At 47.4% G+C, this 66,207-nt stretch overlaps 2 protein-coding genes, 2 long non-coding RNA genes and 1 pseudogene across 7 annotated transcripts; all 5 read left to right on the top strand.

Moving 5' to 3' along the window:
* Nucleotides 1-8,735: 8,735 nt before the first annotated feature.
* On the top strand, nucleotides 8,736-9,505 carry LOC112902028. Its single transcript, XR_003230460.1, has 3 exons — nucleotides 8,736-8,790; nucleotides 8,938-9,209; nucleotides 9,474-9,505. It is a non-coding gene; the product is annotated as an uncharacterized LOC112902028 (long non-coding RNA).
* Nucleotides 9,506-10,302: 797 nt separating this feature from the next.
* LOC112902027 (putative disease resistance protein RGA3) lies at nucleotides 10,303-17,927 on the top strand. Of its 2 annotated transcripts, XM_025970923.1 has the most exons (5): nucleotides 10,303-11,960; nucleotides 12,042-12,264; nucleotides 12,508-12,650; nucleotides 16,952-17,707; nucleotides 17,822-17,927. In XM_025970923.1, the coding sequence occupies exons 1-4, from the start codon at nucleotides 10,303-10,305 to the stop codon at nucleotides 17,670-17,672; spliced, it is 2,745 nt and encodes a 914-aa protein (XP_025826708.1). In that variant the 3' UTR covers nucleotides 17,673-17,707; nucleotides 17,822-17,927. The 2 variants fall into 2 exon arrangements, with proteins under 2 accessions (XP_025826708.1, XP_025826707.1); XM_025970922.1 differs by having other exon boundaries at nucleotides 10,303-12,650.
* A 2,849-nt stretch (nucleotides 17,928-20,776) lies between these two features.
* On the top strand, nucleotides 20,777-32,177 carry LOC112903761 (annotated as a pseudogene).
* Nucleotides 32,178-35,188: 3,011 nt separating this feature from the next.
* Nucleotides 35,189-41,189, top strand: LOC112902962 (putative disease resistance protein RGA3). Of its 3 annotated transcripts, XM_025972161.1 has the most exons (7): nucleotides 35,189-35,346; nucleotides 35,457-35,600; nucleotides 35,851-36,024; nucleotides 36,167-36,204; nucleotides 36,340-36,563; nucleotides 37,178-40,291; nucleotides 40,818-41,189. In XM_025972161.1, the coding sequence occupies exon 6, from the start codon at nucleotides 37,220-37,222 to the stop codon at nucleotides 40,274-40,276; it is 3,057 nt and encodes a 1,018-aa protein (XP_025827946.1). In that variant the 5' UTR covers nucleotides 35,189-35,346; nucleotides 35,457-35,600; nucleotides 35,851-36,024; nucleotides 36,167-36,204; nucleotides 36,340-36,563; nucleotides 37,178-37,219; the 3' UTR covers nucleotides 40,277-40,291; nucleotides 40,818-41,189. The 3 variants fall into 3 exon arrangements, with proteins under 3 accessions (XP_025827946.1, XP_025827949.1, XP_025827947.1); XM_025972164.1 differs by lacking the exon at nucleotides 35,851-36,024; XM_025972162.1 differs by lacking the exons at nucleotides 35,189-35,346; nucleotides 35,457-35,600; nucleotides 36,167-36,204 and having other exon boundaries at nucleotides 35,898-36,024.
* A 19,346-nt stretch (nucleotides 41,190-60,535) lies between these two features.
* Nucleotides 60,536-61,723, top strand: LOC112902770. Its single transcript, XR_003230661.1, has 2 exons — nucleotides 60,536-60,696; nucleotides 60,765-61,723. It is a non-coding gene; the product is annotated as an uncharacterized LOC112902770 (long non-coding RNA).
* Nucleotides 61,724-66,207: the final 4,484 nt, after the last annotated feature.

The following is a 66,207-nucleotide window of genomic DNA, read 5'->3' as shown; positions in this document are numbered from 1 at the left end:
TTCGCTCTTGCCTTCAACAGACTCCGTAGCGCCCCTTCGTCTCCGCACATTCCTTGCAATCAGCTTCCTTGCGCTCGGCATCCTTCTCCTTCCTGCCCCTTTGCGATCCATCCCCCGCCATTGCTGCGTTCATCGCCATGTCTTCACTTCCTTTTCCGCACCGCTTCCAGAGCTAGGCCCAGCTGGACCTGGTGCGCCGCCTTGTGGGATGGACCGCGCCGAAACACGCCAAGATTAGGGCCGGCAAAATCCCCCTCCACGACCTTGCTGCGGGGGAGTTCATCCTCTTCAACTCGTACACCATGTGCGGGTTGGTTCCTCCGATCTCCTCCTTCTTCCTTCTGCTCCTGGAGTAGTTCGGCCTCCAGCTTCATCATCTCACCCCCCACTCCGTCCTCCTCGTGGCGGTCTTCGCCCACTTCATGGAGATGTTCATGGGGGTGCGCCCTTGCACCACCATCTTCAGGCATTTCTATGCCTTGGTCGGGACTGGAAGGAGCAAGCGCGAAGTCGGCGCCTACTACTTCCAGCTCCGGCACAGGATGGTGAACTCCTACATTAGCGCCTTCTCCAGCTCCAAGTGGGAGGACTGGCGTGAAGGCTGGGTTATCACGGAGGCCGACCCCCACGATCGCCTGGAGCTGCCAACAGAGGGTCCCCAGAGCGAGCGGAGCACCTGGAAGGCTAAGCCGACGATTCCGGAGGAGCTCAGCCCGGTCCTCAATTAGGTCAAGAATCTCCACCGGAGCGGCCTGATATCCACAATGGTGCTGGGCGACTTCCTGAAGCGGCAAATAGCTCCCTTGCAGCAGCGGTCCCGGATGGCCTACATGTACACAGGGCCAAATGATTGCTGCAGGATCGCGCGCGGGCCCAGCACCGACTTCACCTGGGCGGAGCTGGAGGTCGCAATCCGTGGAATGACCGGCGACGCGTTCAGCCCGGAGTCCCTGGTCCTCCCGAGCGGAGTGAGGGCTCTATGCGAGGACCAGGCATTGCGGGCGTCAATCCTGGCGTCGATGCCGACCCTCGATGAGGGTGGACTGGCGGTCCGGCAGCTGGGGGGCGACCCCAATCACGGGCTCCACATTCCCAGCACCTCACTCGACCGCCAGCAGCGCACCAGCCAAGGTCCCGGGGGGCCAAGTCCCGGAGGTCCGGCCCCTGCCGGGAAGGGAAAGGACAAGGTGCCGGTGCCGGAGCACCAGCACAAGGACAATGCGGGTGCCGCCCCGGCACGGAGAGACGACGAGGCCCAGGGGGCGGCCCCTGCGCGGAGCAGCCAAGCCGAGGGGAGCAAGTCCCGGAGGCTCCAGCATGGCAACGGCTCCTTAGTTGGGGAGCCGGCCCCCAAATGCCAGAAGACGGCGGAGGCGGAGGGGCAGAGCGGAGCTCCACCACCTCCGCCGCAGCGCCAGCAGCCAGAGAGGAGACCGGAGGAAGCGCGGCGGGCTTCCCGGAGCGGCAGATTCCTTCGCCGCCACCGATGACGCGGCGGCCAGTGACGCCACCACCACCGATAGAGCCAAGGCCACAAACCCCACCCCCGCCGCCAGAAGCGCCAGCGGTCGGGGACATCCACCAAAGGTCCGGTGGGCCTTCGGCGGAAAAGGTGGTCCCCCCAAATGCGTGGGGCAGTTGGGAGTGGTTTGACTTTGTGTAAGTGGTCTTCTTGGAATTCCCTGTTATCCCAATTTGCTTCCTGGGGCCCTAACCTTGTTGATGATCTGACAGGCCCCTTTCTTCGGACGCATCGAGCACGTCCGCCGGAGCCGCCCCAGCTGGGGGGTCCGGCCCCCACCCAGTACCAGCAGCTGCCGGACCCAGAGGTCCGGAACCGGAGGTCACCACACCCCCAAGGCCCGAATCCACCCTGGAGGAGGAGGCCGCCAGACCAACTGCATTGACCGAGGCGCCAGCAGCAGTAGCAGCAGCACCGGACGCCATGGCGGAGCCTCCTCCAGCTGAACCAGCAGCAGCAGCCGAGGCGGCAGCGTCGGAGGCCGCAGAGGTGCTGGAGGTGGCAGCGCCAGAGGCAGCGGCGGTGCCGGAAGTGGCGGCGCCGGAGGCAGCGGCGGTGCCGGAGGTGGCGGCGCCGGAGGTCGTAGAGGCGGCCAGCAGCACCACTCCACCTGCGCAGGAGGAGGAGCCGGAGGTGGTGCTGGGTCCCGCTCCCCCGCCTCTTTGCCAAGACCCAGCAGGTTCATGAGGAGCTGGAGGCAGAGTGCCTCCGGCTCTCCGACGGGAAGGACCGCCTGGGAGACCACATCAAGACCATCTCCGCCCGTTACGCCAGGGAGCACACCGAGCTCGTGCTGGGGCGCGAACTCCTGCAGGAGCAGTTGCAGCAGGCTCTCGACCGGGAGGCGGCAGCTGCTCAACAGGAGAGAGCGGCCGTACGGTGGGAGAAGCACGCCCTCGAGCGGGAGCGCGCGGCGGAGGAGAGGGTGTAGGCGGCGGCGGACAGGGAGAAGACCGCCCTGGAGCTGGCCAACCAGGCCAAGAAGGTGGTGGAGATGACCAAGGCGCAGGAAGCGACCCTTGCAGAACTGGAGGCAGCCGCGGTGGAGAGAGAACGCAGGCTTGCCGCCCGCGAAGCAGAGGAGGTGGCCTGGCTCGAGGAGCTCCAGGAGCGGGAGGCGGCCGTGGAGAAGGAACTGGCGGTCGGGACCCGGAGGCTTCGGGAGCGCGAAGCAACCCTCCAGGAAAGGGAGGCCAAGGTGGAGGAGTTCCAGGCGGAGCGGAGTGCCAGCATCGGCCGGATCGTAAGGTGGGCCGGTGAAGTGAACTCCTCCCTGGGAGCTCTCGGAGCAAGCCCCATCTGGGTGGCGAAGGCTCCTTCTTCACTTGGTGTCGCCCTCCAGGTGCTGGACTCCACTGCCGAGCGACTACAAGGCCTGGAGTCTGGCATGCACGACCTCCTAGAGACAGAAGGGCGAGCAGTTGCCTGGGGAACAGCAGAGTATATCCTTACCTGCTTCCGGAGCCACGACCCCGCCATCCAACTAACTCCCATCCTAGTTGGTCCCATCCGGGCGACGGTGGCTGCCGCATAGGAGGGAGTGCAGGAGGCGGCAGACATGGTGGTGTCCCGCATCCGACGCCGACCCGAACCTGCAAGGAGTGGGGACGCCTCCGGACCACCAGGACAATAGGACTAGTATCTTTGTTATTGTTTTTGTAATATAACTTTTGTGATGTAATATAATTCCGTGTACATTATCAGTAATGTATTTAAGTATTTCATGCGTCTACTTTTTGCGAAAAACTTAGCTGTTTTCCTGATTATTGATCCTGTAAAGTGTTCTCAAGCATACCGAGGTCCCGTGGCCCCCTGGGAGGTAGTCGCGATAGGTCGGAACTAGCTGCCATAGAACCGAGGTCCTGCACCCGACTTAGGATCGACGCTTAGTAGACGTCCCCACGAGGTCCCGATCTGGCCAGCGAGGGCCTCCTGAGTTGCGTAGCGGGTCAGGGCGCCAGGGCCTAGGTTCGGGGATTAAAGGGGTCCCGGCCCCCGGGTCCATGGTTCGAGGTACAACGGTACTCACCCTAGGGGGGCAGGGCGTGTAGGCTTAGGGTACGGAACCAGGCTAAGCAGCTACACAACCCTGGACGCCAGCAAAGAACGAGCACGTCTCCCTGAAGCCAGTTCCCAGGTGTCCGGTTCCTTTTCTCCTGCGAGACAGAGGTCCAGGGGCATAGATGTAGCGTAGCAACTCAAGTAAGGCCTCAGGCACGGCACAGACGAAAAAGACCACGTGGGGGGTTAGTGTAATGAGAAGCAAAGAAAAAATAGAATCGTATAAACCTTACGGACACACTGAGAACAAATCTTTCCTTAATGAATTGGTACAGAAGAATTGTGCGATGTACGCCAGGGGCCGGGTTTACGAGGGCGGACCTCCACCGCCCTGGTCCGCACGGTGATGCAACCAATTACAAAGGAAAAATTCCCTCTCAACTAGGTCCTAGGGATAGAACTTACGGAGGTGCTCAATGTTCCATGGATTGGGTAGTTGCATGCCTTCCTCCGTAGCCAAACGAACAGATCCGGGTCGGCACACCTTTATCACCTTGAAGGGCCCCTCCCAGCTGGGGGAGAGCTTGTGCAGGCCCTCTCGGTTCAGGATTCGCCTTAGGACTAGGTCCCCGACCCGGAGCTCCCTACTGCACACGAACCGTTGGTGATAGCGCCGGAGCGCTTGGTTGTACCGTGCATTTTGGACTGCTGCTCGCCATCTCCGTTCGTTGATGAGGTCCACGTCTTGGCGACGCTGCTGTTCCTGCAAGTCCTCATCAAAAGCCTGGACTCGTAGAGAGCCCATGGTGATCTCCGGGGGAAGGCACGCTTCGGCCCCGTAGACCAAGAAGAAAGGGGTTTCCCCTGTCGCCCGGCTGGGTGTGGTTCGGTTCCCCCATAGCACGCTCGGAAGCTGATCAATCCATTTTGCGCCATGCTTCTCAAGATCGCAGTAGGTCCGGATCTTGAGTCCTCTGAGGATCTCAGCATTAGCCTGCTCGACTTGGCCATTGCTCCTGGGATGCGCCACTGAGGCTAAACAGAGCTGAATGCCAAGGTCCTCGCAGTACTCTTGAAAGTATTGGCTCGTGAACTGAGTCCTATTGTCGGTGATGACCCAGTTCGGGACCCGAACCGGCACACAATTGATTTGAGGAAAGCAGTTGCTGACGCCTTGGTGATGTTGACCACTGGGGTTGCCTCCGGCCACTTGGTGAATTTGTCAATGGCAACATAGAGGTACCGGTACCCGCCGACGGTCCTAGGGAAAGGTCCCAAGATATCCAACCACCATACAACAAAGGGCCAAGAGGGAGGAATCATCTGCAGTGCCTGAGCTGGAGTGTGTATCTGCTTTGCATGGAACTGACACGCTTTGCAGGACCTTATCAACTCAGCTGCATCCTGGAGCGCTGTCGGCCAGTAAAAACCATGCCGGAAGGCTTTACTGACCAGCGTGCGGGATGAAGAATGGCTTCCGCACTCGCCTCCATGGATCTCCGCGAGCAAGTCGCGGCCCTTTTCCTGGGTGATGCACCGCATGAGGATGCCATTGGCGCCACGGCAGTAGAGATCCCCTTCTACCACCGTGTACCGCTTAGCCATCCGGACTATGCGCTCAGCAGATGCTTGGTCTTCAGGAAGGAAATTATCTTTCAGGTAGTCCCAGACCTTAGAGATCCATGCATCGGGGCCTTCCTGAGAAACTGGGCGTGGCTCCCTGAGGTCTTTGGGACCCTCGAGGGAGCACACAACCCTTGGCAGGCACTACAGATGGAGCGCCGCCGGGACCGCTAGCCTCGAGGTGCTAGTCCGCCCCCCTTCGCCCAGTTCGGTAGGTTGGGCGGAAGGCTTCAGCAGATGCCTCTGGAAGACACCCTCGGGCACGGGTGCCTGAGTCGATGCGCTCGCGGAGAGTGCATCAGCTGCTGAGTTGCCTTCGTGTGGAACATGCTGCAGCTCCAGCATATCAAAGTCCTTCTCGAGCTTCCTCACATGGATGAGATAAGCTGCGAGCTAGGAATTGTTACAGCAACACTCCCCCCGGACCTGCTTGATGATGAGTTGGGAGTCTCCTTTGACCAGGAGCTCCCAGACCCCCAGGGACAGAGCCGCCGTGAGTCCAAAGATTAAGGCCTCATATTCCGCCATTTTGTTGGTGGCCTCAAAGTCGAGGTGCACCATGTACTTCAACTGCTCGCCACGTGGGTCGATGAGGACCACGCCAGCCCCTACCCTCTTGCTGCAGGCAGACCCATCGAAGTATAACGTCCAATGGGGTCCAGTGAACACCGGAGCCCTGACTTCCGGACGTGGGGGGTCCGACCCATTGTCCGGACCCCCTGGGGAGCTTGGTGCTGGTGTCCATTCCGCAACGAAGTCAGCAAGGACCTGGCTCTTGATGGCATGGCATGGCTGGAAGTCGAGTTGAAAACCAGCGAGCTCAGCTGCCCACTTGGCGATGTTGCCTGTGGCGTTGGAATTGTGGAGGATGGCCCTCAATGGGTAGGAGGTCACCACCACTGTGCAGCTCATGTACTTGAAAGTTAGGCATATTATTTGTTAGTGTGAAGTATGTGTTTGTTAGTGTAAAGCTTGTGTGTGTTTATGTGAAGTTTTTGAAAATTTAAAGTGCAAGTAGAAAAAGGGTATTTTTGTAATTACAGAAAAACCTAGGGTTGCTTATGCAAAATGTATTTGGATGAGGGTAATTTCAAAGTAAGTGAAAGGTGGTTTTGTAAACATATTTTTCTTATTTTATCCCTTGTAAAAAAAATATATTTATCCAAAAGTTTTATTTGAAGTGTATGAGTTGAAGTGTGTAAAAATTTTGGTAAAGTTGTGATAATGAGGTATTTATGTAATTTTATAAAAGTACAAGTTCTTTTATGCAAGTATTTGATTTACAAAAGTAATTCTCAAAGTTACTCAGGACTAAAGTGTAAAAAGTGCAAGTCATCATGATATGTCTATCCAATCATTATGACGTGTCTATCCCGTCATTATGACGTGTCATAAATGCTTGCATATAGGTCCTGAATTTTATAAAGTTACACTCTTTAGGACAAAAGTAATTCAAATCCAACCTTTGTTCAAAATTTCATATGTAAAGATACAAGTTTTGAGTTTTTGAACTTAGGCCCTAAAGCAATGTTGTAGAGTTTGAAAAACTCTCCAACTTTCATTTTGGGCATTTCTTCATTAGGGTTTTAGTTTAATGAGAAAACTATGCTTTACAGAAAGGTCCCTGCAGTTTTCTAAATTTACACATAAGTCCTTAAGAAGTCTCTTTTCTCTTTCTCCCTGGCGTCTTTCTCATTTCCACAGGCGGCGCTCCTTTTCCTTCCTCTCTCCCTGCTTCCTCCCTTAGCGCGGCTCCAAGCGCTGGTGGCGGCGGCGGCTGGACGGGGCGCTCCTGCCCCGGCGGCAGCAGGCGGCTCGGCGCAGGCACGCGCGCTAGCGCGCGCGGCTCGGGCGACCGCAGCCGGCGCTGGGCGAGCGGCCCCAGGCGGCGCGGGCGCTGGGCGGCACGAGCAGGCGCGGCTCGGGCAGCGCGAGCAGGCGTGGAGGCTGGCGGCACGGACGCGGCGGAGCGGAGCGGCTCAGTTGGAGCGCAGGCGCGAGCGGGCCCGAGCGGCTTGGACGGCGCAGCGGCTCGTGGTGGGCGGCGCCGAGCGGGCAGGCGCTGAAGCGCGCGGGTGGAGCGGAGGCCGAGCTAGCGGCGCAGGCGATGGCGAGCGCGGGAGGAGGCGCGATGCAGTGCTGGTGGGGCGCGCTGGAGTGCAGGCGTTGGGCGGCCGGAGGACAGGCGACGCTGGCGGTGTGTGCAGGCACTGGCTGCGGCTCGGCACGGTACGGCAGCGCGACGGCGTGCGCAGGAGCTAGCAGCGCAGGCAGCGAGGCCGTGCGTAGGGAGATCAAGTGGTGGCAGGCGCGGGCCACGGAGGCGGCAATGACAGAGGAGAAAAGGAAGGCGACTCCGGGTCCAGGGGAGCCTAAGGCTCCGGCTCGGCCAAGTCTGGCAGTGGCGGCCATGCCGATCAGAGGCAGGAATGGAGGCAGCGCTGGAGCTGGCGCGCGCGTGCGAATGGAGCTGTGGCTGCGGCACACGGGAGGTGTAAGCAAGACGCGACGCGGGCCAAGAACGCACGCGGTTCGGTCGTGCACGGGAGCGACGCGGCAAGGCCGGAGTAAGCGCGGGTCCGGCAACAGGAGAAGGAGGAGGAGCTATGCAGAGCAACGACGTGCAGGGCAACGACGTGCAGAGCGGCAACGTGCAGCGCATGGCGGTGTCTCCGCTGGGCGAGCTCAGGCCGCGACCGAGTTGGTGTGCAGGAAGGTCGCGCGCGGTGCGGGAAGTGCTGCAGTGTGGTGGCTGCGGGCGAATTCGCACGGGAGCAGTAGAGCCACGCGTGGAGAACGTCAGAGGCCGTCGAGAAGAAGGCAGCGGAAGGCACGGCCCTAATGCAGGCAGACCACGGTCCTCGCGAAGGCGGAGGAGTGGTTATGGCGTGACGAGCCGAAAGGAAAGGCGGCAAAGCGAAGGCGGGAACCGGGTGCGACGAGCTCGGAGAAGCTAGGTGCAGCCAGACACGGTGAGCTCCCTCCACCCATGCAGAGGTCGAGGCAAGAGCCGCGCGGTGTGAGTCCAACGCGCGACGCAGGACTGACGGCCGGCTCAGTTCGTTTCCGCCGGTGCGTGCGTATGCAAGGCAACCGACCACGCGCATGCAGGCTGGGGGCCGTTGGTGCGGGAGCAGAGCAGAAGCAGCGCACCGGAGATGCAATCAGGCGCGGCGGTCCTGCAGGAGGCTATGCGGGTGTGCCGGCCATGTTTCAGTGGCACACATGCGTGAGCAGAGGAAGTTCAACCCGTGAGCAGGAGGACCTTGAGGTTCGCGGAGGAATTGGCATAGCGAACCAATCCGGCTCTATCGTCTCGTCCCAGGGGTCATCAGAAATGTTTAGTTAGTGTTTGCTGATTGTTGAATCAGTTGTAAGAAATAAAATGTCAAACCTTGTATCAAGTGGGAGGGTGACTTGGGTGTGGCAGGGGTAGCAAGCCATCCATTCTGATTTCCTCCTTAGCTTTCTATTCTCATAAGAATTGGCTAATCACGCAGAAGATTGATGCAGGACAGTGTGCCCATTTCAGTTGGACCATTGATTCAGGAGATCCTGTTGGGACCGAAATAATATGCCTTGAGATACACAGATCTCCATATGACGCACTCCAATCAGTGGCTTATCAGTTGACCCTTATTCAGGTACCCTTTCTAGTTTTAATAGATCTGAAAATTCTGAGATTTAGCAGTAATTCTTCTTGTTTACTAAGCTGTTCTAGTTATAGATGTTGCTCAACTGGGCTGTCATTTAACCTGCTAAGAGGTTCTAGTTGTCCCTTCATTTTGCAGCAGTTGCCGTGTGATCTGTTGGTTCTCGTTTCTCCTGGCGATTGAGTGATAGTCCTCAGTTATCTACTATATACATTGGTCTCTCCAGGCACTTGTGCTTTAAATTGCTTTCCCTCACTCGTGAAGGCCTTAAAAGTACTTACTCATGGGTAATGATGAGATGAACAAACTGCTTGTTCAAGAAGATTAATACTGGTTGTTATGAGACTCTTATCCTTCTTGAAAGATGGTTCGAGTTGTGCTTCAGATTTGCATATGCTGGCATTGCAGAGGTAGCAGAAGCTTGGTGCTCTGTGCACCAATTTTTATGGACATTTCAATCTCTCATTAAGTTTCTCAAAAAAAACTCTCATTAAAGAGAGAGACTGGGAGAAAAACTAATAGCATTGCCACATACTGATCTCCTTCTGTAGTGTTCTGATCAGTGGCTTACAAATGCATTCTAGCTGAACCATTCTAGCTTTAGCCTGTGATTGAACAACCTTTCTTTCGATGAGCAAGCACTTCACCTTTTCATTCTTTCTTCAACTTTTCAGGTTTAATTAGCTCTGTGATTTGTGGTTCCCCGTTGGTGATTGGCTGATAACTTCTGCTATCAACATTATAAATTGGTTTTTCAAATCAGTTACTTTACATCGGCCTATCTTGGGCGCAGTCTGCTAGCTGGATGCTTGAAGTCTTGATGAGTTATCATCTGAGAAAACTTTTTCTTCAAATAAATAATTTATTGTAAGTCATTCTCCTGTTATTACCAGGTAAGCTTCCAAGGCTACCTCTATATTTCATCTTCATTTCCATAAGTTACTGTAACTTGTGACTTCTATACTAGCCTGTAGAAATCTATTAGTATTACAGTTCAAATGGTGAATCAAACAATCATTGTGCTCTAGCAGATCAAAAATTGACAAATGGGAGAATTTCTAGGTTTTCTGTTCATGATGACAACCAATCCGGTCCATATTCGCTTACAACATTTAGCAGCACCAACAAAAAAAAGCAACATGCTAACTCGAGTTTATACCTCACCATACTACTAATTTTCCTAAAAAACATCATGTACCTAAGGTATTAGTTCCTGACCCATATGGAATGGCATTATGTATGATTTACTGAAGATATAAAGAAGAATTTAGTGATATTTAGCTTAATAACAAGGTGCCCTAGGGTCTTGGTCTCTTGGATATCTAGTAGCCTACATGCCATGTAAATATTACACCACAAATCAGTACTAGTATATGTTAATCTCTTTAGAAACGCATTTCAATTTTGTGAGCCCTTTCAAAATTTTAGCCAAGTTAACACATTTGAACATTTATTTCCCAGCCTGCAACTCCTTTGGTGAATCTCTCTTAGCATCTTTGTCTGATGGCAACCATACTAGAATCTTTACTTGGATCATGTGCTAAGAAGTTGCAAGATGTCATTTCAGAGGAGGCCATACTAATTTTAGGGGTAAAAGAAGAGCTCACAGAACTGCAAAGAAGAATGGAGCAAATACGACACTTTGTTAATGATGCAGAGCAAAGGAGCACAAAAGAATCAGCTGTTAATAATTGGCTCAATCAGCTAAGAGATGCCATGTATGACGCTGATGATGTTATTGACTTGGCTAGATCTAAAGGAAGCAAACTATTGCCGGATCATTCTTTGTCATTATCAAGCAAATCAAGTACATGCACCGGCCTTTCCCTTTCCTCTTGCTTTTCTAATATCCAGACACGTCATGAGGTTGCTGTTAAGATTCGAAGCCTGAACAAAAGAATAGACAATATTTCAAAGGATGACGTATTTTCATCACTGGCAAGTAGACAATCTACTGAAAAAGTTTTAGCACCAAAACATATAAGAAGTTCCAACCTTGTTGAACCCAACCTTGTGGGTAAGGAGGTCATACATGCTTGCAGAAAACTAGTAGATTTGCTACTTGAACATAAGGATAAGAGGTCTTACAAGATTGCCATTGTTGGAACAGGAGGAGTTGGTAAGACAACACTAGCACAGAAAATTTACAATGACCAGAAAATAAATGGGTGCTTTGACAAACAAGCATGGGTTTGTGTCTCCAAAGATTACTCCGATATTACTATTCTGAAGGAGATTCTTCGAAAATTTGAAGTACAGTACATGCAGGATGAATCAATTGATGAGCTCCAAAGCAGGCTAAAATTAGCCATCCAAGAGAAGAGCTTCTTTCTTGTGTTGGATGATGCGTGGCAGTCTGACATATGGGAAAATTTACTGAGCACCCCATTGCATGCTGCAGCCACAGGGATAATTCTGTTGACATCTCGACTCAACACTGTTGCTGCAGAAATTGGAGTGGACCACACACACCGAGTTGACTTAATGTTGGTGGACGTAGGATGGGAGTTGCTTTGGAAGAGCATGGGAATCAACCATGAAAAAGAAATGCAAAATCTGCGAGACTTAAGAATAGATATTGTTCGCAGATGTGGCTGTCTTCCTCTTGCAATTAAGGTTGTTGCAAGGGTTTTAGCCAGGAAAGAACAAACTGAGAATGAATGGAACAAGTTTTCAAGAAAAGATGCTTGGTCCGTGAGCAAACTTGAAATACCAAGTGCTTTATATATAAGTTATGAAGAGCTACCACTCTGTTTGAAGCCGTGTTTTCTCTATTGTGCCATGTTTCCTGAAGATGTAGTTATTTACCGTGATCATATTATTAGGATGTGGGTGGCTGAAGGCTTCATTGATGAGCTAGGTGGTCAACTATTGGAAGATACAGCTGAAGAATACTATTATGAGTTGATATATCGGAATCTCCTCCAACAAATTGATGTAGCGGCTGATCTTACACAATGCACAGTGCATGACCTATTAAGGCAGCTTGCTTGTCATTTATCTAGAGAAGAATGTTTTGTTGGTGATCCAGGATCAATAAGAGTTAGTGTTATGAGTAAATTTAGACGTATTTCAGCAGTCACTGAGAAGGATATAGTGGTGCTACCTAGCATGGATAAGGATCAATATAAGGTTAGAACATGGATAACTTCTTATGAAAAGTCACTGAGAGTTGATAATACAATATTTAGAAGACTTCCATATATTCGAGTTTTGGATCTAACTGGGTCAGTTATACAAAGTATTCCAAATTGTGTTGGAAGATTGATCCATCTACAGTTACTTGATCTTGATAGAACTGACATATCTTGTCTTCCTGAGTCTATTGGTTCACTAGAAAACCTTCAGACATTGAACTTGCAGCGGTGCCATGCTTTGCATAGTCTCCCATTAGGTATAACTCGATTATGTAACTTGAGACGCCTTGGTCTGGCTCAAACACCAATAAACCAGGTTCCAAAAGGGATTGCTAAATTGAAGCTCCTGAATGATCTTGAAGGATTTTCGGTTGGTGGTGGCAGTGATAATAGTGCCAGAACGCAAGATGGATGGAGCCTAGAAGAGCTGGGTCCTCTTTTTGAGCTGAGGAAGCTTGATATGTATAAATTGGAGAGAGCATCTCCTTGTATTACAGATTTATTGTTACTAGACAAAAAGTTTCTCAAACAACTCAATTTATGTTGTACTGAACGTACACATGAACCATACAGTGAAAGGGATATAATCAATATAGAGAGGGTGCTTGAGAAGCTAATCCCTCCACAGAGCATTGAAGATATAGGTATTGCAGATTTCTTTGGTCGGAGGTTTCCCACCTGGCTTGATACCGCTACACATTTTCCATCATTGATGTATTTGAAACTTGTGGGAATCGAGGAAGCCACTACAGTCACCAAGATTGGACCCGAATTTGTTGGCCACGGGGTGGGTAATCCCGGATCTGCAGAGGCAGTTGCTTTCCCCAAGCTTGAAACGTTGTACATCGAGGATATGCCCAACTGGGAGGAGTGGACCTTTGTTGTTGAAGAAGAAGAAGAAGCGACAGCAGCAGCAGCAGGTAAGGATGGTGCTGCTGCAAACCAAAAGGGGGAAGCCCCACCTCCAAGGATGCAGCTGCTACCACGTTTGGAAAAGTTGGAACTTGAGTGCTGCCCCAAGCTGGGAGCTCTCCCACGGCAGCTTGGACAGGAGGCCACCAGCTTGAAGGAGCTCCAGTTAAGAGATGTGGATAGCATTATGGTGGTGGAGAACCTCCCATTCCTCTCTGAGACGCTTTTAATTGCTGGATGTGAAGGCCTAGAGAGGGTCTCAAATATTCCCGAGGTGAGAGAGCTGCGTGCACAGCGGTGTCCAAACTTGAGGTATATAGATCGAGAGGTTGGACAGATTGCACCAGCTGTTTCTGTATGAGGGCATGCAAGATGTCTCCTCACGGTGGCTGCCTGGACTCCAAGAGAAGCACCAGCAGCTGCACGAGGAAGACATGGATGTCTACACCTGGTGGTGAGTATGCGAGGTATGACCGCTCACTGGATATTTGAATATCATACATACTTATCTCTCCTCTATTTTCCATTCGTGCTCTTATCTATTATCTTAATACAATAGTGTTAAAATAAGCCACCACGTTCGCCGAGAGAATCTAGAAATTTCCACAAAGGGAACGATATACACCGTTGGATTTTTATGAAGATCTAACGGTCTGGACTAACCTAAAGAGTCCATACCAACTACTATTAATATATATATATTCGAAATTAAAAAATAAAGAAATTAGTAGTTGATTTCTATGTGATCTAGAAAGAAAATAGTTAAATAATAAAGAGTCCATAGAAAATGCAATTAATAACATAAATTTATTTTGAAAAAAATACTCTAATTTCTAGATTATAATTATATAAAATTGACCAATAAATCACTACAACAACAATCGGTGAAGAAAGAATAAATTCTACACCATCATTCCTGTCATGAGCCAGTTACAAGCTATTTCCTTTCAATTTATTTTCTTTTTTTTGCTTTCATAAAGGGTGCTACATCTCTTGAAGATGACGTAATTGCCTGCTCGTGGACCTGGATGTCTGTCTCGAGCCGTCGATGGACTAAGGATGGCTGATCAAGAACCCCAACACGAGCTCATGTATGGGAAGGCTCGTTTTTAATGTTTGTTTAAGTGTTTGGCTAGTGTGCATGTCTGAATAAAATGTGTGCTACTTGAGTTTCTGGAATAACTCTGTGGTGAGCTTGGACTTTTAGTAGTTTGTGAACATGTAATGTGAAGAAACCGCATCTGCTGTTGCATGCTTTCTGTCGCAATTATCGATATACATGAAAAGTGAGCTCTTGTTTTGTAATTGCCACTAACAGTTCTGTGAAATAAAGCTGTCGTTACTTGCTCCCCTTCTCGTTCCAGCAATGCAGCTTCTGTGAACTAACCAATGCAGGTCCTTTCTCCTGCTTGTCAGTTTATCAGGTCTCTTGAGTGTACATGTTAATGAAGTTACCCTGCAGTTGGTTTGTCAGTGTTAGTTGCCGGTTGCCATTGCCACATAGGTAGTCAGTGCAACATCAGTGACCAAAAACAAAGAAGAATTCGTATTTGCAATATCTTGAGAGCAGCATGCGCGTCTGCTTCGTCCAGAGGAACCACACTCATCAGGGTCCTTGTCTTCATCTGCTCCTTGCACTGATGCATCTTCTACGTACAGATCAAACCCGATCTGATAAATAATGCAGCAAATGAAGGCCAGCAGGACAGGACTGAGGACAGTGCAGAGCGGTTGCTTCTTCAGAGTCGCACGCGCGTCTGCATTTCGAAAGGAACCAACACACATACACGGGGTCCCTCCTTGTCTTACTCTGCTCGTCACACGGACGCGTCGTCTACAGATCACAATCCATCCAACCGGCCCCTCGAGAACCACGACTCCATCGGCTCTGCGCGTTCGCTGACAAGCTAAGGCGGCGTCGACCAAGGCATGCACCGCCCAGGCCGCCGGCGTCCTTGAGCAGCGAGGCAGCACGGTGGGTGGCCGTCGAGCGGCCTTGCCAACGCGCGGACCAGGCGACGGCGCGTCCAGGTGAGATACACCGTCGCCGGCTCGAGTTGTCGAGCTCCTGGAGTTGCTCGGCGGCGCACGGCGTTGCAACAGCGCGCCGCTCTTGAAGGCGAAGCAGCGCGGTCACCACGCCCGAACCAGGAAGCAGCAAAGTCATACATGACCATACATGACACATAAGAAGTTCCAACCTTGTGGGTAAGGAGGTCAGCACCGAAACACATAAGAAGTTCCAACCTTGTTGAACCCAATCTTATGGGTAAGGAGGTCATACATGCTTGCAGAAAACTAGTAGATTTGCTACTTGAACATAAGGATAAGAGGTCTTACAGAATTGCCATTGTTGGAACAGGAGGAGTTGGTAAGACAACACTAGCACAAAAAATTTACAATGACCAGAAAATAAACGGGTGCTTTGACAAACAAGCATGGGTTTGTGTCTCCAAAGATTACTCCGAGGTTACTATTCTGAAGGAGATTCTTCGAAAATTTGAAGTACAGTATATGCAGGATGAATCAATTGATGAGCTCCAAAGCAGGCTAAAATTAGCCATCCAAAAGAAGAGCTTCTTTCTTGTGTTGGATGATGCGTGGCAGTCTGACATATGGGAAAATTTACCGAGCACCCCATTGCATGCTGCAGCCATAGGAATAATTCTGTTGACATCTCGACTCGACACTGTTGCTGTAGAAATTGGAGTGGACCATACACACCGAGTTGACTTAATGTCGGTGGACGTAGGATGGGAGCTGCTTTGGAAGAGCATGGGAATCAACCATGAAAAAGAAGTGCAAAATCTGCGAGACTTGAGAATAGATATTGTTCGCAGATGTGGCTGTCTTCCTCTTGCAATTAAGGTTGTTGCAAGGGTTTTAGCCAGGAAAGAACAAATTGAGAATGAATGGAACAAGTTTTCAAGAAAAGATGCTTGGTCCGTGAGCAAACTTGAAATACCAAGTGCTTTATATATAAGTTATGAAGAGCTACCACTCTGTTTGAAGCCGTATTTTCTCTATTGTGCCATGTTTCCTGAAGACGCTGTTATTTACCGTGATGATATTGTTAGGACGTGGGTGGCTGAAGGCTTCATTGATGAGCTAGGTGGCCAACTATTGGAAGATACAGCTGAAGAATACTATTATGAGTTGATATATCGGAATCTCCTCCAACCAAATTATATAATGGCTGATCTTAGTCATTGCAGAGTGCATGACCTATTAAGGCAGCTTGCTTATCATTTATCTGGAGAAGAATATTTTGTTGGTGATCCAGGATCAATAAGAGTTAGTGTCATGAGTAAATTTAGACGTATTTTAGCAGTCACTGAGAAGGATATAGTGGTGCTACCTTGCATGGATAAGGATCAATATAAAGTTAGAACTTGGAGAACATCTTATGAAAAGTCACTGAGAGTTGATAATACAATATTTAGAAGACTTCCATATATTCGAGTTTTGGATCTAACTGGGTCAGTTATACAAAGTATTCCAAATTGTGTTGGAAGATTGATCCATCTACGGTTACTTGATCTTGATAGAACTGACATATCTTGTCTTCCTGAGTCTATTGGTTCACTAGAAAACCTTCAGATATTGAACTTGCAGGGGTGCCATGCTTTGCATAGTCTCCCTTTAGGAATCACTCGGTTGTGCAACTTAAGGTGCCTTGGCCTTGCTGGAACACCAATAAACCAGGTTCCAAAAGGGATTGCTAAATTGAAGCTCCTGAATGATCTTGAAGGATTTCTGGTTGGTGGTGGCAGGGATAATAGTGCTAGAGCACAAGATGGATGGAGCCTAGAAGAGCTGGGTCCTCTTTTTGAGTTGAGGAAGCTTGATATGGATAAATTGGAGAGAGCATCTCCTTATAGCACAGATTCATTGTTCCTAGACAAAAAGTTTCTCAAACTACTCAGATTACGTTGTACTCAACGTACAGATGAACCATATAGTGAAAGGGATTTAATCAATATAGAGAGGGCGTTTGAGAAGCTAATCCCTCCACAGAGCATTGAAGATATAGTTATTGTAGATTTCTTTGGTCGGAGGTTTCCCACCTGGCTTGATACTGCTACACATTTTCCATCATTGATGTATTTGAATCTTGTGGATTGCAAATCATGTGTGCATCTTCCTCCAATCGGGCAGCTCCCCAACCTGAAATATCTGAAAATCGTGGGAGCCACTGCAGTCACCAAGATTGGACCCGAATTTGTTGGCTACGGGGTGGGTAATCCCGGATCTGCAGAGGCAGTTGCTTTGCCCAAGCTTGAAACGTTGTTCATCAAGGATATGCCCAACTGGGAGGAGTGGACCGTTGTTGTTGAAGAAGAAGAAGAAGCGACAGCAGCAGCAGCAGCAGGTAAGGATGGTGCTGCTGCAAACCAAAAGGGGGAAGCCCCACCTCCAAGGATGCAGCTGCTACCACGTTTGGAAAAGTTGGAACTTGAGTGCTGCCCCAAGCTGAGAGCTCTCCCACAGCAGCTTGGACTGGAGGCCACCAGCTTGAAGGAGCTGAAGTTAAGAGATGTGGATAGCATTAGGGTGGTGGAGAACCTCCCGTTCCTCTCTGAGATGCTTTTAATTGTTGTATGTGAAGGCCTAGTGAGGGTCTCCAATATTCCCAAAATGAGGGAGCTGCTGGTAAGTCGCTGCCCAAATTTAAGGCGTGTTGAGGAGCTTTGCAATTTGGAGCGGCTGTGGCTGGACGTGGGTATGGAGTCCCTCTCCTCATATTGGGTGCCTGGGCTCAAAGAGCAGCGCCAAAAACTTCCTGGGGGAACACTGGACATTTACACATGGCCTCGAACATGAGACACACCCGGTTTGATGGGCGTCAGAGCGACAAGGTATGAACAAAACTTGTTGAGCATTAGTTTATTAGTTGTTGCATTTTCAGTATAGAGAGCCCTGCTCCTTTGTTGGGTTGTCCATCTAACGCTCTCTTTTTCTTCATTCGATAGTACTTCGTCTTCTAGAGGAAGCAATGGAGGAGGGCTGAAGATGATGAGCTGATGCGGGAACACAAGGAGAAGGAAAAACCTGATATGGATTTGCTGCCTGCCGGATGGCTTTTGTTCTACATTTGTATGTTTAACTATCCTACATTTGTTCTACATATGGATCTGCAGTATGCCGCTTGAGTTATGAGGAGGTTTATATATATCATGAGTTTCTGTACCACTACTCCAGAGCGCCGCTACTGCCCGGCCACCCGCTCCCCTGTCTCCACCAAGTGAGTATCGTGGTCGAGGCTGGCTGCCGCCGTCGTTGCCGTGCGTGCTGGCTGCTTGCCGATGAGGTTTGGTCCAGCGCCTCCGTCCGATGCCCTCGACGTCGCGGCCGTGAATGATTGATTGCTCGAGGCGTCCAAGCTTGCTAGGACGTATGGAAGTTCCTGGGACGACGGATCGAGGAACGATGAACGGGGAACGGCACTTAGAATGGATTTTTACACCGCGAAGACGACGTAAGTGCCTGCTCGTGGACCTGGATGTCTGTCTCGAGCCGTCGATGGACTAAGGATGGCTGATCAAGAACCACAACACGAGCTCATGTATGGGAAGGCTCGTTTTTAACGTTTGTTTAAGTGTTTGGCTAGTGTGCATGTCTGAATAAAATGTGTGCTACTTGAGTTTCTGGAATAACTCTATGGTGAGCTTGGACTTTTAGTAGTTTGTGAACATGTAATGTGAAGAAACCGCATCTGCTGTTGCATGCTTTCTATCGCAATTATCGATATACATGAAAAGTGAGCTCTTGTTTTGTAATTGCCACTAACAGTTCTGTGAAATAAAGCTGTCGTTACTTGCTCCCCTTCTCGTTCCAGCAATGCAGCTTCTGTGAACTAACCAATGCAGGTCCTTTCTCCTGCTTGTCAGTTTATCAGGTCTCTTGAGTGTACATGTTAATGAAGTTACCCTGCAGTTGGTTTGTCAGTGTTAGTTGCCGGTTGCCATTGCCACATAGGTAGTCAGTGCAACATCAGTGACCAAAAACAAAGAAGAATTCGTATTTGCAATATCTTGAGAGCAGCATGCGCGTCTGCTTCGTCCAGAGGAACCACACTCATCAGGGTCCTTGTCTTCATCTGCTCCTTGCACTGATGCATCTTCTACGTACAGATCAAACCCGATCTGATAAATAATGCAGCAAATGAAGGCCAGCAGGACAGGACTGAGGACAGTGCAGAGCGGTTGCTTCTTCAGAGTCGCACGCGCGTCTGCATTTCGAAAGGAACCAACACACATACACGGGGTCCCTCCTTGTCTTACTCTGCTCGTCACACGGACGCGTCGTCTACAGATCACAATCCATCCAACCGGCCCCTCGAGAACCACGACTCCATCGGCTCTGCGCGTTCGCTGACAAGCTAAGGCGGCGTCGACCAAGGCATGCACCGCCCAGGCCGCCGGCGTCCTTGAGCAGCGAGGCAGCACGGTGGGTGGCCGTCGAGCGGCCTTGCCAACGCGCGGACCAGGCGACGGCGCGTCCAGGTGAGATACACCGTCGCCGGCTCGAGTTGTCGAGCTCCTGGAGTTGCTCGGCGGCGCACGGCGTTGCAACAGCGCGCCGCTCTTGAAGGCGAAGCAGCGCGGTCACCACGCCCGAACCAGGAAGCAGCAAAGTCACATGGCTATCTTGCCAAATCTGGGCCGCACACGGTCGATCGGACGGCAGTCAGGGACCCAAGGTGTACACGGTAAATCAAATACCGTCCACCCCCACGCTGGCGGCGGGGCTCCACCTCATTAGCGCCTGTCTCTGCTCCGCGCGCCGCCTCGAAGGACCGCCACGTTCGTGGCCAGACTCCGGCTTCAACCGACCAAAGCATGCGCCAGAAAAAGGTCCTAGACACCGCCGCCTCGGTGGCTTGGTCCCCGCCGATCAGCCACGCAAACGCGGCGCGCCGATCGTGTTGCCACTGAGATGGCGCCGCGCGCCTCGACGGCCCGAGGTCATTACCCTATGGCATCACAAATTCTCGTTCCGGTCGAGCGACGACCCTTCCGGCGTGGCTGCCGACGAGGCCTCGCCGGCCGCCGGGAGGCCGCCGAGTCGCCGACGCCGCGGCCGCGGATGCCATCCTGATTCCTGGGTTACCCGTTCGCAGACGTAACACACGGATGCCGCACGCGTGCCCCTGGCGCTCTGGCGATCGATCATAACACCCCCGACTCGCCGGCGTACTGGAACAGCAACTCAACAGTGAAGTACGCCACTGCTCGGCGGTCAAGGTAACAGCAACTCTGCTCCTGATTAAAAAAAACAGCAACTCTGTTCTTGAATATCCAACAATCTGCCACGCAGATATTTTTTTTTTGAAAAGGCACAGGGAGTTTTTTTTATGAAACAGGAGGGGTGTTTATCCCATACTGGTTATAAATATATTAAGGTAAAACAAGAAGAGTTCAGGAAATAAAGAAAGAGAAAGAAAAGTAAAAACAGCACACAATCTAAGGAAAACAGTTCAGCCATTCTTCAAGGTGTTGTTTGTGCTTTATCTTCACTCGATGCTGTAGCAAATCGAGTTCCTTCTTGAAGGTGCGGCAGCAACCATCCACTGTTGGTTGAATTCCTTCGAAAATGAATCCGTTTCTTGAGGTCCAAATTGCCCAACAAAGGAGAATGAAAATACTTTTGAAGAGTGGTGAACGCAGCTCAAACTTTAATAGATCCAAACTTTGGAGAGTTGAGGCCTGTAATGGAATTTGTAAGTTTAAGAGGTTCCAGCAGCTTTGTGAGAACGGGCATTGAAAGATGAGATGATCCATAGTTTCTTCGACCGAGGTATTGCAAAGGATGCAGTTGTATGAGTCTCACTATGTAAGACAGCCTCATAGGAGACATGAGTTAACTCACGTAGGAGACGCGTTTTTTCGTGTCTCCAAATTTACGTCTCTGATGTGAGGTCATAGATGACGTGATTTTTCCGCGTCTCCTATGAGAGGGGTCATTGGAGACGCGGTTTTACAAACCCACATCTCCAATGACCCTCAGATAGGAGACGCGGATTGTTAACCCGCGTTTTCTTTGACTTCACATAGTAGATGTGGATTGTTAACCTGCATCTTCTATGATAATTGGCTTAGTCAGCTTAGAGATGCCATGTATGACGCTGATAATATTATTGACTTGGTTAGATCTAAAGAAAGAAAACTATTGCCGGATCATTCTTTGTCAATATCAAGCAATTCAAGTACATGCACCGGCCTTTTCCTTTCCTCTTGCTTTTCTAATATCCAGACACGTCATGAGGTTGCTGTTAAGATTCGAAGCCTGAACACACTACAAGAAACCAGTAGATCCATGACATTTTTCGAGTGACATTTTTGCATTTCGTCACAGATTACAGTTGGGCATGTTTGGCCTTCCTATGATTCGTCACAGATGCGTGGTCGGCCCAGTTGACGCCCCCAGGGCCATCATTGTATGACGGTCTTATTGATTCGTCACAATTTAACAAGGACCAGCACACAGCCCACTCCTCTAGGGCGTCGGTAACAGGCCCAACACGGGCACACACAGCCCACTCGTCTGGGGCGTCGGTAACAGGCCCAACACGCGCACATACGGGACACAAAAAATACATGCCGCTGTGAGGTTTCGAACCAGGGACCTCAGCAACCAGCTGTTGGGGCGCAGCCGCTGCGGTAGACATTCGCTTGTCCACAGTTTCATAATTCATTCTTTTATACTTTTAATGCGATTCTAAGTCACGGACGAAACCAAATGCAACCGATTGCATAGTGGGTCAACAAATCCCTGCTGACTCGCCACAGCCTGTGGCCAGTGCTCGCGACTGCGGCCGTGGTCGCCGGCGGCTGTGCTCGGCAACGAGGTGCCGGCGGCGGTGCTCGGCGGTGAGGTGGTCGACAGCTATAGGTTGCAGTGCCGGCCGCGACTAGCTGGGGTGCCGGTCAGATCTTGCTTACCAGACAGCGGTGGGGCGCGGTGCCCCTGCTTGCTGGCTCTCCAAGCTGCAGGCAGTGGTGGTGCCCCTGTTTTCTGGCGCTCCAAGCAGCAGTGGCAGGGCGGTGGTGCCCCTGTTTGCAGTTGCTCCAACCTTCGGCCCTCAATCCAGCTGCAGCCAAGGTATATATATTAAGCTCACATGTTCTTGTTGTAGAAATGCTTTAAATCCATTTGCAGCTAGAGTTGTTGATTAATATTTGTGCAATGTTCTGTTAGATGGACAGAAAATGGATGCATGGCAGACTATTTACTCTTGAATATATGAAAGGGGTCGAAGAATTTATGGATTTTGTTAGAGGGAAATTCAGTGAAGATGAAGAAGTATTATGCCCATGTACCAGATGCCTTAATCAGATATACTTGAATCAAGGCAATGTAGAGAGGCACATTTAATTTTGATGAACGGGATGGAAAATACTTATACGAAATGGATACATCGTGGAGAGGCATTGGACATAGATGTTATGGAAGAACCAATGGATATGCATGTGAGTGATGATGGTGCTGGTCAGGATGGAAATATCGATGCTGTTCATTTTGATGGGCTCTTACAGGACCTAGACACCGTAGCAGTAGAAGAAGGTAGCATTGATAATGATTCGTTTCTTGCCAAATTGATGATAGAGGCTAAGCGTGAACTTTATCCTGGTTGTACCAAGTTCTCAAAGTTCTCATTTGTGGTCAAGCTGCTACATATGAAGTCATTTTATAGAATCAGCAATACTGCGTTCACTTCGACATTGAAGCTATTGGCACAAGCATTCCCAGATTTGAATACAATTCCGAAATCTTATCATGATGCTAAGAAGCTTCTGCGGCATTTAGGACTTGGATATGACTCAATACATGTGTGCTTGAATAATTGTGTCTTATTTAGAAAGCAAAATGCTAAGCTTGACCATTGTCCGGTCTGTAAAACATCAAGATGGAAAGACCCTGAGAGGAAGAGAATTCCACAGAAAGTATTGCGACATTTTCCATTGGCGCCTAGACTACAAAGAATGTTCATCTCTAAACAAGCTGCAGAAGAAGCCCAATGGCACAAATTGAAACGATAGCCTAAGGAGAAGGAGATGAGTCATCCAGCTGATGGTGAGGCGTGGCAAGCTTTCGATAGAGAATATCCAGATTTTGCAGAAGATGCTAGAAATATTAGACTTGGCCTGGCGACTGATGGGTTCAATCCTTTTGGAAATATGAACACCAAATACAGCATGTGGCCGGTATTTGTAGTGCCATACAACCTTCCACCATGGGCATGCATGGAAGAGTCAAATTTATTAATGGCTTTGCTAATTCCAGGCCCTTCCGCACCTAGCAAGGATTTCGATGTATTTCTAGAGCCTCTTGTAGAAGATTTACTTGAGCTTTGGAAGGGGATACGAACATATGATGCTCTAAGTGGTAGGATGTTCAATCTTCGTTCTGCAGTATTGTGGTGTATTCATGACTATCCAGCTCTAGGTACTATTTCTGGACGTACAACAAGAGGATTTTTTGCATGTATTCATTGTGACAAGAATCCTTTATCATATTCACTAAGAAACAAAATTGGGTATTTTGGACACTATCGCTTTCTTCCAAGTGGACATCATCTGCGACGGAACAATGAATATAAGGGTCTTTATGACAGCAATGATCCACCAGAAAGATTTAGTAAAGAGGAGCTACAATCAGAATTGCAAAGGGTTACAGATGTTAGACCAGGAAAAAACGCTCCAAACAAAAGGAAGCATTCGGACTTGGATCAGGACGAGAATAATGGGAAACAAATGGAACCTCCAAGAATTTGGAAGAGGAGGGTTTGTTTGTGGAACCTAGAGTATTAGGAAAACCTCAAGCTGAGACATAATCTTGATGTCATGCACATTGAGAAGAACATTTGTGAGAACTTGATTGGAACTGTACTCAATATACCAGGAAAGACAAAGGATACAGTAAAAGCTAGGCTGGATTTAAAGGATTTGGGAGTCAAAAAAGAGCTGCACCTTGTAGATCATGGAAATTCATATAGAATGCCTCATGCTCGATACACCCTGCCAAAAGAACAAAAGGCTAGATTTATTTCTTTTTTACAAGATGTCAAGTTTCCAGATGGATATGCTTCGAATATCTCTAGATGTTTAAGTGGTGATGGAACAAAGTTGCACGATCTGAAAACACATGATTGCCATATTCTGTTACAAAGACTTTTAGCAGCTGGCTTGAGAGGACTAGTGGATCAGGACATTTATGAGGCTGTAGCTAATTTAGGAAAGTTTTTTAGAGAACTATGTAGCAAAACTGTTAACAAGGATGTGCTGATTGAAATGAGGAAAGAAATACCTATAATTCTTGTGAAGCTTGAGAGAATATTCCCACCAGCCTTTTTTGATGTTATGATCCACCTTGCTGTGCATTTACCTGATGAGGCATTACTTCGAGGTCCTGTGCAATATGGGTGGATGTACCCAATCGAAAGGAAATTGTATAGTCTGAAAAGATATGTGAGAAACAGAGCACGTCCAGAGGGTTCGATAGTTGAGGCATATGTTGCTGATGAATGCTTGACATTTTGCTCCAAGTACATGGATGATGTTGAAACCAGGTTCAATCGGAAACCAAGAAATGTGGGATTTTCAAATGAAGATGACTATGATGTGGACGTATTCGGACATGGTGTCAATTTTACTTCCGCATATGAATATGTATATGACAATGACTATGATCAAATGGTGTGGTATGTGCTAAACAACTGCAGTGAAGTAGAGAAATATGTCAAGTACGTTGTGACTTCTATGCCTGTTATCATAATTTGTTAGTTTTATTTCTTATCATACATACCTGCAGTCCATCCATTTACCTATGTTGATATTCTCTTTTTTCTATATAGAATGTTCAAAGAGGAATTAGAGTCTCAAGATGTGCGTATAACTGTACAGCTGCTTCGACAACAATTTCAGAACTGGTTCTAGAGCCATGTTAGTATTTTCTTTATATTTTTAGTTTCCATTGTAACTGATATGTTTCAGAACTGCTTCTAACTGATTTGTTTTGCTTACAGGTGATGAGGATGCGCACTGCTGGAGTAGAAGAGATAGATGATGATCTATTTTCCTTAGCATGTGGACCAGATTTCAGAGTAAAGAAATACTCATCATGCATAGTCAATGGGGTTCGTTTTAACACTGTCGACCGCGAGAAGAATAAAAGGACACAAAACTGTGGGATAATGGCACAAGGCACATCTAATGTTGACTTTTATGGAGTGCTAAAGGAAATCATTCAGTTAGAGTACAATGGTGATGAGAGGTCAGTAGTGTTGTTTAAATGCGATTGGTTCAAGTTAGAAGGAAAGAGGACTAGAATGAAAAATGATGGATATTTTACAAGCATCAATATACAAAATCTGTGGTACAAGAATGATTCTTTAATTCTAGCCACTCAAGCTAGAAAGGTCTTCTATATACCAGATACAAAGTATGGTGAAAATTGGCAAATTGTCCAGACCTTCGACCATAGACATCTATACAATATTTCTGAAATTGAGGCACCTGCTTATCAAGATGATAATTGTTGCGAAGATGTGCGTATGCGGAAGGGAGTTTCAGATAGTGCATGTGAACAGCCTTCAACTGGAGGAGACGAGACAAAGGACAATGTATTTGATGCTGCTGAGTTTGCTAGTTTGGCAACCGAACAAACTACTGAAGTTTTAGGTGACAGTGAAGACGAAGTAGATGACACACTGATGGCATATTGTAGTGGAAGTGAAGCTGACCAAGATGTTGATAGTGATGATGATTAGTTCTCTTTGTGTTGTAACTACTGTGTTGTCTTTGTTTCTACTGTTGTAAGACCGACGCTCCGGCTAATTGTAAAATTGAACCATTAGTATTTTGTTTCGCAGCAGAACCTTGAACCATTTGTATTTGCATTTAAGCTATGTCAGTGTTTATATCAGCTCAATATATCAGTTCTTGAATAATTGAACCAGCTCTATATAGCAGTGTTCATGTCAGCTCTATATTTCAGTTTATACCACAATTGTTTGGACAGCAGATATATATTTCAGTTTATAGCAGAACTTTCAGTTAAGTTGCACTCAGTTGCCATTATAATTTCTCCTAATACATGATTCAATTGTCATCAGTTCTGGGAACAAAGACACACCCCATTTCAGTCCAGATTCAAGTTCTGAGAACAAATACCAACTGAACCATGGCAATGTATGCATGGTTCAAGGTTTCAGTTCCTACTATATGATACATGGTTCAAGGTTTCAGTTCCTACTACACATCATACCTAATATAACTCCCAGAAAACAAGCAGCACAAACCACAAGAACACAGCTTTTATCTACTACAAATGCTCTCTTCCCTATGTCTCTAATTTCCTGTTTCATCTCCAACACACATTGCTTCAACTGAATCACATCTTGTCTGAACCATTCCATGTCTTGGCTTCTATATGGCCTTGAATGTTCACACTCTGCTCCTAATCCACGCTCCAACATGGAATGATACTCAGCTTCTGACTTGAACATAGGGCAGCTCGTTGGGTCATCCTGGAAACCAAAAAAACATATGAGCAGAATGAATTCATTGTAAAACCAAGCAATTTCATGTAATTGTTACCTTGACATTGTTTGGGCATTTGTAGAAAATTTGGCCTAAGGTTCCTATCTTCTTGCTTTCAATTCGAATAACTTGAAGGCCACATTCTTGGCAATGTATCAGGGGAAGCTCCTGCCAGCCCCTACCTTGACCACTGGACGTCGATGCTGCTCTAGACCCCCTCGACATGCTCTGGACGTGCATGCTGAGCTAGGATGGGCTCTGCGACAGAGCAGATGGGGATGGGAACGGTGACAGAGCAGAGGGAGCAGCAGGGACAGGGGACGAGCAGGGGGATGGGGCGGTGACGGAAGCAGATGGGGATGGGGGCGGCGACGCATGCGCTGGGAGGTGGCGGCGGCGGGGCGGTGAGGGGGCGACGGTCAAATGGACCCAAAATTTCCATTTGCGCGCGCTCCGGCCAAAATTTCAAGGCCACGCGCCCGAAATTTTAACCCCCGCGGCCCAAATTTTTGGCTCACTATATATGACAAGCTCGGTTACTCCCCCATCCTCGCCATCCCCTACCACTAGCGCTTGCGCCACCATCGTCGCCATCCTCTGGGGGCTGCAGCCGAGCTCCTACCATCCTCGACGCGGCGCCGCCATCCTTACCATCCTCTGGAGGCGGTGGCCGAGCCAGGCGCCTACCATCCTCGCTGCTGCGCCGCCATCCTTGCCTTCCAACAACCGCCATCCTCACCTTCCAACAACCGCAGGAATGAGGAAGGTTGCTGCCGGCAGACGCGTCAAAGGTTTTATCCTAATCCCCGATTTCCTACTGCATCGTGAATGTGGCTATGCCTGTATGCTTTACGTTATGCGTTCCCTCTCCCCAATGTTAGTTCCCGTCAGTACTCTAGCTAGGTTTTGGTAGTAGAGTTCGATCTAGCTTAATCCAATTTTGAAATGCTGAATGTAAGCTGGTAGCATCAACATGAACTCGTTTGCTCTGTGAAAATTAGGGTACTTCAGTCTACAGTGCTTAAGTTTTCTTTATAGTCTATGCATGTACTTCTATTTAAGTTACAGTGCTTCAATTTTTGTTATATTTCTGCAACCAGTAATTAGTTTTCCCTCATTTCAGAAACAATAAATCCATATGAACTACTACGCCTCAGACTATGTATGAGGAACAAGGCACGACTGGATGCACTAAACATACCTAGCACTGGGAACGAGTTCAACAATATTGTGGCTGCCTTGAAGAGCATAATGGCCTCAAAGAATAAAGTTGCTGACGACTCTGAAACGGAGTATGATCCTGGAAATGATAGTACCGGTGAAGGAGAACAATCTGATGATGAAGCCCAGGTTATAACTGTCCTAACAATTCTTAAAGCCTTACCATGTTTTGGAAAAGACATGTTTAGTGCATCCAGTCGTGCCTTGTTCCTCATACAAGGTTAATTGTTTCCTTCTGTTTATTGTAGTCTGCTCCGACCAGAACTGCAAAGAAAACAAGCTTAAATGACACGAACCCTGCTGACATCTCACCATGTCCTCCTACAAAAAGATTGAAGCAGACAAGACATTATCCTGCAGCTGCACATCAAACTACTAGAGTCACAAGGTCACAAAAGGCATCGGAACCTGGTGCGTACGTACACCCTACATCTATCCTTCCAGCTAGTGTTTTCACTCCACCAGAATCACTTGCTAAGGGTGTCGACAGCACACAGAATACTGCTCAAGGTAAGATCAAACAAACTTGTTTCTACTGTTTCATTATTACCTTCACAAAGTCTGATCTTTTACTTCCTTCTATTTTTTAATAGATGCAACTCAGCAGCGAGATGATCAGGTCGCATTGCCAAATGAAGAACACATACAAGGTTATATCAAATATGATGCTTTGTATTGTTTCTTTATTGCCTTCATTTACATAAAGTCTGAGCATTACTGTCTTTATTTCTAGATGATGCCATTCCCCAGCAAGATGCTCAGGGTGCACATGATCAGTGTGTGCAGCATGATAATGAAGTACAGATTGAAGGCAAGTGACTCAACTATAATATCTTGCCAATGTTCTTTTCTTCGCAATTTTGCATCAATATCTAATTGCAAAATTATCTTTATACAGAGAGTGACAGATGCATAAGGGGAACAAATATGGGAAAGGGTCTCTAAAAGATAACTCATTCTAGACGTGCCAAGTTGCCTTTGGTGATCAAGGAGGGGAAGACAAGGCCATCAGTGCCTTTTATTGCTGCAAAGTTTGCAACTGAGTCCAACATCTTAGTCAGAAACCATTTACCTGTGTTCCCACATTGGAAGGAATACAAGAAGCAAACTCAAGTTCTTGATCAATTCATGGGAGGTCTTAAAGTTAAGTGCAGACTTCAAGCATCTCTGCTTGTTTCATTACTTGGTACTATTTCAAATTTGATAATGCTTATCATGCAACTTTGTATTCTTTGCTTGCAGTTAAAATTTGATATGGACAAGAACGATGGTTCAGTTAAACATGCTTGTGGCCGTATGATGCAGTCTGCAATTCGCCAACAACGATACAGGTTAAAGAAGTATTTTACACCGTTTCCACTCCATTTGGTTCCAAAGACTTCTCCTGTGAAATCTCTAACTGATGCACAGTGGAATGCTCTTGTTGAACATTGGAAGAACCCCAAAAATGTGGTATGTTATTATCTGAGGCTGAACTTTTAATTCTCTGTGAATAAATATATGGGTATGGGATGCATTACTAACATCTCTTGGATGTAGGAAACTGCTGACAAGAACAAAATCAACTGTAGTCAAGTTAAGTTTCATCAGGAGACTTCCACTACAGTAAGAAGAAAGGCTATGCACCTACTGTCCAGTCTGCTATTGTAAGTATTATCACTCTTATTGCACTGTTTCTTTTTGTTGGTACTTGTACACCGTTAACAAATAACCTATTTAACTTTCTTGAACTTGTAGAATGAATTGGAGAACAAGCTTTCAGAATCTACAGATTCTCAAAATGAACAGCCTGCAGTGAACACTATAGTAGCTGAGTTCCTTGCTGAGAAAACCAAGAACAACCGATTTCTTCATAATGTGGGCTTGGCCAAAGTTCAGCGTACAGCAAAAGCTCAACAGCTTGAAGAACAGCTGGCGGCAGAGAAGAGTGCTAATGCTGAGCTACAATTGCTTGTCTCCAAACAAAAAGAACAACTTGATGTGCTGGTTATGAAGTTTCAGGAATCAGAACAAGCCAGGATCAATGACAAGGCTGAGACTGATAAAAAACTGGAGGTTCTTCTTAGTCATCTTCAAAGCTCTTGAGAACATATTTCCTGTGTTATCTATATGTTGTTGTGGGGCACTTTTGGACATGTGATGTTTGCACTAAACCATGTTTATTTTGTGTGGGGCACTTTTGGACAAGTGCTGTTGGGTTAACTGATGTATGAACCTACTTGTGATGTATGGACCTAATTTCTGCTGTTAGTGTATGGAGCTAATTTCTGCTTATGTCTTGTTAACTAATTGATCATTCTTTTTGCAAATATTAAGAATGACATTACTCAATTTAATAAAGGGGCCGAAATTTTTTTATGCCTTACTGAAATGGGCCTAAATGTTGGCCAGCCTCTACTTTCGTTATCCACGAAACAGGCCCATTACGAAATTTAAAGTGGGCTAAAGTTCGAGAAACATAATGGGTTCGTCCAGTTCAAAAGCCAAAATAGGCCCAACATGATCCACTAAGATAGGGACCCACCATCCACGTGTCGTCCACGTGTCGCAGATTCACCACGTCGCTTGCAACCGGGCTGGAGCGGGCCGGGCCAAGTAGTGATGATAACGCAGCGTCATGGTTCTATTAGATTTATGACGCAAATGGTGCTGAACGTCACAATTTCAAATTGTGACGCGAGATAGATGACGATACAAGTTTTCGTCATAAACAGCGACAATGACGGTTTTTAAGCATTCCTTGACACTTTTATTGTGTCATGGATCTAACGATCCCTTGTAGTGACAAAAGAATAGACAATATTTTAAAGGATGAAGTATTTTCGTCACTGACAAGCACACAATCTACTGAGAAGGTTTCAACACCGAGACATAGAAGAAGCTCCAACCTCATTGAACCCAACCTTGTGGGTAAGGAGGTTATACATGATTGTAGAAAACTAGTAGATTTGCTACTTGAACATAAGGACAAGAGGTCTTACAAGATTGCCATTGTTGGAACAGGAGGAGTTGGTAAGACAACACTAGCACAGATAATTTACAATGACCAGAAAATAAACAGGTGCTTTGACAAACAAGCATGTGTTTGTGTCTCCAAAGATTACTCCGAGGTTACGATTCTGAAGGAGATTCTTCAAAAATTTGAAGTACAGTACATGCAGGATGAATCAATTGATGAGCTCCAAAGCAAGCTAGAATTAAACATCAAAGAGAAGAGCTTCTTTCTTATGTTGGACGATGTGTGGCAGTCTGAAAAATAGGAAAATCTATTGAGGACCCCATTGCATGCTGCAGTGCGCAGCCACAGGGATACTTCTGTTGACGTCTCGATTCGACACTATTTCTGTAGAAATTGGAGTGGACCATACACTTCGAGTTGATTTAATGTCGGTGGATGTAGGATGGGAGTTGCTTTGGAAGAGCATAGGAATTAACAATGAAAAAGAGGTGCAAAATCTGCGAGCCTTAGGGACAGATATTGTTCGCAGATGTGGCTGTCTTCCTCTTACAATTAAGGTTGTTGCTAGGGTTTTAGCAAGCAAAGAACAAACTGAGAATGAATGGAACAAATTTTTCAAGAAAAGATGCTTGGTCCATGAACAAACTTGAAATACCAAGTGCTTTATATATAAGCTATGAAGAGCTACCACTCTGTTTGAAGCAATGTTTTGTCTATTGTGCCATATTTTTTGAAGATGCAGTTATTTACCGTGATGATATTACCAGGATATGGGTGGCTGGCCAACTATTGGAAGATACAGCTGAAAAATACTATTATGAGTTGATATGTAGGAATCTCCTCCAACCAAATTATTCATTGGTTGATCTTAGTCGATGCAGAGTGCATGACCTATTAAGGCAGCTTGCTTGTCATTTATCTAGAGAAGAATATTTTGTTGGTGACCCAGAATCAATAAGAGTTAATGTCATGAGTAAATTTAGACTTATTTCAGCAGTCACTATGAAGGATGCGATGGTGTTACCTAGCATGAATAAGGATCAATATAAAGTTAGAATTTGGAGAACATCTTATGAAAAGTCACTGAGAGTTGATAATACAATATTTAGAAGATTTCCACATATTCGAGTTTTGGATCTAACTTAGTCAGTTATACAAAGTATTCCAAATTGTGTTGGAAGATTGATCCATCTACGGTTACTTGGTCTTGATGGAACTGACATATCTTGTCTTCCTGAATCCATTTGTTGTCTTATAAACCTTCAGATATTAAACCTGTAGCGGTGCGATGCTTTGCATAGTCTCCCATTAGGTATAACTCGGTTATGAAACTTAGAGAATTTTTTGTTGAAGGCGCTCCATTTAAGATATGTGGATAGCATTAAGGTGGTGAAGAGCCTCCCGTTCCTCTCCGAGGTGCTTATAATTGCTGCATGTGAAGGCCTAGAGAGGGTCCCAAGTGAGACGGATGTGGAGAGGTTGGACAGCTTGCACCAGCTGTTTCTGACAGAGGATTTGCAAGATGTCTCCTCGCAGAGGCTGCCTGGACTGCAAGAGCGGCACCAGCAGCTGCACCGAGGAGATCTGGATGTCTACAACATTTGAATATCGTTACATATTTCTCTCTCCCCTGGTTTTCGTTCGTGCTCTGTTTTCTTAATTGTCATGAGCCGCTGGCAAGCTATTTCCTCTTTTGCTTCCATAAAGGGTGCTACATCTCTTGAAGACGACGTAAGTGCCTGCTCGTGGACCTGGATGGCTGTCTCGAGCCGTCGATGGATTAAGGATGGCTGATCAAGAACCACACCACGAGCTGATGTATGGAAGGCTCTTTTTTAATGTTTGTTTAAGTGTTTGGCTAGTGTGCATGCCTGAATAAAATGTGTGCTACTTGAGTTTCTGGAATAACTCTGTGGTGAGCTTGGACTTTTAGTAGTCCGTGAACATGTAATGTGAAGAAACCGCATCTGCTGGTATTATAGATATACAATTGTATATGAAAAAAGTGAACTCTTATTTTGTAACTACCACTAACATTTATGTGAAATAAAAACTGGCGTTACTTGCGACGCATCGTCTAGACGTGTACCGATCACAATCCATCCAATGGATCCGGACCGCCCGTGGCCGATCGGACGGCCGCAAGGGGACCCAAGGGGTGGACGGTCCGTCCACCGGCACCCCCTGTGGTGCCGCCCATCCCCCGCTTGCAGCGACCATAGGATGCGCCGTCACGATGGCGTTGGAACCCGCCGGCGCCGAGCAACCACGCAGATGGCGAACAGAGTGTTCTGGCCTGCACATGCACCAACCCTCCCTGACATATGCACATGCACCATCAGATGCACATGCACGCGTGGTGGTCGGCCTTGGCGATTTGGTATTTCCTCTGCTCAGCCAGCGCGGCGACCCTCCCTGACAGTGACAGATGATGATGCACTTAATTTGCACGACGAGATTCACGCCCAGATGCGTCCCGACTGTCGATACGTACACAGAGACTATTTAATCATCAGAGCGACCTGGCATTGGAAGCACATGGTTGCACCTGGATATCGAGGTTGTTAATAACCTAAACAACATGGAAGCACATGGTTGCACAGGTCAGCTGTTCACACCACCTAATAAAGCTATCTACAACTCTGAGGCTAAAATGATTCCATCTCCTACATGCTAGTACTGATTTCATCAAACATGCACGGGGATTTTCAAATGTACCCGTGGAATCTCATGGTAATAAGCAGATCGCATCCAAAGCTAATCCTATGATTATTAAATATACTTATTTGCTAATTCTATAGGAGGCTCATTGGCTTCTTCCATAATATTCAAATGCCACAATAGGTGGTACTCAAATACTGAAGTCTTTGTAGACACTGTTGTATGGTCTAAAAGCATCTTTTCTATAAGTCTCCAACTCCTTATTCACGTGTTCCAACAACTCCAGTTTCCGTTTACTCCTCCGTATTTGGTATCCTTTGCGTCCTGCTAAAGATGGCAACGGGTACAAAATATTGCCCGCGGATAGCAAACCCGACAGCCACGGATACGGGTTTGCATTTATGCCGCGGGCACGGGCGCAGGTACAACCTTAAACCCGACGGATATCTGCTAACGGGTTTGAAAAAATAATATCCACGTCCGCAAACCCGCCAAACCCGATTTAGTGGCTGACATGTGGATCCTAAACCCCTAATATATAGGCTTCATTAGATAGTGTTTGGTTGAAGAGCGAGATAGAACAAGATAAATCCATTCCTGATTTTAGGAATGGGATGGTTCCAGTCATATGTTTGGTTGGAGGGACGAAGGGTTCTATTCGTTGTTTGGTTGGAGGAATCGATCTTGATGGGATAACAGCTCCGTTAGCCACTGTTATTGTGGGGCCCGCCTGTTAGTCGTGGAATCCACGCAACAGCAGCCGCTCAAGGTCCATCCGTGTATCCGACCATCCGTCTCCTCTTTGCTCCAAATCCAACAAAAATCACCTGCTCCCCTCTCCAATCCAGCACGCCACCACGGAAGCCTAGCTGCTTCTCTCCATCGAGCACTACCAGCCACCATCTATCTCCTCCACCAGCAGCTCTTCTTCTTCCTTTCTTCTCCAATCGGCGACGGCAGCTACCAGCTAGCTAGCTTTCTTCTTGCCCACTCCCCCTGTGAAACAAACAACAGCAGCTAGCGCCACTCACTCTCTCTCTTCCTCTCTCTACCGAAGCAATTAGCAGAATCCAAGTCAAGTCACCTGCGCCGCCGGTGACAGCAATAAAGGGACGCTCCATTTCTGCGGCGCCGGACGAGCGGAGAGCTTCGTTGTCCTCCGGCTTGCCGTCCGCCCTGCTCGTGGGCCACCCCCTCCAAGTGAGCTGAACTGGGGAGACGCTAGCATAGGGGGGCCACCCCCGCGTGTGGAGCACCGAGCGCGGAACGAAGGAGGCGCGGAGGAAGGAGACAGGAGCTGACCCCGTCCAACCGTTCTTTTTTCGGGACGAACTCATACGGTGTATTCCCTTACTGCCGCTCCACTCCATCTCCATCCATCCCACCAACCAAACCGCACCCAGCCGCTTTAGGGCCTGAGAAAGTGCAAAACTTTTGCTCTTTTGCACTTTTTTTGCACTTTTGGATCCAAACACCCCAAAGTGCAAAAGGGCAAATGCTACCGTAATTTTGCTAATTATGGATTAATTAGGCTTAATAGATTCGTCTCGTCATTTAGTCCTCATCTATGTAATTAGTTTTTTAATTAAACTATATTTAATACTTCTAATTAGCGTCCAAACATCTGATGTGACAGGAGCAAAAATTTTACTTTTTGCCCTTTTGCCATTTGCCCTTGGATCCAAACAGGCCCTTATTCCTTATTCCTTTCCTTCTCCCGCACCCAGCTGCCTCACCCAAGCGCCCGCTCTTCCCCGCGTGCGCCACCGCCCACCGCCCCTCTCCAGTCTTCGTCCTCCTCTCCCCTTCCTGCGCGCTGCCGCCTGCCGCCCCTCTCCTCCTCCTCCGGCCTGTGCGCCGCCTCGGTCCTTCCCCTCCTCCCTGTGCTGCTCAGGCTTGGCGCCGCCGTCCCCATCATCGTCGACAAGCTCCTCCCCGAGTCCTTGTGCGCCACCGCCCCCTTTCGCTGTTCCTCCCGCTGGCCGGCCGCCAACGTCCTCCCTCTGCCAAGGCGTCGCGACCGCAGTCCACGCTTCCTGCCGCCCGGCGCGGCAGCGCCGAGTGCGGCCGCGCTCGCGCCCGCGCGGCACGGGGCGGCCCTGCTCTGCTGAAGGTATGTTTTTGGATATGGAAAGCTTCAATTCATGGCCTCAGGTTAATCAAGAAGACGTTCTGATTTCCACCATAGCTTTCTGTTCTCATAAGAATTGACTAATCATGCAGAAGCTATGCTGGCAGTGTGCAAATTTCTCGTGGATCATTGATTCAAGAGATCCTATTGGGAGCAAAATAATATGCCTTGAGACATACAAATCTCCATATGCAGCACTCTGATCAGTGCCTTATCAGTTGACCTTTTTTTTTCAGGTACCCTTTCTAGTCTAATAGATCTGAAAATTCTGAGATGAGCAGTAATTCTTGTTAATTATATTACCTGCTAAGCTGTTCTAGTATTCAGGTACCCTTTCTAGTTCTAATAGATATGGAAATACTGAGTTTGGGCAGTAATTTTTCTTGCTAATTATATTACCTGCTAAGCTGTTCTAGTTATAGGTGTTGATCAACCGGGCTGTCATTAACCTGCTAAGCTGTTCTAGTTGTCCCCGCTTTTTTGCAGTAGTTGCTGTAGGATCTGCTGGTTCTCGTTTCTCCTAGCGATAAAGTGATAGTACTCATGGGTAATGATCTGATGAACAAACTGCTTGTTCAAGAAGATTACTATTGGTTGTTATGAGACTATTATGCTTCTTGGAAGATGGTTCGAGTTGTGCTTCAGATTTTTCATGTCCTGGTAAGCAGAAGCTTGATGCTCTGTGGACCAATTTCTGTGGACCTCTCAATCTCTCTTTAAGTTTATCAAGAAAACTCTCATCAAAGAGAGAGTGTTGCGAGAAAAAATAATTGCATTGACACGTACTGATCTTCTTCTGTAGTGATATGATCAGAGGCTTACCAATGCACCTGTAAACAGGTACTTAATGCACCAGCATGGCTTTAATTCAGTGATAATTCTTCCGCTGAACCATTCTAGCTATAGCCTGTGATTAAACAACCTTTCTTTCGATGAGCAAACTTAACCTATTCATTCTTTCTTCAACTTTTGCAGGTTTAATGAGCTCTGTTATTTGTGATTCTACATTGGTGATTGGCTGATAACTTCTGCTATCCACATTATAAAGTGGTTTTTAGAATCCATTACTTTTTATCTTCCTAGCTTGGGCGCAGTCTGCTGGATGTTTGAAGTCTTGATGGGTTATCATCTGATTATTCTCTTTCTACAAATAAATAACTAACATTGAATCTGGTCATAAGTCATTCTCTTGTTAACAGGTAAGCTTCCAAGGCTACTGCTATATTGCATCTTCATTTCCTTTAAGTTACTGTAATTGTGACTTCTATAGTAGCATGTAGAAAACAAGAAATCTTTTAGTGTTAAAGTTGAAATGGTGAATCAAACAATCATTGTGCTCTAGCAGATAAAAAATTGACTACCGGTAGGATTTCTTTAGGTTATCTGTGCATGATGGCAAATATTTTCCCAACTGATAACATCCAATCCAGTCCATGTTCGGTTACAACATTTAGCAGCTCAAACAAAAAGGTACAAGCTAACTCAGGAGTTATACCTCAATACCTCACCGTACTACTCAATTTGCTAAAAAACATCTTGTCCAAGACTATTAGTTCCTGACCCATATGGAATAGCATTATGCCATTATGTAATGTTTACTGAAGATATAAAGAAGAATTTAGTGATATTTAGCTTAACAACAAGGTGCCCCAGCGTCTTGGTCTCTTGGAGGTCTAGTAGCCTACATGCCATGTAAATATTACACCACAAATCAGTACTGGTATATGTTAATATCTTTCAATACGCATTTCAATTTTGTGAGCCCTTTCAAATTTTTAGACCAAGTTAACACATTTGCACATTTATTTCCCAGCCTGCAACTCCTCTGGTGAATCTCTCTCAGCAACTTTGTCTAATGGCAGCCATACTAGAATCTTTAGTTGGATCGTGTGCTAAGAAGTTGCAAGATGTTATTTCAGAGGAAGCCATACTAATTTTAGGGGTAAAAGAAGAGCTCACAGAACTGCAGAGAAGAATGGAGCAAATACGACACTTTCTTAATGATGCAGAGCAAAGGAGCACAAAAGAATCAGCTGTTAATAATTGGCTCAATCAGCTAAGAGATGCCATGTATGACGCCGATGATGTTATTGACTTGGCTAGATCTAAAGGAAGCAAACTATTGCCGGATCATTCTTTGTCATTATCAAGCAAATCAAGTACATGCACCGGCCTTTCCCTTTCCTCTTGCTTTTCTAATATCCAGACACGTCATGAGGTTGCTGCTAAGATTCGAAGCCTGAACAAAAGAATAGACAATATTTCAAAGGATGAAGTATTTTCATCACTGGCAAGTAGACAATCTACTGAAAAAGTTTCAGCACCGAAACACATAAGAAGTTCCCACCTTGTTGAACCCAACCTTGTGGGTAAGGAGGTCATACATGCTTGCAGAAAACTAGTAGATTTGCTACTTGAACATAAGGACAACAGGTCTTACAAGATTGCCATTGTTGGTACAGGAGGAGTTGGTAAGACAACACTAGCACAGATAATTTACAATGACCAGAAAATAAACAGGTGCTTTGACAAACAAGCATGGGTTTGTGTCTCCAAAGATTACTCCGAGGTTACTATTCTGAAGGAGATTCTTCGAAAATTTGAAGTACAGTACATGCAGGATGAATCAATTGATGAGCTCCAAAGCAGGCTAAAATTAGCCATCCAAGAGAAGAGCTTCTTTCTTGTGTTGGATGATGCGTGGCAGTCTGACATATGGGAAAATTTACTGAGCACCCCATTGCATGCTGCAGCCACGGGGATAATTCTGTTGACATCACGACTTGACACTGTTGCTGTAGAAATTGGAGTGGACCATACACACCGAGTTGACTTAATGTCGGTGGACGTAGGATGGAAGTTGCTTTGGAAGAGCATGGGAATCAACCAAGAAATAGAAGTGCAAAATCTGCGAGACTTAGGAATAGATATTGTTCGCAGATGTGGTTGTCTTCCTCTTGCAATTAAGGTTGTTGCAAGGCTTTTAGCCAGGAAAGAACAAACTGAGAATGAATGGAACAAGTTTTCAAGAAAAGATGCTTGGTCCATGAGCAAACTTGAAATACCAAGTGCTTTATATATAAGCTATGAAGAGCTACCACTCTGTTTGAAGCCGTGTTTTCTCTATTGTGCCATGTTTCCTGAAGATGCAGTTATTGATCGTGATGATATTACCAGGATGTGGGTGGCTGAAGGCTTCATTGATGAGCAAGATGGCCAACTATTGGAAGATACAGCTGAAGAATACTATTATGAGTTGATATATCGGAATCTCCTCCAACCAAATTATTTATCGGCTGATCTTAGACGATGCAGAGTGCATGACCTATTAAGGCAGCTTGCTTGTCATTTATCTAGAGAAGAATGTTTTGTTGGTGACCCAGAATCAATAAGAGGTAATGTCATGAGTAAATTTAGACGTATTTCAGCAGTCACTAAGAAGGATATATTGGTGTTACCTAGCATGGATAAGGATCAATATAAAGTTAGAACATGGATAACTTCTTCTGAAAAGTCACTGAGAGTTGATAACACAATATTTAGAAGACTTCCATATATTCGAGTTTTGGATCTAACTGGGTCAGTTATACAAAGTATTCCAAATTGTGTTGGAAGATTGATCCATCTACGGTTACTTGGTCTTGATGGAACGGACATATCTTGTCTTCCTGAGTCCATTCGTTGTCTCATAAACCTTCAGATATTGAACTTGCAGCGGTGCGATGCTTTGCATAGTCTCCCATTAGGTATAACTCGGTTATGTAACTTGAGACGCCTTGGTCTTGCTGGAACACCAATAAACCAGGTTCCAAAAGGGATTGCTAAATTGAAGCTCCTGAATGATCTTGATGGATTTGCGGTTGGTGGTGGCAGTGATAATAGTGCTAGAGCACAAGATGGATGGAGCCTAGAAGAGCTGGGTCCTCTTTTTGAGCTGAGGAAGCTTGATTTGAATAAATTGGAGAGAGCATCTCCTTGTAGCACAGATTCATTGTTACTAGACAAAAAGTTTCTCAAACAACTCAATTTAAGTTGTACTGCACGTACAGATGAACCATATAGTGAAATGGATATAATCAATATAGAGAGGACGTTTGAGAAGCTAATCCCTCCACAGAGCATTGAAGATATAGGTATTCTAAATTTTTTTGGTCGGAGGTTTCCCACCTGGCTTGGTACTGCTACACATTTTCCATCATTGATGTGTTTGATACTTGTGTATTGCAAATCATGTGTGCATCTTCCTCCAATCGGGCAGCTCCCCAACCTGAAATATCTGAGAATCGAGGGAGCCACTGCAGTCACCAAGATTGGACCCGAATTTGTTGGCTACGGGGTGGGTAATCCCGGATCTGCAGAGGCAGTTGCTTTCCCCAAGCTTGAAACGTTGTACATCAAGGATATGCCCAACTGGGAGGAGTGGACCTTTGTTGTTGAAGAAGAAGAAGAAGCGGCGGCAGCAGCAGCAGGTAAGGATGGTGCTGCTGCAAACCAAAAGGGGGAAGCCCCACCTCCAAGGATGCAGCTGCTGCCACGTTTGAAGAAGTTGTTTCTTGTCTGCTGCCCCAATCTGAGAGCTCTCCCACGGCAGCTTGGACAGCAGGCCACCAGCTTGAAGGAGCTCCAGTTAAGATATGTGGATAGCATTAAGGTGGTGGAGAACCTCCCGTTCCTCTCTGAGACGCTTTTAATTGCTAGATGTAGAGGCCTAGAGAGGGTCTCAAATATTCCCCAGGTGAGAGAGCTGCGTGCACAGCTGTCTCCAAACTTGAGGTATGTAGAGAGGTTGGACAGCTTGCACCAGCTGTTTCTGGATGAGGACATGCAAGATGTCTCCTCACGGTGGCTGCCTGGACTCCAAGAGAAGCACCAGCAGCTGCACGGGGAAGACATGGATGTCTACACCTGGTGATGATGAGTATGCGAGGTATGATCACTCACTGGATATTTGAATATGATACATACTTATCTCTTCCCTATTTTCCATTCGTGCTCTTATCTATTATCTTAATACGATAGTGTTAAAAGAAGCCACCACGTTTGCCGAGAGAACCTAGAAATTCTCACATTAATCGAAAAAAGGAAAGGATATACACCGTTGGATTTTTATGAAGATCTAACGATCTGAACTAACCTAAAGAGTCCATACCAACTACTATTAATATATATATATATATAAATTCGAAATTAAAAAATAAAGAAATTAGTAGTTGATTTCTAGGTGATCTAGAAAGAAAATAGTTAAATAATAAAGAGCCCATAGAAAATGCAATTAATAAAATAACTTAATTTTGAACAAAAATACTCTAAATTCTATATTATAATTATATAAAATTGACCTATAAATCACTACAACAACAATTGGTGAAGAAAGAATAAATTCTACACCATCGTTCTTGTCATGAGCCGGTTACAAGCTATTTCCTTTTCTTTTTTTTTTTGCTTTCATAAAGGGTGCTACATCTCTTGAAGACGACGTAAGTGCCTACTCGTGGACCTGGATGTCTGTCTCGAGCCGTCGATGGACTAAGGATGGCTGATCAAGAACCACAACACGAGCTGATGTATGGGAAGGCTCGTTTTTAATGTTTGTTTAAGTGTTTGGCTAGTGTGCATGTCTGAATAAAATATGTGCTACTTGAGTTTCTGGAATAACTCTGTGGTGAGCTTGGACTTTTAGTAGTTTGTGAACATGTAATGTGAAGAAACCGCATCTGCTGTTGCATGCTTTCTGTCGCAATTATCGATATACATGAAAAGTGAGCTCTTGTTTTGTAATTGCCACTAACATTTCTGTGAAATAAAGCTGTCGTTACTTGCTCCCCTTCTCGTTCCAGCAATGCAGCTTCTGTGAACTAACCAATGCAGGTCCTTTCTCCTGCTTGTCAGTTTATCAGGTCTATTGAGTGTACATGTTAATGAAGTTACCCTGCAGTTAGTTTGTCAGTGTTAGTTGCCGGTTGCCATTGCCACATAGGTAGTCAGTGCAACATCAGTGACCAAAAACAAAGAAGAATTCGTATTTGCAATATCTTGAGAGCAGCATGCGCGTCTGCTTCGTCCAGAGGAACCACACTCATCAGGGTCCTTGTCTTCATCTGCTCCTTGCACTGATGCATCTTCTACAGATAACCCGATCTGATAAATAATGCAGCAAATGAAGGCCAGCAGGACAGGACTGACGACAGTGCAGAGCGGTTGCTTCTTCAGAGTCGCACGCGCGTCTGCATTTCGAAAGGAACCAACACACATACACGGGGTCCCTCCTTGTCTTGCTCTGCTCGTCACACGGACGCGTCGTCTACAGATCACAATCCATCCATCCGGCCCCTTGAGAACCACGACTCCATCGGCTCTGCGCGTTCGCTGACAAGCTAAGGCGGCGTCGACCAAGGCATGCACCGCCCAGGCCGCCGGCGTCCTTGAGCAGCAAGGCAGCACGGTGGGTGGCCGTCGAGCGGCCTTGCCAACGCGCGGACCAGGCGACGGCGCGTCCAGGTGAGATACACTGTCGCCGGCTCGAGTTGTCGAGCTCCTGGAGTTGCTCGGCGGCGCAACAGCGCGCCGCTCTTGAAGGCGAAGCAGCGCGGTCACCACGCCCGAACCAGGAAGCAGCAGTGTCACATGGCTATCTTGCCAAATCTGGGCCGCCCACGGCCGATCGGACGGCAGTCAGGGACCCAAGGTGTAGACGGTAAATCAAATACCGTCCACCCCCGCGCTGGCGGCGGAGCTCCACCTCATTAGCGCCTGTCTCTGCTCCGCGCGCCGCCTCGAAGGGCCGCCGCGTTCGCGCCCAGACCCCGGCTTCAACCGACCAATGCAAAGCATGCGCCAGAACAAGGTCCCCAGACGCCGCCGCCTCGGTGGCTTGGTCCCCGACGATCAGCCACGCAAACGCGGCGCCCCGGTCGTGTTGCCACTGAGACGCCACCGCGCGCCTCGACGGCCCGAGGTCGTTACCCTATGGCATCACAGGTTCTCGTTCCGGTCGAGCGACTACCCTTCCGGCGTGGCTGCCGACGAGGCCTCGCCGGCCGCCGGGAGGCCGCCGACGCCGCAGCCGCGGATGCCATCCTGATTCCTGGGTTACCCGTTCGCAGACGTAACACACGGATGCCGCACGCGTGCCCTTGGCGCTCTGGGCGATCGATCATAACACCCCCGACTCGCCGGCGTACTGGAACAGCAACTCATCAGTGAAGTACGCCACTACTCGGCGGTCAAGGTAACAGCAACTCTGCTCCTGATTAAAAAAACAGCAACTCTGTTCTTGAATATCCAACAATCCGCCGCGCAGTAATCGAACTCTGTCATCTGCCGGAACTCTGTTCGCGTCAGCAACTGAAACCCATCTCCCGCCCCCGCCAGAGCAGTCATAGTCAACTTGGAGTGTCGTCGCGTGCACATGAAGGCAAAGGCATCCGCAGAATCCCTAGTGCAGCAGATGCGTATGTAGTCATCACCGTGGGAATGCTTGCCATCAGACATTTTTTTTTGAAAAGGCACAGGGAGTTTTTTTTTATGAAACAGGAGGGGTGTTTATCCCATACTGGTTATAAATATATTAAGGTAAAACAAGAAGAGTTCAGGAAATAAAGAAAGAGAAAGAAAAGCAAAAACAGCACACAATCTAAGGAAAACGGTTCAGCCATTCTTCAAGGTGTTGTTTGTGCTTGATCTTCACTCGATGCTGTAGCAAATCGAGTTCCTTCTTGAAGGTGCGACAGCAACCATCCACTGTTGGTTGAATTCCTTCGAAAATGAATCCGTTTCTTGAGGTCCATATTGCCCAACAAAGGAGAATGAAAATACTTTTGAAGAGTGGTGAATGCAGCTCAAACTTTAATAGATCCAAACTTTGGAGAGTTGAGGCCTGTAATGGAATTTGTAAGTTTAAGAGGTTCCAGCAGCTTTGTGAGAACGGGCACTGAAAGAAGAGATGATCCACAGTTTCTTCGACAGAGTTATTGCAAATGACGCAGTTGTATGAGTCTCGCTATGTAAGACAGCCTCGTAGGAGACGCGAGTTAACTCACATAGGAGACGCGTTTTTTCGTATCTCCAAATTTACGACTCTGATATGAGATCATAGATGACGTGGTTTTTCCGCGTCATTGGAGACGCGGTTTTACAAACCCACGTCTCCAATGACCCTCACATAGGAGACGCGGATTGTTAACCCGCGTCTTCTTTGACTTCACATAGTAGATGTGGGTTGTTAACCTGCATCTCCTATGACTTCACATAGGAGACGCTGGTTGCCAACCAGTATCTCCTATGATGAATTAAAAAAAAAGAAAAGGAGGACAGAATATACCCTTATGTACATCACATATACATATGTTTTATCCATTCTTTACATCACAAATTCACATGCTTTATCCACTGTATACGTTACAAATGCAGTCCTAATCTATTGAACTCAAACAAATCCACTATTATCTTGTGCAGAAATGAAAATAAGACAACATATCACTTGATGCCCATTTTAGCTGAAAGCCAAGTCCAAGAAATTCTATTCCCATTTCCTCTCCAACTGCTTTGACCTATAAGAACATGCAAATTCTGAAGTGCTATCATAATTGCAAAGAAATGCATATCAGTTGCAGAAACAGTTGGAAAAGTAAAGGTTGCATCGGAAAACTGAGCATGAAGAAGGTAGCCAATTCTAAAGTGCTATCAATATTGGAACTGAACTAAAGCAACTTACTTTGAGACCATCACTGAATTCTTTCCTTTGTGTCTTGTCCTGAACCAAAATTACCATGTCCATGTCCCTGTCCTAAACAAAACTGCAAAGTCTCAATGTCCCTATCCAAAACAACCATGTATGGAGCCATAAAGGAAGTCTACCGCCTGGCATATGTAGATCAACGCAATCAGTTTCTCCATTCATAGCCTAATAAGCCAATTATTACAATTCCAACAATCCAAAACTCTTCGTTCTCTTCTTAATAAACTTCACAAGATCTTGAATGTAGAAGTACATAATTTCACAAGAACTTAGCGTAGCTTCTACTGCGCACCTCTAAAGAGGAGCGCATCGCTAGCTGCACTTTCAGTGCATGCTATATCCGTGTCCAGAACAATACCACTAGATACTCATATTCAGAACAATAGCAAATTCATACAATATGACGCTAGCTACTACTAGTTTATAGTCTGCTACTTCTACTTTATGCTACTGCTAGTGTTCCAAAATCCCACTCTTAATGTTACTGGTAAATAGCAAGTGTGATAGATATTGTGTTTGGCTATTTGCATAGTACGTAGTAGCAAACATACTTCTGAGCTCCAAAAATGTACGTAGCTAGCTAGAATAGCTGCCTTACATGCTAATTTTCAAGTATATGAGTCCCAATTTCAGTGAACTATCATCAACGGACCCCAAGAAACAGTTGTGATGTAGAATCAGAGGAATTTGGCACTTGAGGTTAGAGCACTTATATGTGAGAGAGTGTGCCGCATACGGTGAAATGGATAGACAGCGAGGCCAGCAGCTCACATGGCCCAAAACATAGATCGGGATCTAAATCAAATAGAGGAAAAAATAGTGAGCGATATTTCCCTGAAAAGGAGAGAGGGAGAGGGAGAGGGAGAGGGAGGGGGGAGAGAGATTTACCTCGCTGAAGGAGGGAGTAGCTTCTACCCATTAAAAAGGTGCTTCAAGCTTGCAAATAGGTATTTTATATATGGTCATATTTAACTACAAGGAATGAGCTCCAATGTACAAAGGATAAGCACAGAAATGTTGCTAGACAGGTCAAGTAACTGGTACAATCGTTTTACCAAATCAAGATGTTTCCAGTTAAAACAAAGAGTTTCAATTATCCTGGAGAGATCGAGATATGAGCAACATAAGGGGAAGAGAGCCAATGACTACCACTTTAATATTTGCAAGCATAAGAAAGTTCTGATTACCTCAGGAACAATTCAAATAGAACAGAACAATTCTAAAGGGACCTATCAAAAATTGAGTAGTTGACATAGAAATTAAGCTAGCAACTTGTAGTTGACACAATAGTGGATTTTGTTCTTCTCTTTGCCCCAGCAGTAAATTTTGTCGGTTGAGTGGTGAGAGGGTGGATTTGGTTACCTGAGATAAAAAGGGGGAGCGGGTATTTTGATCTGAAGAAGGGTATAGCATCTCCAAGGACATGCGCACACATTCTTCAAGCTAAAAAGGAGCGCTGCATCTGAAGACAGCATCCTGCATCCTTGCCTCGTGGGAGGGCCGGAGGGGAGAGTTGAGGTGGAACGCTGCCCTAGGCTTATCGTGCAGCTTGATTAAGAGAGGGAGGAGGAGCACCTCGCACCGCCTGTCTCCATGACGTGGGAGAGGGTCCGGGTCCCGCAGCATCTGGATCTGCAAATCCACGATGCGGAAGGAGAGGAGGTGCTCACTTGGCACGATTTGGAGAAGCCGGCACGCGGGGCGGCGCTGCGGCGGCGCGTCCCCACTCCCGTTGCCCCGTGCCGAGGACGATGAGGAGAGCTCGGGCGTCGACGACTTGGAGGAGGCAGTCGCCATGGCTAGGAGTAGGGGTAGGGCTCGCGACGCTTCCCCTTATAGCTGTACATCAGGCCGGCCCGGCCCGGCCCGACTCTTACATGGGCCGTGCCAATCTATAAAATGCCAGCCCGGCCCAGCACAATTACACTAACGGGCCGTGCCGTGCCGCCCATCGGGTTGGCCTCTCGGCCCATGGCACGGCCCGTGCACTCTTAAACGGGCCGTGCTAGCCCATTTAGCACGACAGCCCGTTAGACCCATTAGGTCTGTCGGGCCCTTACAGCCCGCTCATCCAACACATAATTTAATTATTTAAACAACAGAATAGAAGATGTATATAGAAAATTTCAAACATATAGCACTCAACTCAACCAGAAAATATTACACAAATACACAATCAAACCGTCCAAAATAGATCACCAAATAGTTTAAGTGATACAAATTGCCCAATTCAGTTATGGGTTGCCTTAATGTTTGGCTGCCTCATTAAAAACCTTTCTAAGTAAAAACTCATATCAACTACATGAGAAAACCTTAGAAAGGAAAAGAGTACAGCCAACAACCCACTCTCAGTTGGGCTTAAGACGGCGCTTCGTCGATGTACAAGTCCTTGAATCCAGAGAGAAGCTCCTCATTCTCCAAGTCATGCTGCTGCCGAGATGCTCCAAGCTCCCAGTCCTTCAAACATGAAAGCATCTCCACCATCTCGCATGTCAAGCTTCGACGCCGCTCTTCAATTACCCTGCCAACAAGAGAAAAAGTAGATTCTAAACTAATAGTAGACACAGGAACTGTCATAATATCTTTAGCAAGGATAGATAGTACCGGGTATAAGCGCCTGTGATCACGCCACCAGCTCAAAATGTTAAAGTCATCATCAAAATTAGAAATAGGATCACTATCAAGATATGATGACAACTCAGATGACTGAGAGGCAAGCAGGGGGGTTGTAGCAGTAGCAAATGTAAGTGAAGGTGAAGCAGATGCATTAGTACAAGATGATGGGGCTGAACCTCCACCAACTGCATCAGAACCAAAAATCTTCCCCCAAACTTTTCTTTTCTTTCCAGCAGTATTAATTTGAGGTTGATGATGCGACTGAATGTTACCAAATTTCTGCTCATACTTAGCAAACACTTTAGAAAGCTCAACATGAACAGATTCATAATACCAAGAGTAATCATGATTGGTAAGCTGCGAAATAAGAGAGAGTGCCTTATGAAAGCCTCTAATCTTAGCCCTAGGGTCAAGAATAAAAGCAAATGAATACAACATAGGAATAGTCCTCCAGTACTTAAACAACTTAGCTTTCATAGGCAGTATAGACTCCATAAGCAAAGGATCATTCTCATATTTATTCAGATGAGTAGCAATCTCAATAATATGATGCAACATGATAGGAGCAGTGGGATAGTAAACACCAGACATCTCAACGGTAGACTCATAGAACAATTCAAGAAATGAAAGCAGAGTTTCAGCAACATACCAATGATCTTCAGTGAGAAGGGTCTGACCCATAGCCTGCTTATAGTGAGTATGGATAAAAACAGAGAAGGTACTCTTGTAAGGAAGAAGGTGCTTTAACATGAGATAAGTGGAGTTCCATCTCACATCCATATCCAAGCCAAACTTTCTAGGACAGACACCCATAGCAATACAATAAGATTTGTATGCAGCAATCCTTTGATTAGATGAATTCAAGAAAGATATGGTAGTTCTGAATGCTTAAAGATAAGGTTTCAAATGCTTCAAACCAGATTTAACAATCAAGTTTATAATATGACATGCACATCTTTGATGCAAGAAAACAGAACCAATGTATTCAAAGAATTTAGGAGTCAAAGAAGTCATGGCATTAGCATTAGCAGATGCATTGTCAAGAGTAAAAGAGAAGATCTTATCAGTCAACTTCCACTCATCAAGCACAAAACCAATTCGCTAAGCAATATTAGAACCAGAATGAGAACAATCTATAAGACACAAGCCAAGCAACCTCTTCTCTAGTTCCCAATTAGAATTAATAAAATGAGCAACCACACTAAGATAATCCTCCTTAGCATTACCATTCCAAATATCAGATGTAATTGCAACAGAAGAACATGCATTTAAACAGTCCATAAGCAAAGTACGAGATTGATTGAAAAGCTTAGCAACATCTCTAGTGGTTGTCTGCCTAGAAACAGGGGCAAACCTTGGATTATGAGCACGTTTGATATAATCAACGAAAGCATTATATGCACTAATGCCAAGAGGCAGATCTAACCTAGCAATCATACGACATAATTCAGTATGAGCAAACTCAGCATTGTACTCCCAATTTCTAAGAGAACCATCAGAACTAAATTGAAGCACAGATTGAGACCTTGCAAAACAATCAGCCTTCTTACTACATGAAGCAAGATGCCTAATTAAATGACCAGTACCATTAGTAGAAACACCAGTAAGAACTTTCTTGCAGAGGGTGCATTTAGCACCAGAACATACCCTCTTACCATTCACCTCCTCAGAGATCTCCTCGAAGTTGTTCCAAATGTGCGAGGTGCGTGCCCTTCTCCTGCCCTTGCTCCCCCGCCCCTGCTGCGCTGCCATGCCGGAGGTCACCGTAGCAGACGGTGCTGTCGGTGACAGCATCGGCATGGACGACGGGGTCGATGTGGACAAGGGCACTGAGGTCGGCGAACTCGGAGGGGATCCATCGGCAAGGTCGCGGTCGATGTCGGACGGATCGTTGTCGGCATCGGCATCAACAAACGTCATCCACGGCGGCCGGAACCGGGGTACAGGAGGAGGTGGAGGATGATCCCCTGGGCTCGGGTTGGCCCGCGACCTCGATGAAGAAGCCATCCAGGGGGCCGCGCCCGCGCGGGGGGCCGTCGGTGCCAGGGGCGCGGGGGGCCGCCGAGGGGCGCGGGCCGCGGGGGGCGGGGCCGCCGGTGGGGCGCGGGGGGCCGCCGGAAGCCGGTGCCCGGGTGGCGCGGGGGGCCGCCGGGGGGGCACGGGCCACGGGGGGCGGGGCCGCCGCTGGGGCGCGGGAGGCGGGGCAGCCGGGGGACCGCCGGACGCCGGTGCCTGGGGGCGCGGGGGGCGCGGGGGACCGCCGGACGTCGGTGCCCGGACGCCGGTGCGCGGGGGGCCGCCGGGGGGGGCGCGGGTGGTGGGGCCGCCGGTGGGGCGTGGGGGGCGACGGGGCGGGGCCGAGGGGCCGCCGGTGCCGGGCAGCCGGGGGGCGGGGGCGCGGGGGCGGGGCCGCCGGGGGGCGCGGGCGGCCAGGCGCCCGGGCGTGGCGGCGTGCGGCGGTGCGGGATTGCGGGAGTGAGGGAGTGTGCGGGTTAGGGTTAGGGTTCTGGGAGTGGGTGGGGGGGCGCGGTTTATATATGACACGGGTTTATTGGGTTGGGCCGTGCCTTATGGGCCTTATCGGGCTGTGACGGGCCGCAATTAACCGGGCCGTGCCGTGCCGCCCATCGGGCTGTCTTCTCGGCCCATGGCACGGCCCGGCCTTTTCTCGGGCCTGGCCCGGCCCATCGTATATCGTGCCGGGCCTCTTTTGGGCCGGGCCAAAATCACCGGGCTGCGTGCCGGCCCATTTAGCCCGGCCCAAATGTACAGCTATACTTCCCCTGCTTGGGGTGAGGTGGGGACATGGGGTCGAGTGAAAGGAATCAAGAATGGGAGGAGCGAGATGTGAGGTGGGTGATGCAGGGAAGGCAGGGAGGAGGGAGGTGAAGTTGCCGCTGACGAGGGGGAGAGGCGAGGTAGAGTCGTATGGACAGCAGGGTGGAGATACCGGAGATGGAGGATGGTGGATGCGAGAGTGTCACTGTTAACTGAACTTTATAAATTTGTCGGGACCGAGAGAATTGATTGGAGACATGTTTTGTTCACCGCGTCTCCTATAACCACCGCCCCATTATAAGAGACGCGGGTTATCCATCCACGTCTCCTATGTGGGTACGTAGGAGACGCGGGTCATCCTTTGGTGCTGGGAGCGCACTCATAGGAGATGTGGTTTGTCAACTCGTGTCTCCTATATCATAGGATGTTCGTTTCTTACATAGTGTCCAATATCATTGATTTTCTTCTCAGGATATTCCTTGTGCTCAATCTGTCTTTTAGGGGGTGTTTGGATCCACCCCCAAATGGCAAAAGGGCAAATGGCAAAATTTTTGCTCCTGTCACATCAGATGTTTGGACGCTAATTAGAAGTATTAAATATAGTTTAATTAAAAAACTAATTACATAGATGAGGACTAAATGACGAGACGAATCTATTAAGCCTAATTAATCCATAATTAGCAAAATTACGGTAGCATTTGCCCTTTTGCACTTTGGGGTGTTTGGATCCAAAAGTGCAAAAAAAATGCAAAAGAGCAAAAGTTTTGCACTTTCTCTTTCTCTTTCTCATTCATCCAAACAGGCCCTTAGTAAGAGCCAACAAAAGACCTTGTGCTTATTTTGGTAACTAGAGTTCCAGAGCCACTTGAATGCTGGATGGACTTGACTATGACCTGTGAGTTGCTTATAAGCCCTTGTTGAAGAGTAAAAGTTACTGCCCCAAATGTAGGTCCTATTGTCAGGCTCATGTGTTAAAGACACACCTTGAATGACTTGTTCCAGGCTTAAGAATTGAGCAAAGGCTATTTCAGACAGCGGCAAATGAAATAGTTGATGTAAAGGAACGGAAGAGGCTACTTTTTAAAATGTGATGGCCTTATTCTTGGAGAAGGAGCTTTTTGAAATGTGATGGCCTTATTCTTGGAGAAGGAGAACAGCTCAGGGTAAGTTAAACTAGGGATGTGATCATTCCACATGTCAGACCAAAAGAAACAAGAAGAACCACTTTTCAGGTCTACCTTGGCAATTCCTTTGAAGGTATCCAGCAGCTTAAGAATATCTCTCCACCAATATGAGCCCTTTTTGACATGATTTGGCAGCTTGCCATTTCTACAATGTTTTCCCAAACAAGTTGCACCCAAGGGATGTCCATTTTGTTGAAGAACTTGTGGAGTTCTGCCGTTCATGTATCAATAGAGTACCGGAATTCTAGCTAAACAACACTTATTTTTGTTTATAAGTTTGCTAGTTACTGTTTTGTTTCAAAAAAAAAGAAAGTTTGACCTACTTTTATTGGAAGCAGTTTGCACTTTGCAGCTTACTCTTTTGAAGTCACCCAAAAGTCACAGGTTTCGTCCTGTGCAATCTGTTGATCTGGTCTGCATGTTGATGCCCCAAGCCCCCAAGCTGGTGCTTTTGGCTTGGCAATGGAGTATCAATAATTGCTTCAAGTTTGCTACCATGATGTTCCTGATTCTTGGATGGTGGCATCGCAACAGCGGGCGCCGATCTTAGAAGGTGAAAGTGGTAGCGGTGATCTCAAGCGGCGCGGTCACTGCGTGCACTGCCTGCGTGCATCACATCGAAGTCCGATATAGGAGGGATCAGAGTTGTCTTGATCTCTAAAATACAATACTAGTATTGCTCCAGTATTGTTCTGTGGAGCAGGCTCCAAAATACGATACTTTATTTCTATATATTTTTAAATAAGATATATTATTCCTGTATGATATTGTTTTCGTTGCACTAATTATGAGCAGTACAATCCTTATCTAATTTGAGGGGGTGGGGAGGAATGTGTTTAAAATTTCAAAAAGATCAACCTACCATTCCACGTTGTCCAATTCGAGCTTGCCATGTCCGCAGGCAAACTGACTTGCTGGCTTGGCTCGGTCCACGACCCAGTAAAAGCCCAATATATTTAGGCCCCTACAGGCGCACAAGGCCGGCCCGCTGGGCTGGCTGATTTATACCCACGGGTCAGTTGCGCCTGGGCTGCGGTTCCCGTTCTCCACCTCGATCGATTCGTCTCCTCTGCTCATGGCGTCGGCGGCGATTCTCCGATCCATCGCCCAGTGGCGAAGCTAGCGCTCGCGACACCCGAGTGCACGCTAGAAATGAACCATCCTCGGAACAAGCTTGAAGTAAAAGGGACCGTCCTCGCTAACCTGCCAACGACGCAAATAAAAATAACTACCTTCTAAACATATAATTGGATAGGAAAAATCAAAGAAAATAGATGCATTACCCTCTAATATTTGCGTTTAGCCATAGCCTTAAAACGATGGACGACAATGTCATTTGTAACTTTCTCCATCTCTTGTTTCTCGACATAGCAAACAAGGCTATTACTCATGTATTCATCACCAATACAATTCCTCAGGTATGTTTTCACAAGTTTCATGGCTGAGAATATTCTCTCCACGCTGGCAGTAGCAACAGGCAATACCAGTACTAGCTTCAGAAGTCGATAAACCAAAGGATAGCATTGATGTTTATTAGTTTCCACCATTTTTTTTTGAAAGCTCAGCAATAGTTTGTAAATTGGAGAACCTTTCATCTTCTCGCACATCAGATATGTAAAGGGGAAGGATGTGATGAAGGTCCCTCAAATCATTGGAATCAAAATCACTAGGATATAATTTAGCTAGGCTTATTAACTTCTCAACATTAAAATCATGGAATTTATCTCTTGGATTTAGAGAAGCTGAACAAACAAGCAATTGAGAGGTAGTCTCATTGAAGCGGCTATCAAGCTCTTGAAGTAGCCAATCGATGACAACATTAAAGCACTCAACCTGAAAATGATGTTTGTTGTTGATTCCAGTTTTCTTCCTGACATTCTTTGGGTCAACATATGCCTCATCCATTTCCAGCATGACAATGCCATGCTTATCACAAAATGCATAAACTTCAGCTAGGACTTTATCCCAATCCTCTGTTCTAAGTTCCTCCAAAGGACTTCTAGTTGCCCGCACACAATTAATAGCATTTACAATGTCTTGATCTTTCCGTTGCAACGCTGTTGAAAGGGTGTTTGTGATTGCTAATATAGTCAACATGAGATGCAAATAGAAGACAAAAGCAAAAGACTGAAAGTACACTAGCAACCCATAAGCTTGTTCTCTATGTGTGCCATCCTTATCTTCCTTTTCTACAATGGCTAGCACCTTCACAATTGTTGGGAACAGATTAACCAAACTTTGAAGAGACTTATAATGGGAACCCCACCGAGTATCTCCCGGTCTTTTGAGACATTGCTCTTGATTCAAACCTGTCCCAGTTTGAAGTAGGCCACAACCTAAGGCTTTACTCACTTCCTGAAGATTAATAACTCGAATCATGTCCCTTCTTTTTGCTGAACCACCCACCACAGTCAACAAGGTAGAAATCCAACTAAAAAATTGACTAATCTCTCAATTCTTTCTAACAACAGCTACAACCACTAATTGAAGTTGATGGACAAAACAATGAACATAATATGCTGTGCTATTATCTCTCATGATCAATGATTTTAAACCATTGAACTCACCTCACATGTTGCTAGCACCATCATATCCTTAGCCTCGCACTTGCTTCAAGCTAAGCTTGAATTTTGCAAATAGAGAATCGATACATGACTTGAGGTAAGCAGAAGTTGTCTCGGTCACATGAACAAGACCTACAAAGCTTTCTTTCACTAGACTAGATTTATTAACATATCTCAAGACCACTGCTATTTGTTCTTTGCAAGAAACATCTCTGGACTCATCAACTAGCAAAGCAAAGAAATCACCTCCAATATCCTGAAGAATAGACTGTAAAATCTGATCTGCAAAACATTTAACCAAATCTTTTTGGATGTCTGGAGATTCATAAGACTATTATCTGCAGCATCAATTGTCAATGCTTTGGCTAAAGCTGGATTATTCCGTGCTAAGCACTCAATAAATTCCTTAAAATTCCCCTTGTTGTATGATGTCTTTGACTCATCATGACCTCAGAAAGGCAATCCTTGTTTCAATAGCCATCTAGCAGCTTCAATTGCACCATTAAGTCGAACAAAATAAGCATCTCTAGAAATTTCACTTTGCTTGTGTAGAGCAATATCAATGTGCTGTTCTCTTTTCAACAAAGCATCACAATTTTTTTGTGCTTCATTGTGAGGGCTTCCAACACCACCAACATGATCCTTTAATCTAGTTGGATTATTCCAACTATTCCAACCATCAATAACGAATGCCTCGTACCCAACCTCCTTTTTAGAGCGCCCTCTCATCAAGAAATAAGGAAAACAATATGCTTTATCCTTTGATTCACTATGCTCAAGCCAACTACCGAATTCATTAAACCATTCAGGATTAAATCGTCTATTTTTCCCACCAATTTTAGTGCTTGGAAAATCATGAGTGCGAGGTTGACAAGGTCCATTTTGCAAGTATTTTCTTCTTACCACATCTCTGATGTTAGGGTGGTACTTACTAATTTCTTTCCTTTTGCCTGGGTCAAATTCAATCTCATCTTCCCAAGCGATGTATTGTTGATCGCTACTAGGACCATCTGGTGCCTTTCTTTTGAAGTACATTTGCATTATTGCTGCAGCCCCAACTGAGAAAGAGTTAAAGAAATTAGTCATTAGAGGCTACTAGGTTAGGGCATCAAGTTGCAAAACAATAAGATGAGAAACAGGGGAACGAGTGGAAGCGTACCAGGCTAGCAACTGAGGCACTGAGCTGCGATCGATTGATTCCGGCGACACGAGCCTCGAGCAGTGCGGCAATCTGTTCCTTCGCAGCGATTTTGACGAGCTCACGAGCAGCAAGCGGCCGGCAAGACGAGCGATCGATTGGTATTCTTTCTCATGTTTGGCTTCCAGTAGAAGGCAAAACGATGACTTCTAGTAGAAGGCAAACAAGCTAGCTGGGCCAGTCCGCCAGTGGGCCTTGGTCCGTGGGCTGCGAACTGGTGCACAATTTGGGCCTACCATTGTGCACCCATGGTAAAAAATTGCTAATTACTGCTTTGTTTACGGCAGGCACCCTGGTGCCTGTGCACCAGGCAGCCACAACGTGGCTTCGCCAGTGCCGTCGCCCGCTCGCTCCGCCTCCGGCAGCCCCTGGAGCAGCCGGGGTGCCTGCTGGCACGGGGTGCCATCGTCGAGGACCTGAGCCTCAGCACGCGCCTCCTCAGCAGCTCCGTGCCCACCGAGGTAATCAGTCCCCTCCTGTCCCCTCTGGGGTCTCGACTGGTTAGGGCATGTCAAGGTGGGCGAAGTGGCGAGCTGACCCTCGATTGGGGCTAGGTCTACTCGTGCGACCTGTTGATCTACGTTACCGGTCGGCTATGTTAATCAACCACCTGCTGTCTTATCTTCAGAAAGTTTATTAATTTTGTTGGCCTTTGGCGTTTACTAGACTTCGATTCCACTGAAATTGTCAATGTTCTTTGGTCGAATTTAACCGCACCGCAGCTCCTTGTTGTCTTGCTCTTCTGCAGCTGCTGCACAAGGTGTTAGGTCTGGGGTTAGGATTAGGATTATGAGAAAATAGATTTGTGTCAAAACCTCCAGGCATCGTTATACATCGTTATGCTCTAACTATTGTTTCATTCTTTAACCTCCAGGCATCGCGGAGCGATAGACCTTACACCATGGGTCGTGTCTATACCTGCCTCATTCCTTCTGTTCACCCTTTATAATTATGTACGGAGCTGACTGACTCAATAGGGGGAAGTTGTTAGGGACTTGTAGAAACTCTCTGTTTTATTTTGGAAGTAGAGTGATGTAGTGCCTCAGATGTTCTATGGTATTGTAAGGTTTAATTTAATAAAGCGATATGTGATCTATGGTTGTTGGCTGTTCCTTTGGTTGCTTATTGTTCTGCGCTGAGCTAAATGTAAGATCAGGGTTAATGGAGGGCTTTGTGGGGGGTTTATGTGAGCTGTACATATTGATGCCAATGCATTTTGTTAATAAGGTGTTAAGTAGTGATACCATATCTTCCACCCAGAATTTTTGCTGGGTTTACAGTGATGTCCATATATAATTGTTTTTAGTTACACTGCTTGTTAATTATGTACAGAGCTGACTCAGCAGCAGGAAAGTTGTGAGGTGCAATTTAACTTGTATGAAGTCTCTGTTTATTTTGGAAAGTAGAGTGATGTAGTGCCTCAGATGTTCTATGGTATTGTAAGGTTTAATTTAATAAAGCGATTTGTGATCTATGCTTGTTGGCTGTTCCTTTGGTTGCTTACTGTTCTGCACTGAACTGAATGCAAGATCAGGGTGAATGGAGGGCTTTGTGTGGGTTTATGTGAGCTGTACATATTGATGCAATGTGTTAAGTAGTGATACCATCTTCCACCCAGAATTTTTTCTGGGTTTACGGTGATGTCCATGTATAATTGTTTTTATTTACACTCCTTGTTGACTTGCATCTGGGAGGCTTCTTTTCACTGGACAAATAAACATCTAATATCAATCATATGTTGCCATGAATCTGTACTCTTAGAAAAGATCAGATGCACTCGAGGGGCTGTGGCTGGGTGCCTTCTGAGCTCAGCTGCTTCTGTGTGGCTGGGGCGTGTTGTTCTGCTAGTTTCCATATTGTTGTTACATATACGTGTAGCAGTATGTAACCTGCATGCATAAATGTCGTCGAGGCCTTCCGGTCATGGCCTTTGTTTCTCAGAGCCGCTGGCGTCGCTCCCATCAGTGCCCACGAAAGAAGATACGGTACTGAACGAGTCGAGCCTTAATTCTTCGTGCCCTGCGTCACCTGGATGTAGTTAGCAGATGGTAGATACAGAGATTCTATAAGATCCGGGAGAAGCAGCAGTAGAGCAAGGAGGAAAGAAGAATCTCCGCCAATTGCTTGGGGCTGGGCGGGCCTTGGTTAGGTACAAGAGGCCCATGTAGATGACATTTTTTCCTCTCTCTTGCACCTAGGCAGGCCGTCGATCTAGATAACGACGGGTAGCGCGACCCGTCAGCCCAGCAGGCCGTGCGCCTAGGCTTCCTCCCCCCAAAAGGCATCCTGGCGGTTTCCATTTTCAAATCTCCTGGCCGGCAGCGCTTCCAGCGGCGGCGAGCAACTGCAAGGTTTTTTTTTTTTTTGCGGTAGAGGCATGGCTAAACGATCCTCTGTTGGGCGGTGATTCTCTGATGCGCCACCGTCATCATCGATCACTCATCGGCCGGGGCGGGCGGGTGACGCGGCGCGTGCTCGATACCCCTACGCCGGCACCATGACGCACGTACGCCTGGACAGCATGTTCGCGACGGCGCCCGCGCCTCCACGAACGTCAGTACGACGGGGGCGAGCTGGCGTGCCGGCCGGGTTGGTGGTCCGGTACGGGTCTCGCCTCTCGCGCAGCAATACGCTGGCCGCTCGGGTGGTGAACTGCGAAGCGGCAGGCAGGCCGCCAGAGGTGGAGGCAAGGGAAGGGAGACGACGGACGACGGGGCGGAGAGCCAGGCGCATCCCGGCGTGTGCCGGACCGCCGCCACAGCCCATCCGAGCGCGCGGCCGGCGAATCGCTGCCCGTCCCGCACCACCGGGGGCACGCCACCCGTCCAGCGTCAACCCAGCTGCCGGTGACCGCGCTACGCCAGCTCGCCCCCGCCGGTACGCCGTACGACGCCGGCATCTCCATCGGGCGCGGCAGCCTGGGCGACGCCGCAGCCGTAGAGCCGGCGCGGGGCGATGATCCGACTCGTCATCGGCGGGTGCGACAACGACTGGCCCATAAAATGGCCGCCGGCCCGCCGTAGCGCGCGGCAGCTGGAACGTAGCACCGCTGGGGCTGACATGCTTTACTGGCATACTGTCTGCATAGGGCGGCGGTGCTCTGGTGGGCCTGCCGCGGGCTCCGGCGACCTTATTGCTCCTTCCCACGTGCCCTCCTCGCGAGAAGCAGCAGCCCCAGTTCGTCATGCACCGGATGGACGCGCCGGTGGAGAACATTACCCGCCGCCGGCTCGATCTACTACAGCTCCGATTGCGTCGTCATCAAGGTCGATCGATTTCTTCCCTCTTCGAGGCTCTGTTGTGTCGCGCTCGTTCGTGCGCCCTCTCCCCCGGCCCTCCTCTACTGACCCATGAATGTTAAGCCCCCACCCCAGGAGGCAACAACCACCCCCACCAGCTAAGGTAAGGGATGACCCACCAATCACATGTTTAACTTCTGATTTCATGTCTTTCCCCATTGCTGGTGACTGATCGAAATCTAGATCAGGGCCAGCCATTTTTTTTTCGGGTAAAGGAGAGCTCTATTAATTAGACAGAAGGTTTACAATCGTCATTGATCAGGTCAGCGACGCACGTAGACGAGTGACCCAGCCAAACTGCAGTATGAGTATTCCTTCTAGCTAAAGAGGCTAACTCGTGAGCAACTAAATTACACTCTCTCTTTACCTTGACGATGCGCCAATTGACCGGCAGATTCGCATGGTCCTTTGCCTCAGCCATAATGAAACTGATCGCAGAACGGTCCTCTACCTCCTTCATCATCTGGACGATCCGTGCACTGTCAGTTTCTATGATCGCCTGCCCCCTGCGACCACTGTGCCTCAAGCCGGAAGCCCTCCAAGCATGTCTGAGCTTATGCTTCTGCGACATCTTGACATCTAGAAAAAATACGCCATGCCGTGAGAATAACTTTACCTTCACTGTCGAGCGCCACCACGCCGACGCCCGCCGTATCCGACTGAAGAACAAAGGATCCATTGACATCGATCTTGACCCAGCCAGCCGGGGGCGGCTCCCAAGCTGCCTTCCGGTTGCATGTCCTCCTAGCACCGGATGATGAACAGGCCTTCTTTCCTTTGTCGGGGACTTGGTTAGCACTAAACCATTTGCTAGAATGACAACTGAAACCTGTAAAATGTTCAATCGAATTTTTGTGTGGTTATGTTTTTATTACATGTCTCTTCCTGTTGTTGAGAAAAGTGAGCGGAACGGGATCAGTTTGGGCTGCTGGCTATTTTTTTTTTCTTTTCATGATGAACGGTAGGTACTCTGCCTATGCATTATATATAGAAAGCAGAGTACAAACTTGACCATCACATTTAGCATGTTAAAACATCTTCTCACTGCCTAACTAACTTCGTGCTTTTAATTTGCAGGATGTCAGTGATCTTCTTAAGCTGCTGAATGAAGTGGAATTAACCACAGAGGACGAGAGGAGGCTGAAACAGGCCTTTCATGAGAAGTTTTATCCTATTTCCGTAAGTCCAATTATGTTGCTTAATGTTGGTCATCAATATGTGAGTAAAGAACTAACAATGCGAAAACATTTGCTCTCCTTGTTAGCTCCAATGAAGTTAATTAGTTTGCTTTTGGTTTTATGCTCAATTTCTCAAACACGTATGCTTAGTGCCAATTTCCATGTGCTGTATTTTTTCAGAGTGCTGCTAACATCGGAAATTACCTCGAGTATCAGAACTTTCAGTATGATCAGTGGAGATACATACTGAAGGTTCTGTACAAGAAAGTTGGGCCTTTCAAAGAGGCGATGATGGACCTGCAAATCAAAGAGGTCTGTGTTTTTTCATATTTCTCCTGAGTTCGTGTTTTGAACTTTTGATGCTTTGATTGCAAACTTTAAGTTAGATCTGGAGCTTAACTGTTCTGAAGATCTGTAGCCTGAGTATGTAAACAGTTCAGAATTTACTAGAGTTGCTGCATCAGTCCAACCCGCGTAACAAGAAGTCAGAGTGGGGGACTTTTGTTCTGTTCAGGCATAAAAAGTTAGTGCTGTAACAGTTACTGTTTTTCGTCTTCTGTTTTACCATTTTAAACCCCTGACTGATCAAATTTTCTTTCTGAAACAGTGACTGCACAAAGGTTCTGAGTGTTCTGAGCTACTTTGGCTTTTAGTTCCGTGGTCAGGTAAGCAAGCTAAAATTTATATTCAATTCATATACTTGTATCAATGATACAGGTTGCTGTTGTACAAAACATTGTATGGAACCGATAAATCGGGGGAGGTGATATTTTTGTTGTGGAGATGATTCTTGGCTGGTTTAGTGCCCAGTTTATTTTTTGGGGTAATCATGCATTGGGAAGAGGTGTTGAAATATCTGTACATTCAGTAACACAAGAATCAAAGCTCAGTGAATTTATGCTGGTTGTATCGAGCACTATATGTTGGTCAGCAAGTCGATCTGCATTATTTGTTTTCACTACAATACTTTTTTTTTCTGCGTGCTGCAACACGTGCTGACTGGTTTTGCATCTTGGAATATTGATTTCTCGGTTCTGCCCTGTTTTGTTTGGATAAACACGAACGGGTGCCTAGCTGGATTGGATAGGTGGTCTCACCGGCGCTCCTCAGATCCTGGATTCGACTTTCGGTGGGAGCGAATTTCAGACTGGGCTTAAAAAATCCCCTCGTCTGCCTACACGCCAAAGCACATGAAAAATAGATCCCAGCCTGCTCTCGCATGGGATACGGTTCGAGCAACGGCACCCCTTGTAAAGGTGGAGTAGGAATTCGGGCATTTTCTTGATCTGCATGACAAGATCTCGTTCTTACTCAATGCCTGGGGGTCATCGTACCTCCTGCAGGTCAAGTTTTTTTTTTGCCGTGTGGATGTCTTTTGTTTATTTATTCAGTGTGTATTTGAATTGTTGCAGGCTTGCAGCGACTCATTTATTTTGTTTGCGACGAAAAAAATGCTTAGGGGATACATTGATGCCATATATACATATTCTAGCTATGCTCTTTGGCTTATTTCTCGAGACAATATGTTGATCTCTTGCTTCTCGTCGAAGTGTTGCAGGTACTCACCAAGCGGATCACAGTGACGGATACTAATACAAAAATAATTTGCAGAAACGTATAGGGGCCGGTCATAAGATAACCCGCTCCCACGAAACAAACGGAAAAAAATAATCAAAAAGAAGCGGCGCGCGGAGCGTGGGATACTTGCAGGCCTCTCGCTGACAGCAGCACATGCAAACCTTCTCCCTCATCCTTATCTCTTCGGTCTTCTCCCCACGGTACACAGGGCTCTCTCTTCCTTATCTCTTCGGTCTTCTTCCCCATCTCCTCTCACATGATACAGCAGGGGTGCCCGGCGGCGGCACGCAGGCGGAGCGCGGCGCGTTTTTCGGGTGATTTTCGGATGCTTTTCCGTTCGTGATGGTTACTCGATCGTTTGGAAGTCTTTTTCATGGATCTGTGAGATCCTGCAGTCGTGCATCTACGGTTTGAATCTCGTTCGAATCCGTTGAGTATTAAGGGAGTAATTTTGATTTGAAGATTTGGATTTGGCTCTTGTTCTCCCCTCTTTTCCTCTCTGTTCTTGCGGCAGCAGGAGCGCTTGCGTGAGGGAGCGCGCAACATGAGGAGGAGCTCGCCTAGGCGGCGCGTGGCCAGCAGCGCGTGGCAAGCCCAGCGGCCGCGCACAGGCGGAGCGCGGTGATGTGCTCGCCGCAGAGGCGCCGCAGCTGCTACGGGTGCATGGGGCTGGCCCGGACGAGGGCCGGCGTGACCAATTTTTTTTTTTAAATCGGTTAGTAGGAGCGGGTGACGGGGTGACCCACCTCTGGAAATCCAAATCCATACCTCTGGAAGTCCAAATCCATTTTTAGGAACGGATGTGTTACCCGCCGCTGCAAACAACGTTTTTATGTGCGAGAAGCAGGGGCGGATACCACCTCCGCCCGTATAAATACATTTTTACCCGCCCCTTGTACCAGTGAGAGCCACTGATCTGTGTTCAGGAGCTGGCGAAGCCAGCAGCATGCAGTTGAGCCTCACTGAATGTCTGTAACACTTGTAGAAAAACAAAAACCCCGGGAATTTAGCATTGCTGTGGTTATATTTTGGAGATGATTTGCCATTTTTGAGGTCTCTTAAGCAGATGTGGTAACCTCGTATGGCATGTGCTGGAGGTAGAGCTTAAAGTGTCTGAATTTCATGTACCTCAGATAGATAGATCATTTGCGATGGTTGCTCCATTCCTTGGTGCCTCTTCTTTTTCTGGCTCTGCATCGAGATGATATATATATACAGTTCTCTTTCCCCCCCTGTGGATGATCATCAGAGTCGCCAGATGTCGTTGTTGACTGAATGAGCTTGTTCTGTGATCTGGTTCTTTACGTTTGTGAGGAGTCTGCTGTCTGCGTCAAGTCATTGTTCTTGCATTTACGTGTACCGAAATGTATGATGCCTCCCTTCGCCACCCGGTCATCCCCGACCTTCGTTGTCCGGTTCTCCGACACCCTCATCTTGATCCCCGGCACGATGAACGCGGTCCTTGCCCTGCGTGGTGTCCTTGATTCCTTCTCAAATGCAACAATCAACATTCATTCCCAACCATGTTGATCCTGAAACGGCCAGTGCCCTGGCCTCAGCGTTTGGCAGCTCGGTCTCCTCATTCCCTCAAACTTACCTTGGTCTCCCTCTCTCTCTCTCCCACCCGCCTCTTGGTCTCCGATTTCGCGCCACGCGGCCACTGGTTGCATCTTTTGACAGATATCTCTCTAGCTGGCGCGCACGGCTTCTTACTGCTTGGTCTTCGATCGACATGGTGCTCATTCTGTCTCGGCGATTGTGGTTGTCCCGGAACGTACACTCTCATTTTTTATCGCAAAGATGACAACAGTGCTCAGACTCTCTGAGGAGTTCTCCGAGACCAAGACATCGAGTTGGGGATTAATTTCTGTTTTGAATTTTGATGAAACAACTTGTACCATACGTTCAATCGGTAGAGACTGTGGTGTGGAGAGGACGCACATCATATCCATCGGCCATCCCATCCGCCGCAGGAGCTAGCTAGCTGGAGTTGGCCGCGCTCGCCGGCCGCCACCATTTGCCCCGGAGCCACCGGCCGTCTAGCGAACGGAAAACCGATCAGCGGGCACGCGAGGACACCGGAGAGAGCTTGCTTCGATCTGGCCATGGCCCCCGTCCGCACCGATCGAGAGCTACTGTGGATGCATGGTGTCCGCGGCGCGGGGCGATGACCCGACCCGGCATTGGCGTTGGTAGCTTCGTTCTCGCGCTTGTTTGAGCCCGAGATCGACGTGCTCGGCCGTCTCGTGAAGTGAAGAATGCACGTGAGCCAGAGGCCCAGCAGGGCGCGTTCATTATGATCAAAAGCTCCCTGCTCGATCGGCCGGTGTTCCGTTCGCCACTACTAGACGCGCGCACCCGTACGTGTTCACCGTCCCGAGCTGTTACGTCAGCGCTGACGACTCGATCCGATCCCGACCGACCCCGTCACGACTCCGAGTTTGATCGGTGCGTGCGTGCGTGCGCCCATGGAAGCCCCTATTTATGCACGAGATGGCTTGGCCCCCAGAAACGCAAGGAAGACGCGCGGCCAAGCCAAAGTAAAGTCGTCGTCCCAAAAGCGAGCCTAGCTACATTATCTAGCAGCAGTAAGCATGGCTGCGGCGGCGGCGGTGCCTCCGCCGGTCGGTCGGCCGGCCGCGCGCTCCGGCGACCTTCCTCGGGAAGCAGCAGCAGCAGCAGCCCCAGTTCATGCACCGGTCGCCGCCGGTGGAGAACATTACCCCGCGCCGGCTCTACAGCTCCGACTGCGTCGTCATCAAGGCCGAGGTGAACAAGGTAGCCGATCTTCGATTTCTTCCCTAGCTCTTCGAGGCTCTGTTGTTGTGTCGCGCTCATTCATGCGCCCGGCCTCTTCTACTGATGCATGATCTTTAGAATGCTGGGTTTCCCAACAGAGGATCGTGTAGCCATCTGCCACAAATAAACAATGTACTTGAAACATACTCTCTATCTACGTTTCAAATTATAAGTGTTCCGATTCATACTTCGTTCTTACAATATGATGCATCTACTAAATAAACACTACGTGTCGATACATAAGTAAAATTATATATGAAACGAATCAAAACAACCTATAATTTAGAATGAAGAGATAATTAATTTAAAATGGAGGGATCAGCACTCGTTTACGTGATATATTGCTTCTTTTTATGAAACTACGACGTATGTGATTAGTAGAACCTTAATATACCCATGGTACGTACTGCTTCCATGCGTCCCATAATGTGACAGATTTTATAGAATTTTGCCAACACCTACACCGCATTAAATCAATCTTGTTAATTAAATCCACTACAGAATGTGCATTATTAGTGGATTTAGTTGGTATTACAAATGTCAATATATTTGATCAAAATTAAAAAATTTTGACTCAGATAAAACTAAAATGACCTATATTTTGGAATGGAAAGAGTAGCAGCTACTAAATTTGAAAAGAAGAAACAAACACATGCGTTGGGGTAAGCTTTATACATGTACCTACCATGCACAACAATCTGCAGTAATGGTTGCACATCAGAATTCTAATAAACCGAACTTCACATGTGTTGCAGATCATACCGGCAGCAACCGTACTAGAACGTTTCTCCAAGAACTTGGACAAATTAGACCAAATCTATGATAAGCAGCTTATTATTTTAAAGCGACTCGAAGAAGTGATGCGAGAGAATATCAAGCGTGACAGGTAATTTACACACACACACACACACACACACAGAGCCCACTTTTACTTAGTTCTAGTTCGGGCGAGGACGACTGCTTGGGCCCCAAGGCCATCGCGGCCGCGGGATTCGGAGTCGGGGTGGACTTGGCCTCCCCAGACATTCTCCTTGCGCCGTGGGAGCCCACCGAGGTGACTCTCCGAGACCTGCTGCTGCTCGGCGATACCGCGGCTGTACGGCCGGGCGAGAGGTACAGCCAACTCTACCCTCCCTTCTGCCGCAGTTCGCTTCAACCTCGGCGGACCTACTACTCCGAAGACGCTCGCGGCGCTGGTGCTACGGACCGCCGCAGTCGCACGCATCGCCGCCGACATCAGCACCTGCCCGGAGCCATCCTCGTTGTATGGCATGCTGATTGTGGTTCTTAAACTGCCATGTTTGGTGCCTGTTTTTTCTGTCTTTGCATTATATTGAGAGGTCTGTACTCCTGATTGCTTATGCTGAAAGGCCTTTCTGTGATCTGGTTCTGAAAGTTTGTTAAGTTTGTGGGGGGTGAGGGGTGACACGATATTGTATTGGTTTAGGCTGTCTCCAGCGATATCCTCCAAATCCCATCCTCTACGTCCTTCATTTACAGAATTCTCTACAAGATTCTCTCCTCTATATCTCATTTCTCTCCAACAACGTTCTCTAAATCTCGTTCTCTATACATTAAACCCTATATTAGAAACGTATTTTGTTCCAAATTTTTGTACGTACGTATTTATCATACCTCAAACGCTATGGACATATTTTATTTTTATTTAATTCAGTGTTTGAAACGTAAAGAAAAAATAGAGAAGAGGAGAGAGAATCTCTATATATAGAGGAAACCTGTAGCGTTCTCTATTTTAGAGGACCATTTAGAGAACGCTGCTGGAGCAATAGAGAACGGAATCTTCCTCTATATATAGAGTATACAGAACGTTTTACAGAACGCTGCTGGAGACAGTCTTACTCGGGCAGATGCAGAGTGTGTCCGGATCATAGACCGATTCGAGGAGCCACAAGTCAGAGTCAGGGTATTTCATTTACCGTCCACCCCTTGGTCCCTGTCAGCCGTCAGATCATCGGGCGCGCACGGCCTAGATTTTAAAGGATTGCACTTTGACCTTCCTAACTGGCTGCCTCGACGAGTCGACGGCATGGATCGCGTGATGGAGCGAGCATGGCGCGGCGGCGGAGCGAGCGGTGACGGCGGTGCTGGATGTCGCCGCGCCGGCAGTCTCTCTGCCGGCTTCTGGGCTCCGACGGCGTTTGGCGCGCGACCGTATCGTTCACAGCCCGTTGATGTGATGTCGCCGAGGAAGCGAGCAGCGCCGGGTGCGCGGGGCCCGGCGCGTGGCCGCATGCCGCCGCGAACAGCGTGTTGCTCTGCTCGTCGGTCGGCTTCCGGCGACAAGGCTGCAACAGCGTCCCAGTCTCGACGGTGAAGTGTCGTCAGCGATCACGCTCTGTTCGCAGTGCTCGGAGCAGGGTGCGGCTGACCGGATGTCTGGTCGCCATTCGCCAGAGCGCGGCCGCGCCGAGCAGGGTTCATCTCTGCCAATGCTCACCACCCCGACAGTTGCTCTGCCTTGTGCTGGTCTTCAGAGTTTTTGGTCACTGATGTGATGTTATCTACCTATGTGTCAGCTGGCAACCAACGCTGACAGACCAACTGCAGGATAACCAGCTTGCTTCTTCCTGCTCTCCTTGGAAGCTTTATCGATCATTACAGATTCTAGAACAGCTCAGGTATCCACAACACAACACATGTGGCATACTGACACGGAGTTAGCTCAAGTATCCAGAACACGGTCAAGGAGCAGAGTCTACGAGCAGCCACGCCAGCCATATCATCCCACAAGAATCGCGCACATTATGGTTGCAGAGCAATGACAGGAAGAGCTCGATCAGTTGTCAGAATTTGTTGGTCAGGCTTTAAGCAATGACTGATCGATGATACTCTAGTACCCAACTAAAGTTTTAAGATCCTCTCTTTAAAAATAGGTAAAGATAGAGATAGAG

This window comes from Panicum hallii, chromosome 8 (genome assembly GCF_002211085.1).
Source record: "Panicum hallii strain FIL2 chromosome 8, PHallii_v3.1, whole genome shotgun sequence".
Classification (NCBI taxonomy): domain Eukaryota; kingdom Viridiplantae; phylum Streptophyta; class Magnoliopsida; order Poales; family Poaceae; genus Panicum; species Panicum hallii.
The sequence above is the reverse complement of the archived record's forward strand: the minus strand, read 5'-3'. Positions and strand labels throughout refer to the sequence as shown.

Excerpts from the sequence above, each read along its gene's own strand:
- LOC112902027 (XM_025970922.1), top strand. The coding sequence starts at position 10,303 with ATGGCAACCATACTAGAATCTTTACTTGGATCATGTGCTAAGAAGTTG. Across the intron at positions 12,651-16,951 it reads ACACATTTTCCATCATTGAT|GTATTTGAATCTTGTGGATT; the intron begins GTATTTGAAACT and ends TCCATCATTGAT.
- LOC112902962 (XM_025972164.1), top strand. The coding sequence starts at position 37,220 with ATGGCAGCCATACTAGAATCTTTAGTTGGATCGTGTGCTAAGAAGTTG.